At 39.1% G+C, this 72,089-nt stretch overlaps 2 protein-coding genes across 3 annotated transcripts; both read right to left on the bottom strand.

Moving 5' to 3' along the window:
* Nucleotides 1-17,192: 17,192 nt before the first annotated feature.
* On the bottom strand, nt 17,193-26,943 carry BLOC1S5 (biogenesis of lysosomal organelles complex 1 subunit 5). The gene is made up of 5 exons (XM_071452303.1): nt 26,719-26,943; nt 25,423-25,505; nt 23,226-23,355; nt 21,509-21,567; nt 17,193-19,275 (listed from the first exon to the last, which is right to left on the bottom strand). The coding sequence occupies exons 1-5, from the start codon at nt 26,831-26,833 to the stop codon at nt 19,096-19,098; spliced, it is 567 nt and encodes a 188-aa protein (XP_071308404.1). The 5' UTR covers nt 26,834-26,943; the 3' UTR covers nt 17,193-19,095.
* Nucleotides 26,944-35,449: 8,506 nt separating this feature from the next.
* Nucleotides 35,450-52,674, bottom strand: EEF1E1 (eukaryotic translation elongation factor 1 epsilon 1). Of its 2 annotated transcripts, none has more exons than XM_071452287.1 (4): nt 52,483-52,674; nt 50,269-50,469; nt 43,125-43,220; nt 35,450-36,090 (listed from the first exon to the last, which is right to left on the bottom strand). In XM_071452287.1, exons 1-4 carry the CDS (start codon nt 52,657-52,659, stop codon nt 35,950-35,952), a joined length of 615 nt encoding a protein of 204 aa, XP_071308388.1. In that variant the 5' UTR covers nt 52,660-52,674; the 3' UTR covers nt 35,450-35,949. The 2 variants fall into 2 exon arrangements, with proteins under 2 accessions (XP_071308388.1, XP_071308398.1); XM_071452297.1 differs by having other exon boundaries at nt 52,458-52,614.
* Between the last annotated feature and the right edge of the window lie 19,415 nt (nt 52,675-72,089).

Below are 72,089 nucleotides of genomic sequence, written 5' to 3'. Positions count from 1 at the left end.
TCCATGTGTGAATGAGATGGATCTGCATGAGCGCTGCCTGGAAAAAACATTTTGACCATAGCATGAGAAGAGAAAGACATTTTGGCTGTGCCTCAAGGCATGCAGGAGCTATCCCGGGGTTTACAGGCTCTGGATCCTGTTTGATACAGAGCAGATCCTCCTTGAGCAGGCAGCACCTATGACACAGGCGCTCATTTCATCCACTGAGATGTGTCCTGGCTAAGGTTTCTTTCTCTGTTATCTCAGAGCGGAGGCAATCTAGGGTTCTCTAGATAAGGCTGTGTACATAAGGCTTGTTTGGACACAGAAGTTATTTTTTAATGGCAGATCCTGCTTTTAAAGTTGATCTTTTATCGGCAGCATATGACTGACAGGCAGCTGGCTCGAGCTTCCAGCACTCCTGGCAGACAGGCACTGTCTGTGCAAAGCTACCTCAGTGGCCATCGGCCAAAGGATCCAAACCAAAGACTCCAGAGCTACCAGGTCTGGAGTGGCACAATAAGCTCAATATCTTCCTATTGAGCCACTGTATAGCGACAAGTCTGTACTTTTGCTTGGTTGAAAATAAATTTATACTCAATCCACAAGAGTATTGTAAGGACTGATTTATGAATACTTGCAAATTACTTTGGAAAAAAGATATAAATGGCAAATAAGCTTTATTGAGCAGTCCAGCTAGCAAATGCAGGAAAAACTTCTAGCATATGGTTAACTTTTGCTTCATTCTTCCTTTAAGTTTGTTGTTTCCTGTTCTTTATAGTTAATGAAATTAGGGTGAGGTTACACCTCTTAAACAACTCCACTTGGACATTCCTACTGTGTAGTAAAATATGAAAACATGAATTTCACAATGTGATTATGAGAAATCATGCTAAGAAATAAGCTTTGTAATATCTGCTGTCACTCTTAACATCTCTTGCCACAGAGACACCTGGCTTGGGGCCTCTGTTTGCAGATAAAGTTCAGGCAGCAGAAGGAAGTGCAGTTCCTTGACAGAACCCCATAAGTCAAGAACAACATAAGCCGGTGTCACTGGCTTTATTGCAGTGAGTCACCCCTCCAAGCCTCTGTGTGCTCAGCACCTGCCAGTGAAAGGGCACTTCACCATTTCAGGTACCTTAGCACAGCAACTACTGCTCTTGGACTACAATTATGACAATTACTGCTTGTTGGAATCTTAGTCATAAATTTGAGATACATACCCAAGTTCTCACAAGGTTGGAGGGCACATTGACACCCAGGGCTTTGCCTCACTCTCATCTTCAGTGGCTCCTCACTGCCTCCAGATGCTTAAATCTTCAGCAGTTGTAGAAAATGAGACACTGTGGAGAAGGAAGTGGGGGTTTACATGCCACATTTCTCATATGGACATGACTGAAGTCTCACTGAAACAAATTGACCTGGCTGTAGTGTGTAAACTATTAATTTCATGTGGCAATATTGTGCAACATTGCATGTTTATAGCCATTCTTACAAGGCACTTCTGTGACATGCCTGGTACCTTAAGACATTGCATTTTCTAACTTTTTCAAAGAAATAGAGAGGGAAATGGGAAAGGAGTCAGTTCATAAAATATACTAAAATTCTGAAAAAGGCTTTGACAGCAGCTTCCAGATACCACCTTCTGAACTGAAACTTCCAAACCAAGCTGTCACCCCACACATGCCTTTCTTTTGGTGGGGGCTGTCCCAGTGCTGTGCATGCACCATGTCTCAAACTCTGGGAAAGCCCTTGGTGTCCTCTTATTGAAGACAGGAAATTGCTTTTCCATGAGTGTATTTAATTATTAGTAGGAAGGAATTGTCCAGCTCAGAAGTATCTGTTGAAAAGTTAAGCAATCTTTTGGATCTCTAGGTTTCTGATCTGTTTGGATCCTTCCAGGGGACAGATTCTGCAAAACTTATAGATCTGCATTAAATTAGAATAGTTCTCACCTTGACCTGTAGCTGCAGGAAGGGTTATTTGCCTTTGCCACTTTCAAGTGCTATTTTGGAGCAACATCACGTGCTCCTTCTCAGCCAGTACAGTGAGCGCGTTTGGTGCTGTTTGTTCCTCAGTCCCAGAAACCCCTACCAGGTGCATTTGCCAGGTGCTAACAAAATAACGCTCCAGGGAGGGGGGAAAACCACAAACAGATGTGTCTGCCCATGTAGAATGTGAGATAGCAGTTGTAGGTGTTACTCAGCTTCTAGAGTCCTTTACTCTGTCAACAAATAGAAGGCTACTACCTGGTGCAGGTACCAGCTACACATTTTGGGTGTTGTCTTTAAGTTTGTTAACAATTGTGTTAAGAAAGGCCATGAAGAAGGACAAGATGCCTGCTTAGAGTCCTCTGAGCTGATATTACTGCTGTGTGTGAATAAGAAACTCTAAAAGAAAAAGCTGAGGGTCCCAACACAATGCTCCCTTCTGATCTCATGAGAAGGTGTTCAGCTTCCTCTCTTCCTACATTCTCTTGGGAATCAAGTGTAGTTCATGCTCCTCATCCATATTTTGCTACTGATAAGACAAGAAATCTACAACACTTTATAGAATTACATAACATCCATTCAAGATGGAGAACTACATTCCAGCTTCCTCAAATTCTTGTGAAAAGCCTTAGAATTCAAATGAAAAGCAGAAATGAATCTTCAGCAAAGTTAAGATGATGCCACAAAAAGGAAACTTAAGGAGATATTAGATGGGAAGGAAAGGGGAACAGTGAAAACACAACAGGGAAATGGAATCAATAAAACATCATTCAAAAATGTAGGTAAAAAAAAAGTACATCAAATAACAAACAGATTGCAGCATTCCTAATACTTGTATGGCTGATTGCTTAGAAACACTTGAGATAAGATAACGGAGTGAACATCCCAATACCTTCAGGGGAATGAATATAAAAGGGTTTTTAAAGCCATGGTTGACCTGTTGACTCTGGGGTAACGCTGGGAACAAAGAGCCACTCAGCCCCCACTCACCTGGCTGATGTAAGTAGAAAGTTGTGATGGCATCAGCAGCTCCTGGCCCCTCCACTCCTTCTCCCTGCTCATCCCTTCCCTCTTGTGCTGGCACAGCTGTGCACACCTTCACCTGATGGAGCCCATTGGGGCACCAATCCTGCTCCAAGCACCTGGCACAAGGGAAGGGCACCAAGGCCACAAGGTAGGGAGCACTGCTGAGCCCCATCAGGGATTCAGGCAGCTCATGGAGCATCTCTGGCCTTGGCTCTGCAGCCACTGCCTGACAGTGGCTTGCAAGGGGGCTCTCGGTGACCAGCCCATAGTGCTGGTCTGCCTGGTCATTTAGGTGTCCCAAATGTCCTTGCATGGCATGGCAGTGTCTTTAGTCAGGAGCAGGGGTGCTACAATGAAGAGGTGAATTTCATTCATAACACTGGCTGTGTTGATTTGTCCCAAGAGCAATTGCATTTTGAAAGGAAAATATTTATATTTGTCAATTTCTTATTTTGCCTTGTGATCTAATGTACGTGTTTTCTTCTTTCCTTCCTCGGCACCACACTAGTTATTAGTTATTTATAGAGCAAGCAAAAATGGGATAAGCTCTTAAAAAAATATAAGTGGAAAAGGCATGGTCTCTGGTGCTAAAAATCTGACTTTATGGGGTAAAGTGGGAGTGAGAAGGGTGGAGGTTGAGATGGGCTCATAAACAAAGATTACAGCCTAAGTACATTTTGGATGTTCAGTTTTTATAATAATATTGGTGATTCAGAGGAAATCATTATTTTGCCATCCTGAACTCATACCTCAGAAATCAGTAACTTTCTCATCTCTTGGTCTAGTGGTTATGAAAAATTTCATTGCAAACCATCTTCATGATATTTTTTTACCTCTGTTGTTTCTGCTGTGAAACAAAAATAATGTTAATAGTTCAGTAAAGCCTAACTTTAGAATTCAAAATACCAGGAAATTTAAAGTTTAAAAATTGATAGCAATTTCTCTGTCCTGTGTAGAAGGAACTAGAGTCCTAAATTAGATACGATGCTTCATGGAAGCCAAATCTGAGATCCGAAGTGAGAAGTAGCATGATCAAACAAATATAAGTGGAGATGGAATTGAATACTTGTTTTGGGGGGGAAAGCATGTGTCTCTGTGACCCTTGCAAAAAGCATGTTGCAGGCTGAAGACTAACACATGGTACAATAAAAGCTCAAATGAGAAAGCTGGATGAAGTTGCAGAAAAAACCACTCCTCAGAAAAAAAAGTGGAAGGATCTCAATACAATCTAGCTGTATTGACAGGGAAGAGGGAAAAATAACAAAAAATAATCTCTACCAAACCAGATTGGAAAGACAGTTTCTGACATTGAGTCATATCAAGAAGTAAATTTGTCTTAAGGCATATAAGAGATGTAGAAAAAATTGCATGCTCCAGTTTCTCCTTAACTGAAGTGGGTTTAGCAGTATGAAGGCCAGCTGTCAACGTACCACCACAACATACCATCCACAACATACCGTTTCCCACTTCTGCCCACTCTAAACCCCCAGATTTTCTATATTCTTTTGTTAAACTAAACACATTGAGTTGTATTTCATTAATCATTATGAGATTTGTGTAACAGAACTTTTATCTCCATCAGTGCTCTGCTTACATTCAACATGCTGTTTGGTAAGATGAGTCTTCTGTCCAAAAAGACATGCAAATATCAGCTGCAAAGCTTAATTTAGAGTTATCATTTTGGTGAAGCCTGAGTTTCTCTGATTAGCTAGCAGATGGATCTCCTCTCAGAGAGAACTGTAATGCAGTAACAAGCTCAAATTCTGATATAGTTTTTGTAAGAGAATTTGCCTCAGGTGTTGCTATAATTTTACCCTTGAGCAAAAGAGTCAGCCAGATCAAACACAGAAGCATTGATATGAACAGATGATCACTATTTTGTAGAATAACACTGGAAAGAAACAGTTTGAAATGTCAAATGTGAACTGCTGTGAGCTCGTTTCACATCACCCTTACTACAGGACCTGACTGCTGCTCACATGTGAAAAACCCAGCACTTCACCTGAGAAGACCTCAACCATCTCAAGGATGTGTGTGCATTTGTGGACAACACTTACCTCAGGACCTAATTATCTCAGGGTTTTGTCAGTGTGGCTTTGGCACCTGAAGAAAAGCCTGCTGCATTAGGCTGGTACTAAGTGGTAGACCACTTAAAATAACCGGCTGGCTCTCCCAGAGTGTTCCAGCAACTGCTGGGTGCCTCTGCCTCCTCCTCCTCCTCCACCAGGTAAAGCCTGCAAAGCATGTTGGCTCTGGGCTGCAGCCTGCTGTTTATCTGTGGCAGGCAAGCATCAGCCCCTCTGCTTCCAGAGCTTCTGCCTCTCCCTGTGCTGGTGATAAATTACTCCTCAAGTCCTTTCTGTCAATTGTTCTTGGCAAAGGGACCAGGGAAGACTTTTGTTGTTACTGGCTGTTATCTCTGCCTCTGACTCCACTTGGCAGAGGTGCAAATCCATCTCTCTGGTGTGGAAACAAGCTGCTGGACTTTGGATGAGTCAACTCATTAATAAACAAAGAGTTACAAAGGAAGCAGGGATCAGTCTTAACAAAATAAATGCTTTGAAAGTTTGGATGCTAAGGTATTTGTCCTCCCCAGCATGACACTGTTTTATCTTGGGCCCCAGCCTTCCTATCAGAAAATGGGGAAGTTAGTAGTTTATCAAATTTTAATCAGCTTAAAGTTGATGTATTACTTACATAGCATGGAAAGTATTTTCTCTGTTGTTGGTGGTGAAAGTGGGTTATTTTTAATTATTAATTTATATCTGTTTCTATACCTTCCCTGCTTTGTGGAATATGCCAGTGCTAACTGGAAAACCTTCCATCACCTACTGCTTACCCTATCTCTGTGAAGGAACCCAAGCCAGCTGCTCTGTGGGAAGCTCAGAACTGAAGTATTAAGTTCTCATGGAATTCTCCTCTTTGCTGAAGCAGAAGTATGTGATCAGATTCAGGAACATGGGACCTGGAGGATGGGGGATTGCAGCTTTTTGGTGGATGGGGTTGATGGGGTTTACTTCGTGTTAGTTTATTTTTTTCCAAGGAGAGGATATTTGGATTTTCTCCTTGTCTATAGCCCACTGTTGACCAGGAAAAATTTCATTTGGATGAGGCCTTAGTTTTTGTCCAGCAGCATCATTTTAGTGTAAAAGGAAAGCCTGGCTCAGCTTTCTTGATGCTCCTTATGCCACCCTTAAGGATAGCAACCCTACTTTCCTTGTGCCAGCACTGGGAAAACCTCACAGTTTCCTCATCTGCAAGATGCCCTTCTCTCACCTTCAGAAGTCAGTCTTGCTCTCCAGCAGGCACTGGAGTCAGCCTCCACTGAAGTGCACAACTATTCCAGTGGTATTAAAACAGAGAAAGATAGGTATGTTACACTTCAGAAAAGCTGGAAGCAAAAGGAGCTGTAGGCAAACATGCTGCTGGACTATTAATTCCACATAAAGCAAATAGGGACACACAGATAGAAACCTTATTTACAGCAAACTCTTAATAAGCAAGAGCAACAAAGTATTACAACAAAGTATAAAGTTTGGCACGGACTGCATCCACTTTGCCTTTCAACACCTTTGCATGGTTAAAATCATTTGAAAGCCCAGAAATTAATTCTAATGGCATGGATGTATTTGCTTTATAGGGAAAAACATAAATGGGATTCTTTGTATTTTCCTAGCAGAAGCAAGTCCTCTCTCTCCCCCAGCCAATGTGCTATTTAGTTTCCTCCCAGGGGACCTATCAAAGCCATGCAGGATCCAATGTCACCCCAGCTCCAACAAGGTATTTCCAACCAACTGCACTGCTCATTCTTCCTGCCCAAAATTCACTGACAAGTTTAACACTGAAAATAAACCAGATATGACCAGATATGTACATTCTCCTCTTCAAGAATTTTGTGAAATGCACATGAATGTTTATCTACCCAGGAAAACAGCAAGGTGCAATAGGATGTGGGAATCTTAAAGGAAAAAGGATACATCATACTTCCAGTAAAATGTGAATTCATTCCTAGAGTTCCCTAAGAGTTAGATAGCAACTGTTACACAATATACATTGTGAAATAAATTGTTTGAAGAACTAAAATACATAGATAACACATACCTTAAGAGAGGTGTCTGATGCGATGCCTTCATCTGTATTAAAAAGTGTTGTGCAAAGAATAGTGTTCAAGAGCGAGGAAAGGTCACAATGAAATTAGGCCAAGAAAGCCAATGGAAAGTTTCCTAAGCAGAGTCCTTCGATGAAGTGTGGACCATTTTCCCAGAAAGTTCACCAACAAAGCAGTTGGCCAATGACAACCTATAGTGTGGACAACAAGTCAATTGCTGTTATATAAAATCAATTGTGTTATATAAAAAACTCAATTTCTCTAATCAGTTGTAACAGTCAAATAGATTTAATCCATTTTCTCTCTACTCTTGGATAATAAAGGAATTTGAATAGATCTATGATTTACTTTGTGCTGTTTACTGTATTAAAAACTTCAGACTCCACACCATGCCTCTAAAACTTTCTCCCTACATACACACCTCTCAAAACTTCATTAGATTTTTCCTGTCCTTTTCAATCATATTTCTTCTGAGGTGGACCAGACTGTATTTAGTAGTCCAAGTACATACTATATATCAAGGTTTTACATTATTTTAGTACTGTTCTTTATTCTTCTCTTAATAGTACCTCATTTCCCATATATCTCTTTGCTTTTCAGCCAACGTGGCATGATGGAAAGATCCTTTCTCTCAGTTCTTCACAGCCACAGCTGTGTCTTTTTCCCAGATGGTTTCAGTGAATTAAAATCCAGTATCTACAAATAGTCAACATTGTTCTCTAAATCACATTACACTGCAATAGCAGCTTCACCATCATGTCAGATTGCCTGATATTTGTTACATCCTTCCACATTTCCTTCTCCTCCTCTCTAAATGTGACTGAGTAATTTCTTTGGGGCACGTGTTGATTTTACGATCCCACTGCTTGCGCCTTCCTCCAAATCAAACATTAGAGAGCACCAGCACAAACTTTGGGGGAACTCCACTTAACCTTAATTAAACTCTATGAAAACAACTTGCATCCACCTTTTCCGCTGTAGAGCCTCATACTTTCTACCATAAAGTAAACCAAACTGACCTTTTCATGTTAAAGAAAGAGGAAAAAAAAAGGAAGAAAAACCCCAGAACTGTGCAATAGGCTTGTTGAGGAGAAAAGTGGGCAAAAGATGGAAGTTAGAGCTCAGAGGGCATCATTGCTCACTTGGAAGCCAAGCACAAAATAGAAAGGAGAGGAGAGAAATCACAGGAGTGAACCTTTGGGACCCTTGAGGGCGAGTCCCACACCACTCAAGGAGGCCGTACAAACGATGGCCACTCTCTTGGTCAGACCAGCAACACCTGGCATGGTCAAAGAAGGGACTGGTCATTGCTGAAACATGCATGTCCTCGAGGACCTCATCTCCTGAAAGTCGAAAGGCAGCTGTTGTACCCATTGCCAAGGGTTTATGGGATGCAAAACCAAGTCATAAAAAAGGAAAAAAAAAAAAAAGAGAGGGAAGAAACGTGCTAAAACTCTCCAGTCCTCCCAGGTATAATTACAGAAAATAACAACAGAAATAAGGTGGCTTTTGGCACTTTTGGTGTTCTGAGGTGTTTACTGTTTTGAGTCTCGACTGCGGTAACGTGTAGGATGCATAAACTGTGGAGTTGGCCAAGCAGAACGGGCACGCGACCTGCTAATTGGGGAAACTCTGCCCGGGCATCCGGCCACTGGCATCTGGCAACACAGCAGCCCCCAGAAAGTCCATTTTCAATTTTTAATAATTAACTTAAACACTGGCCCAACCACCAGTCTAAAAATTAAATGAATATCCATTTAATACAAAAAATCAATGGGTTTTGTTCTGAATATGCATTAGCTTTGATCCCTTCTCTCTTTGTAGCATTTAATAGTAAGAAATACATAAAAATAACATAACTGCCTATGTCTTATCTATGTAGTATTTCTGTCTCTACAGTCTGGGTTTTCTCCTTTTCCTTAGTTACACAGAAGTTACACAGATCCCAGGAGCAAGATATTAAACTTAGCACAAAACACAGCAATTCCACCAGCACATTCAGGAACCACCCCCCACAACAAAAACCCCCAAAAAAGCCCTACAACTCTCCCTGCTACTATGCTTGGATGCACAGTAAAGTTACCTGTTAGAAAGAAACACAATTTGAGACCTTTTCTTTCTCTTTCAATTTCATAGAAAATAAATTTGGAGCCTTCATGGCTCAATTATGTGCACACTAGGAAAAGGTGACAATCCTGTTTTCTACAGACATTAAAATAAAAATAATAAATTCCACCCCTCTCTAATAAATTCCACATTTTTAAAAAAATATATATAATAGATTGTCTAAGGTTTCTAGACAACATATTCTAAAACATATTTTGTTCCCAAGCAAGCTGACACTTGAGTCTTCTTATCTAATCTTTAGCTGTTTATTGCTCAGTTCAATTTCTTCTGATCAAAGGGCTTCACAAAATATCAGAATAGATATTATAGAATACCAAGACATAATGACTCTTCGCTTGCTTCACTCAATTCTCTGGGACTGTTTTTTCTTGCCTCCTTTTTCTTCCTTATGATCCCATAATGGAGTGAGGATCTGATTCTCAGCAGTTAGGTTTTAGCTAACTGCATGGGGCCACAAACACTTTGAGTATTAGGTACGTCAAGTACATACTTCTAATTGTGAAAGGTGGCAACCAAAATAATGTTTCACATTGTAAATTATCTGACCTTTCAGTTAAACATCTGTTACTGGCTTAATGGCCACTAACCGTGTTGCAGGAGCAGAAATAATTTACTGCCTTTTACTCCTTTTGTGTTACACTGCCAACTCAGCAGTGAGCTGAAGTGAAGCCAAAGGGACAGCACTGGTGGAAAGCAGAGCATCAGGTCCTGTGGCAGTCACAGCTACAAGGCCATGTGAAAAAGGACAGAAGGTGAAGCCTGTAGGGCTCTACCAAAACAATTGTGGAAACTATTAGCTTATCACCTCTTTACTATGAGCAAGAGTAGAGAAGGCAAAATGGAAATATGAGGTTCACCTTCATACGTGCCTGTTTATGCATCCAGGGCTATCAGGTAGGAAAAGAAAGGTCTACTTAACAATAAACTAAATTTAGCCTCTATTCTTTTTTGGTTCATGTAAAAGCCACTGTGACATTTTGGCTAAAAGACAAAGTACTCTTATTACCTACCCTTCACAGCCTACTATTCATAAAACATGGCATGAGCCATGAAACATGCTAAAGTTCTTTGACCTCATTACTCATGAGATGACTTCCAACTTTAAATGCGTGGAAAAGGTAGTTTTGAGTTGTGGTGAACAAATTAAATCTTGATACAGCAAATGGGATCCCATCTTCACTATTTCATAAAACAGAAATAAATAAATAAATTGAAAACCTCCAACAGTAGATTCATTTGACAAAGATCTAAATAGCACAGGCATGAAAGTTCAGTGGCATGAGAATAGTGATTACATTAATCAGATTTCCTCACCAGAGTTCAGGGTCATTATTTGAAAAGGGGACTACTTGCTTCTGTGCCCAAGAACTCATGCCTGATTACAAAACCCCCAGATAAATTCTAGCTGCTGTGACATTCATGTGAATTTTGCTAAAGGTTTCAGCAGGAGCAGGATTTTGTCCTGTTTTCCCTGGCACAAACACAACACAATGTGGAGACATGCAAAGCCCTCTGCTGAGTCCAGGTCTTTCTGGCCAAGTGATCCCTTGTAAATGCCGAATGTGCTTCCAGATGCTGAGTCCAGACAGACTCTGCAGCCTCTGCTGCCGTGCTACAAGTGATCTCACGCAGCCCTGGAGCTGGTAGAACTCTGTCAAATCCTCTCAAAGAAATAAGAAAATGAAAACAACTCTAAGGAAGGTTTTATGATATCTATATATTCTCATTAAATCAGAAATATATCCCTTAATTAAATGGAATTGATACCTTCACCTTTTAAGAATATTTTCTTCATGCTCCATCCAGATGCAAGAATGAGAGTAAATTCAGTTAAGGGCTTCTGGTATAATACTACTTGATTTTTGATGTGCATTGACTTGCAGTTTCCTTGTTATCACTTCACAAATTTAATAGTGCAAGGTTCCCTGTGCTGCCGCCTTGCTAAGATTCTTCAATTTGGATCCAAATATACACTCCTCAGAAGTATTTTCCATTTCCTTGATTATTAAACATGTAAAAGGAGCTCATCAAAGATCAAGGGCATCAACTCTTTTCCCAGGAGCAGCGTTTCATTTTTTTATATGCCAATATAACCTCTATCGTACAGTCCAAATTGCAATCCCCTCTAAGACCTACTCAAACACAAATTAATGAGTAAGCTGAAGATTAACCTGCAAAAGCAATTATTATTATTAAAATCATTAATAAAACAAAACAAAAAGAAGAGGCATAAAATGAACACAGAAAGCGGATGCAGTCACTTCTGAGTGACAGAAACTGGACAAAGATAATGCTGGTAAAAATGACACTGAGTTGAAAGAGCTAAAAATGCTTTGTCACCACTCATTTTTTCCCATATGTTTTCCTGGAAGAGCACATTTCTGAGACCATGTCACTGGCTTTACTTCACAGAGATAAAATGGGAGAAACAATGTCTTTATTGTACTTTCCTATCTCTAAATAAATTTGGTTTGATAAATGTACTTGGCCATCAGGTTCCTGTTCCTTCTATGTGTAATTAATGTGACTGCTAATGAAAGCTCATTAAGAAAGAAGCCTTTGCCTGTCACTGGATAAAGGAGGATGTAAAAGCACTTCATTGTTCCTGCTCTGAAGGAAAACAATTTGCCACAGCCAGACCCCCCTCCCAGCAGTGCCAAGCCCATGGTAATTTATTACCTCTGGATGTCTGATTCCAAGCAAAGGGAACTGAAATGTCATACCTTCATTCACAACACCATCTCATGGAATTATTTTTTCCGGATTCCTGGGAAGTTGAAATATTTGAGAAGAATATCAGGAACTGTTGTTTTAGCCTGTTTGGTGAGTAGATAATTGCCTTCCAACTCTATTCTTTCAGGAAATGATGTGAGTGTTGCATTGTTCCTAGACGGGGGCAGCAATGTTTTTTAACAAGACACACACATACATATTTTTAAAAGAAACAAAACACAATAAAAACTTGCAGTCTAAGCCACTGTACTGAACCAGACTTTTTGAATCTGGCAGAGATAAGGGGTTGGCCCAGACAGCATGTCCACATTTCTCATAACTCAGAGCATTCTTTAGAAGAGATGTAAGCAACACTTTTTGTTGAAGTACAAAAAAAAGAGAAATTTCAAACAAAACCTTTTATGATGTGAGAGTAAAAAGTTCATTATGTTAAGTGATATCAAGCATGACCAGAAAAGACCCTAGGGAGAAATTACACTTTCTTTATTGGGTTCTGTGGGACAAACCAGCCTGGGAACTTGAAAGCAGAAGGAAGGTGCACGTGGAAATCACATCATATATGAAGAATAATTCCTTACCGTGTGAAAATTATTTGAAAATAGTTTTCAGCTAAAGTTTCTCTTTCTGGCAGCATTTTCAAAGGGAGCACAGTGAGGCAATGACCTACAGTAGCACTGATACAATGGCTGCTGGATAACCTCCTCACAGAGGTATGTGGTCTTGGTCCAGTTACGTGTCAACAGGGAAAATATAACGAGGACTGAAACTTTTAAGAACAAGGGCTCAGTTTGAGCCTCTTTCTTTATTTTGACTAAAGATAATGGTGAAAATTTAACAGAGTTAAACTTCAAATGAAAAAAAGAAAAAGTGACACAGTTAAATTTTCATAATTTTTCAATTCAATTTAATTTTTGATTGAAGTAAAAATCGGGCCTAGAAAGGGTGTACTATTCCTTCTAAGGGAGAGGGGTTTAAGAATTAAGGGACAGCATACAGGAACTCTGCTATGGCTTTCCATGCTCCAGGTTGACCACCGTGCATTTCTCGAGGACTTGCATCTTCTAAAAACAAACTGAAGGAAGATTTTTGCATTTAGTGACCATGTGCTGATGGTGACCACCTCAGTGGTAAATACAAACTGTACAACAACCTGATGAAGGGGGCTGCATCGTCCATTTCCTTCCTATCCTCATCATCTGGCTAAGAAAAAAAAGTCAATAATAAGACAGTTTTATTACATAATATTCTATCTGTGGATGTTTTAAAGGAAGTTGCATTTGCTGTACCATCTGTAAGTCACAGCTGCAAGAAAGTTTCAAAATACAATGCATTCTGGTCACCCCAAATATATTATTTTTTAGTACATGTGTATATATTTTGAGATTTGGTGTTTTGGTTTTTGAGTCTTTTTACAACCAGAGATGGTAGCCAGTGAGGCCTACTTGTCCTGGATACATGAGTACACAACAATTTTTAAACAAAATGAGAGAAAAGTGCTGTGCTACACTAGGTATCTGTGCAGTATTTGTATTCTGTACAAGGTGCCCCAGACAACAAATTCATCACATTGGCTGATAAAATGAGCATCCCTAAAGTTGCTCAAGACACAAATATCACAATCCTGTTAGCTTCAAGTACCTAGTGATTCCAGAAAATTTTTCCACTCTGGCAATGTATTGCAGGCTGCTTATTCTAAAAAAAATGGAATCCTTAGGACTTTGAGAGCTTGATAGTTAACTCCTCCTTAGGATTCCAAAAGCTAATTTGTCGTTTGAAACTAAGCTGCCACCTAGGCCTACTGCTGTAATTCTACTTTGCAATGTTGAACATTCAGTGTTTAGTAAATAAACTATGCTCAATTTTCTTTCAAATCAGTGCATTGGAAGGATGCACAGTGTTTCCTATTTATGTAATTCAGCTTAGAAGGTTTCTGGTTGACATAGTAAATATTGGAACATATTTAGAGCCATCTGGAGAGGGGATTTTCAGGAACCGGAATTTATTTAATGAGGGCTAAAAACATCTGGAAAGGACAAACTTGTGTCCACTCATAAAGGACTTCCTATGACCTCAAGCAATCCTGAACTAAATTTCCCAGGGCTAAAGCTACTGAAAAGTGCTGTGCATATTCTAGAGCATGTAGTAGCAAGAGGCATTTTTGCATATCCTGGTTTGGGAAAGCACTGGCTAGCGACCACCCCAAAAGCCTTCCAAATCAAGATGGCAAATTTATTTCACAATTAATTTAAAGACAAGTAAAAATGCTTATCCAGTTCCTGCAACATTTCCTGCAGCAAGAATAAAGGTTTGGGTTTTTTTTCCAGATTAAAGAATATTGGGACCATATGTCATGAAATGCTGGATAAATTTATGGAATATGTCCATGTCAAAATGTTGGTAATGAGTTCCAAGCAAAAGCCATAAATAGTGCTTTGGTTCCCACTAAATTCCATTACATCACATTTAATGCAATGTCTGATAAAAAACAAAAGTAATAATAATAATAATAATAATAATAATAATAATAAATATATATATATATATACTCAATTGCAGGTCTCCTTGTATCCACCCAGTGAGTCATTAGTGGGGAAGACTGAGGAAATACAAGGTTTTAGTTTAAATTACAGTTTTAATATACAGTATTGTTCACCCTTCAGTACAGTTGTCTCAAAAGCTCATCTTGAAAGGGTTGTCTTTTTCTTCACCATCTAAGAAATGATAGTAAATAAAAATCTGAACCTCTATGTTCTGATTTGGCCCAGACTAAGCATAGAAGGTGGCAGACTGAAAGTTAGCTGGATAGCTCGACATGATTTCTAGTTAGGAAGTATAAGCCTGAGCCCAGATTTCCAAAGCTACAGCTTTACACCTTAGCAGGACTTCTGCAAGCTTTTCTTCTTTCTAATGCTCACAATTATCTTGAGTAAATTTGTTCCTACTTTGCTCATTGCTTATATATGAAAGCACCAAGATACTGCACGCAAAACTGCACACTCTGCAGAACTGGAAGGAACATGGATATGGAGTAATGTATTTTTACAGGATTTCTTTTGACCCCTAGAAAACTCCCTTTGTTAATTGCTCCAAAATAGACTCTGATGCTTTTGACTTCTGCCTTCTCTTTTAAGTGTCTACATGATCTGGATTTTTTGAGCAATCTTTAGCTATTAAACTATTTATGAAAGTTGCGGTAATCAGTAATATCCTACTACAGCTGCTGCAATTCCATCTTCCTGCAAATTCTGCTGCACCTTGACACATAGATCAGAAACTTGGCCAAGAGCACTGGGCATACTGCATCTTTAATACTTTGAGAAGTCCATTTCATTATAAGCAATTAAAACAACTGGTCTGTTTTAAAAATGTGTGGAACGGTGATTTGGTTAAAAAATTTTATTTGCAGAAGATCCCATTTCCTTTTTATGGCATAATCTCCTTCAGTAAGCTTAATTTTTGGCATCAAATCTTCAGAAAACCTGATCCACTAAAACCAACAGTAGTGTTGGAATGCAGGTCTTCAAAGTTTTAATTTCCAACATTTGAGTCTGAGATTATAATACATTTTAATTAGAATGCAAAAGAACTGCAGACACCATTGTTCACATCAGCAGCACATGTTACATAAATAACTTTAAGAGTGTCCTGTTCTAATGGGGCAAATGCCACTGGTAAGTAGTGTCACTCTACATTATAAAGTATGCGGCTTCGTCCATCAAATGTCTTTTACTTTCACAGAACACTGTGTAAGTTACTGTGTTACAACCGAACATTGTAAAGCATTTCTGTTTCATACCTCGTATAAACCAGGCTTCCTCGTGCTCCTTCTCCAGACTACACTGACACCTGCTGGGGAACTTCTGTCAACCTCAGAATCCACACCCTTGAGACTATAATCAGCATTTTTCAACTCGGCAGTGAACTGATTCAATTTACTGCCTGATTATGCCATGTATCTGCTGTATAGTTTGGCTTCTGAAAAAAAAAAAACCCACAATTTTTGAGGAAAGATCTAACAAGCCATAAATTATCAGAAAAGATGTGATGTTCCAGTTGTAACTATCTACCTTTTCTTTAAAATGCATTACCTAGTGTCACCATGGAAAGAAGCAGAGGAAGAACATACAAATCAGCACCCTCCCTCATTCCTAGGAATAAAACAATGCGGTAGGCCTTAGACATAAAACACTCCAAGAGCAGTACTTAGGTTCGTTGTTAACATAAGGCAGTTAAAAAAAACTCCAAACCCTTAAATACCTCTTCATTTCCTCAATTTGTTATTGCTCCTAAGCAGGGGTAGATTTCATGCAGCAGTTCCAAAGAAGACACCAGCTTCTTGCTATGTGTTCGTTAGAACAGAAAGACTAAGAAAATATTCCAGTGGTTACATGACACCCAACCCCACTTTCAGTTCCAAAGAACTTTTCAACAAAATAAGCAGCACTAACAGTTAAACAAAAAGTTATACACATAGTCTGGTATGAAAAGGATTGCAAAACTCACCTTTCATACTGGAAGTTAACTTAATATTGAGGACCTTTTTCAACTCCTTCATTGGAATCCAATGCAAACTTCTATCAGGCTTAAGAGGGACTAAATAAATCCTCAAGATTTTTAAAGCTATGGAATTTAGTGATGTAAAATTGCAAGTATAAGGTGAAACACTTCCTTCATGCACCAATGGCATAAAACCAACTACTAAAGCATGGATTTTTCTATCTCCCAAATAGCCGAGACTGTGAATAACAAAGTCTGGAATTTTGCAAAGAAAGTTGCACTGTGGAGAACTATTGTATTCAGACAGACCACAGTCCCACTTTGATAAAAAAATTCTGAAGACAGAAATCTTTATCAGTCGGACATACTGAGATAGTATTGGACACATCAGGTATTGGTTGAGATTTTTTTAAGCATTTGGACAGAAAAAAAGGTTTTCCTATAAATGTTGACAAGCTGCTTCAAAGATGATTAAGCTTTTCCAAGCACCTACAGCGCATCATGCAAAAAAAAAGGTGAAAGTTACTAAATGAAATTATTTCAGGAACAGATATTTTTCATTAAGTCCCCACAATGAATAACATTGGCCAAGAGGTAGACAGATTTTCAAGAAGTGTGTTTTCAAATGATCTCCAGCATAAAAGATTCTTCAGCATAAAACATCCTGAAAGAGCAAGACATTTTCAGTGCTAGTACTTATTAAGCTTTCAAAAAAATCAGGAGCACACATCCCAGGTTTTGGAAATACCATTTTATTTTCCAGTGAATATTCAAATGTAACACTTGCATCATTGTTTATCAACCATCAAATTGATGAAATACTAAAACCTACTGCTCCAGTGCACAGTTAATTAGATATCTAAATCTTAATAAAAATTATCAGTGCAAAAATAAAAATTAATTCAATATGCAGTTAAATGCATTTTGTTAGAAAGATATTTGGGCTTTGAGCACGTATACATCAAATAATCTGGTAAGAGAAACCACTTCCAGTCTGTGCTCCAAACAAAACTATTCCACACCCAGTTCTAAAGACAGGCAAGAACTAATTTTTTCTTTTTAAATGAAAAGTCTGAGCTTAGTTACAACATTCACCACGGGTTCACAAGCTGAGAAATATTACAGAAGTCACTCTCTATTCAGATAGGAGTTGTTCAAAAAAGAGGCTTTCCTATTTTTTATGTGTGGGATCCTTTTGAGACATCGATGTTTTTTCCATTCAGAACAGAGAATTAACAACATTCCAGTGTGCCCCAGTGTTGGCAAATCCTCTTTTCAGTCCAGATACACAATGATGATTGATGAAGCTGTTGGGCCCACGGTAGCAGGCAGAACAGCTTGGCAGGAATTCAGTGTTATTGAAAGAAATCTCAAATACTCCTCTACCAACTTTAATCACACTATCAACATGCTGCCAGGAATGGAGCCTTGAAACCAAGCCATAAACCTACACAAGCAACCCTTGTTGGTGTATTACTGCTGCAATACAGGTAAAGTGTAAATTCTGTTTATTTTTACCTGTTTCCATTCTACATTGGACACCAGCTAAATTATGGAAAGATATTTCCTGCACTAACGGTTAGCTTGCAGCAAATTTCATTAAGGTACTACGTCTCATTTTCCTTGGTTAATGAACTGATTGAGTTAACTTCTTCAGTTACACTGATGGTAACTGCAAGTTTGGGATAAAGGAAAGCAGTGCAGGAGAGTATTTCACATATGCTGTAAAAGTTGGTAAGAAAGAAGATCAGTACTACAGGCATTTAACCACTAATCTGCTCATTTGTTATGCTGATAAAGAAACAAAAATCTTCCCTCAATTGCTTCATAAAGTTCTGACAAGCTTATCCTAAGTAAACCAACAACATGCCAAATATTTAAGGTAAAACTGTACTAGCTACAAAGCTAATACAAAGACTGATATGCTTCTCATGATCACTTTTTTAGCTTGTTTTGGCTTTGCTTAGACCAGTAAAAGAGATGCCTGAGACATTTACAGGGAGAAAAAAGGAATCGTTGACCAAGCTTACCTTACAATTTTTTTGTTAACAGAAACCATTCAAATTGCAACTCTCCTTCATAATACTGAACATTCAACCCAAAAGTTTAAATTACAATTGGATTTAAAACTCTGTTGAGCTCTTTCACTGGTTAATCTTCAAAGTAAAATATTCCATAAGACAAGTTTATTTTCTTGAAATCTACAAGCAGAATATAGAGTTTTCCCAGTGAATTCTCAGCTAACTATGGCTGGAATCTATTAACCTACTTTTTGGGAAAGGGCTGTGGCTGCATACCAGGATAGCTGATATTACATTAGTCTCTGTTTTCCCAAATGATATGATACTCTGCCGATGGGAGAGAACTCCAGTTGGCAACTCCCTGAGCTTGATGTAGTCACACAATTTTCAGCTCCAGCTTCCAACAAACAAAGAAATACTGGCATTCCACCTGCCCTGAACCAAAAAAGCATAGATAGGCACTTAAGTTGAAAGTATACAAAACTTTTCTTCCCGTACCAAGACTGTAGAGGAAATCCTCCTTTTTTCTATCAGCTTCAGCTTTCCAAAAGAACCTCAATTCAAGTCAGAAGCAACTGAGCATGGCACAAATCCAGCATTATTGAAAAAGGTGTTAAAAAGAAGCGTATTTGGCCAGTTCCTTCTCCATCTCAGAATACTGCTCTTTGAGGCGCTCCATGGCCTTTCTGTGCTCTTCGTCCACCTCTGCACGTTTGTTCTGCTGCTCTCTCATGAACTCCTCCCAGTGAGCAATGCACTTCTCCTCACGAGCCATCATCTTGTCTGCCTGAAGCTGACAGGAGGAAAATAGGAAGCTTTTAACCATCATTTCCATAGTAAAACAGGGAGGTTAATGAGAGTTACACAATGTTAAACTATCTGGAAACTAGCACGAAGACGTATAGAAAGGAGAAACTAAAAAGAAAACATTTATTTTTGTATAGCCAATCCAAAACAACTGGTAAAATGTCTGCAATACTATCAACGTGATTGTATTAGCAATGAGCTATTTATATAAAATATTATAACAGAGATAGTAAATGTTTTGAAACTGGCAGCTAGTGTTCCTGCTTTAGCCAGCTAGCTCTCACTGTGATTAATATCTTCCTTTATAAATAAGCTATTTTTCCCCTCATATTTTCCTACTGCTTGGCTTCTGCTAAGTTTAATTCCATTCAGTATCTTATCTTGAAAAAAAAAAAGTCTAGATATCTAGAAAAAGAGATCACAGACACATCCAATGCACATGACAAAACACAGTGTAATTCTGTGGATTGCTTGGGAGCTGTATTGACGGTCTGGCCCCCTTATATTACAAGTGCAGAAGCCAAAATAAACCCAGGCAGTTGTTCTTCCATTTGCTCCATGTCCCAGCAAAACAGAGTATTAATCCTTCTTTTTCTCTCTCCTTTTCAGTGTATCAGCAATAACTGTTTCTTATGTGTGGCACTTTTGTCAACTAAAGGCACTGGGAACCCATTTATGTATTTTTATATCTCTGCTGTTCTTCAAGATCACACAGCAGGGGCTAAATACATGACTTTTTTCAGTGCAGCTTTTGATACACCTTAACAACATTGTGTCAAGATCCATTTTGTTTGCACCCAATACAGTGACATCTCCTGACAAGATACACAAGTGTACACCAACAGTTTGACAGGTACACTACTTTGTATTCAACAGGTTTTGAAACATTGAACTTTTGAAACATTTGAAACTTTTTGACACAATTACACATCACCTACCCAAACCTAGCAATGCTTTCTGTCAAAATCTCATTATTTTTTCAGAACACTTAATTTCAGAAAAGTAAGAAAAAGGTATTTCTCCTCAAGTGGCTGCACTACAATGACAACTTTTACCTATATTTTTAAAAAAGCTACCTACAAGTTACTACTCCCATTTGGAAAGTTTCAAGCCAGCAAGTTGTACTATGCAAACTTTAAGAAATGCTATGAATCCTGGATACTTATAACTACTCTTCCACTACATATTAAAAGAAAAAAAAAGAGTGGAAACATCCAGCTAATATTTTTAAAAAAGAACAGTCACCATTCTTACTAAGACTGTTCATTTTCTAAGTTATAAATTTCTTATTAAAGTTTTACTTCAAACAAACAGTAGCAGAACTGTAAGAATTTCCTCCCTCTCTATGAGTATCTACTCTAGTGTCAGACACAAGCAAACTCTGTCAGTGCTCAGACGTGTGCTGTTTGCCCAGTACCAGTGCTCAATTGCAACTGGACTGCCCATCTTCATCAGTTGCAAAAAAGGAAAGAAAAACATGACTATCAGCTTACATCCATGAATGCACAGCCTGTTTTGCTTGATAGCCATGGAAATGTCTTTGGTTTTTCCTGAACTAAATTATAATCAACAGCATTTTGCAAGTAAAGAGATAACATAGGAATACAATAAAGAAGTAGGACTGGGAATACATGAAACTAATTTAATGTATAATTTTCCAGGTTTTAGATTCAGAGCACATGTATTTCAAATAAGCAAAGTGTGTAGCCAACTGAAAAGGTTCCAATGATTCGCATGTTCCTATAATATACCTCTTCATTAAATAACCCATCCACAAGTGAAAAAAAACACTTCCTTTTCAACAAGCAATATATATAATATGGTCAATGTTCTCAGCTAACTAGGAAAGATTTACATTTCCATTCTGGTAGGTTAGTAGATGTTTTTTGTTCCACAGAAAATAAGCTTTTTTTTATATTTAAGCTTTCCCTGTATGTGACCAATGTTATAGTCTGAGCTAGGAGGAAAAATAAAGCAAAGGAAATAAAAAAATAAAATAGTTTCCATATATCAGGAGATTGTAGAAAGAGTTAGCTAGATCATTAACTTTGCAGTAAGCATTTTATAAGTGCAGAAATCACCCAAAGAGAAGGTTTACTGCCAGTATATAAGGTACAGAAAAATGTTTTTAAGTTTTGCCATACTGAAGGCAGACAAACTTGCTGTGAAGCACAAAACTCTTAGATCACAAAATAAAAATCCATCCATCTATCCTTTACCTTTCTCGCTTCACACTCCCTCTCTTGGAGTCTATGGATCATAGCATTGGCAGCTTGCACTGAAACAAGAAAATGCAGTAGATCAGTCTGCTGTTGGAAATCAAAGAAACTTGCCTGAAAGGGATTTAGAAGACGCAAGGCTGTTGCAAGGTGAAGATTATATTCCACTGTGTCACTTAACTCTGCCAAGAGTCACCTGTACTTGCAGAAAATGCTTCACACTTACAACTTTAACACTTATAAAAGTAAGCAGGCTTATTGCAGAGTTCAACCTTTGTGTGTTCTAGAAGCCAAAAGCAGGAAGGCAGTGAGGTCCTCTTCTGCCCACACTCTTAGTGTTGCTGATGAGCGCGAGTGCACTACTCAGCACTTCAGAAGACATCAAAAACTACTCTCAAGTCAGCAAGTAGAAACAGTTGATCAAACTCTAACTCTTGAGTTAGTTGAGGGGTTTTTTAATTTTTTTTCCCCATCAGCTGTGTATAGACTCCACAGGTACAACATCTTTATGCTCTTTAACATCTTTATGAGTCCATCTCTTTTCTCCCTGAGACTAAGCCTGGGAAAACTTGTCAATGGAAATAGGAACTGCATTCCTATGCACTTCCCCTCCCCCCAACACAAGAATTAAATACACTAATTTCCCAAGCAGCAACTGGATGCAGTCCTGGACAACTGGCTCAAGCTGCTGCTGCTCCAGAGGTCCCTTCCCACTTCAACCATTTTGAGACTCCATTACTGAAGATGTAGGGAGTAGCATTGAAGGTTCACCCCAGTTAGATGGTATTAGGATGCCTTGTCTGCATGACTAAATTTTAAGTTTCAATGTTTTCCTGCAATCCTTTTGGTGTGGAAAGTACCATCTACCATTTGCTATTCTGCATATGCCAGATGCCATATAAATAGGAAATTAAATGCTTATACAGGAAATTATATACTTATAGGAAATTAAATGCTTATACAACATGCCGCACAAATTGTAACAAAATCCACAGTGGCATGTTTCAACTGCATAAATTCGGCAGCTAAAGCTGTGTACCCACACTCTCTTAGAATCTCTAAGAGAAGAATCTCTCTTTTGAAAAAGCCATCCTGCTAAACGAGTAAGGGAAAAAAAAGCACATTTAAAAACTAGTATAAATTTCAAACATTATTCTAAAATCTGAGCAGTAAAGAAATATATTAATAAGGATGGAACTAAAATTAGCATGCAATTACTAATACTCCCCAATTTATGACTGAATAATAGTAATAATAATAATAATAAATTTCATAGCTATACAGCAGAAAGTTTTATTTTAAAGGATTTAAGGGAGACAGTATTATGCACTCCTGTGGGAAAATTAAGAAACTTGAAGTTCACATCACAGCATGGTTGCAACAAACCAGGAAACTGAAACTTTTGTCCATGGCTTTAGTCAATGTAGAACACTGTTTCCAAGTGAACAGGAAAAGAATGAGCTGAAATAGCTTCTACTTAAACCAACAAAAAACTCTAATGTAATCTTAACAAGAGCTGATTAGCTGGACTACCAAGTATCACAAAACGTCCCTGTTGTTTCCTTTTCAAAGTTGCACAGAAGTGAGAACAAAGCACATAAAGAATAGAAAATTACACAAGAGTGGCAATTTTTTAACAGATTATATTTTGAATCCAAATTACTTAAATTACTCCTCAAAATGATGCATCAAGAGCAATAAGAAGCAACCTGCTTACATCTCTTGAAGGTTTCACTCAAATTGTCCTGCATTGCCTGCTCACACTTTGGAAGAACACGTTCATTTGCATCAAAGATCGTATTTTTGAGATTTTCAAGTACTCGCAGCTCTCGGAGGCCACGTTTTTCCTGCCACAAAAATGAAAGAAAGTGAGTGGCTAGCAAGGAATTCCACTTCACAAATTAGAGATGGTTTCCCAGTTGATAAACTAATAGCTTTATCTCAAAGACTAGACCATTGTCTATGGAAGTGTTACTCTACTTATTTAACGACAAAGATAAAATTGCCAAAAAAAGACAGCAATGCTCCATTCTTCACATTAAAATACAAAAAGTCCTCTGAATGACTCCTCTGGCCCTTGTGAGAAAAGACAGTATCAACTATTTATACACTGTGGGGAAAAATGTCCTGTTTTGTATAGATAATTTACAGATCTCTAAAACAACAGAGAGCAACAGAGCTTGAAAGCATTTCATTTTTATAACTCAGTTGGTTACTGAGAAATAACATAATAGTGATTCTGCTTGCTTGATGTCTGACCTTCCATATTTAGTATGGCAGGAGGTGAAAACAACGCAAGTGAAATTGTTTTAACTGAAATAAAGCAATGAAATTGACTAAAAAATAATATAACGCAGCTCTTCTAGATCACTACTCATCATGATTAATTACAAGTACAGCTAGATCTTGTTTTATTGTCTAAATTTACAAAATAATCTATTTTTCTGAAGCCACGGCACTATTCCCACTCTGAATTTCATCAGCATTTTACTTTAGATAAAAACTCTACATAAACAAAAAATACTCTATCACATGAAGTGGGACAGGGATCACCACGTCTGTTTTAAAACTTCGGAAACAGAGCACAAGCAAGCAAAAGTCCTTAATTATACAGGCTCCAGATTTCCTGAATGCAAATCTCCATTCCTTGCACACTAGGTGCCAATCATTGAAAAAATAAACACATATCTCAAAGTTAGAAACAAGTGGAATTTTTGGGTGCCAGTGGTCCTAACCCCACTTAAAAGAAATTCTAGATTGCAAAAATTTAAATAATCCTCTACTTTGCTATTTTCCCCCCATAAAAGTATAAAGCAGTAACTAAATTAAAAAAAAAAAAGATCTAAGAGTTAAGAAGTTTTATTATATTAAGTTTGTCTAAGAAACAGAACAAGACTTCAGGTGAAACGAGACAAATACATGAATTATCAACCTATATATACAAGTTCTAATTTTGTCCATGAGTTTAATATTTTCCTTCCTATGGAATGACATTTAAAACTACTTACTGTATCCTATAGCTTAGTTAGGGAAAGCAGAGAAAAGAAATAACTTCTGACTCTCAAGCCCATATGATAAAGACCTGATGAGAGTTTATTTCATATCCACATTTTGCTAAACCAGCAGAGACAAAATAGACCTGCTTGAAATATAAGCTACAATCTAGGTTGTGGGGGGTGAGGGGGAAGGACACTTTAATGTCATTCAAATCAGGTCTGCATACTGGAATTTTGAGGTGTAGCTGCATTTTCAGTTACATTTTTAAATTCCACATTCTGTAAGAAAGAAAATCTATAGAGAAACAGCCTTTTGCTGGCAGAAGATTCCAATTCTCTAAACTTTTGCTGCCATCTTGTGGAAACCAAATTATACTTTCCAGGCAAAACAGGTAATCAATTTGTAATGATTTTATTGCTTTGCACAAAGTGTTCCTCTTCTCTTCCAGCAGCATAAGTTTCTCTTGTGTAATGAAAAAAAAAAAAAAAAAAGTATATATATATATATATATATAACTGTGCTAATTGAACCCAGCTAAGGCATAAAGTAGCTTCTCAAAGAGATGTAAATCCACACTGGCCAACAATACTTTCCTTGAACCAACCGGATTTCTCTAAGATGTTAGGACTACATTATTCTCTAACATGAATATTATTGACAGTCTTCTGCAGGGGAAAAAAAAAAATACAACCAAAAAAGCATATGTTCTTTTCAAAAGTTTTAAAAGAAAAAGACCTAAATTACTGCCTTGTTTGCTAAAGATGCAGACATATACTACAGGTTTGTTATTTTTGGAAAAAAAATCCATGTCAAGCCTTTTTGAAGAAAGTTATGTATCTACTATGATATCTAAAAAGATGCTAAAGCTGTTCAAAGTTTCAGACCCTGCCAGCATCCAATAAGATACAAATACTTACTTCAAATTCTTTAACAAAGTAACGTATTTCTCCCTGAATTACTGGTCGGTGATCCAGCAGTCTTGAATAGACTTCCCCAACATCTAGAAGATTAATGAAAGAGAGAATTTTAGTTTTTCTCTCACTCTCACACCAGGCAACACAACACATGCAGCACACTGTACCTTAGTGTGAGGAAAGACTATTGTTCACCAAGTACATACAAAACCAATAGAGCACCAGAACAGAATTTTCAGGGTAACCTATGTATCCAGCAAACTGCCAGCTTAGATAAAACACAACAAACCAGATTCCAAAGACACCTTTCACTATTCCCAGATGCCAAAGACACCTTTCTGGAAGGTGAATGCTCTCCTCTGCAGCTCAGCACCCTTTGTCTCAATTCCCTTTCTCCTCAGTACAGCTTCCATATCTGATTTTTACTACTGGTAAAAGACCAGAGCTAAACACTGCAGCTTAACAGAGATCCACAGACTAAGTGTGGGAGTCTTCTGCAGCAAGAGACAGGAGGAATCCTGACTACAAAGGAAAATTGTCAGCATTTTCTTGTATTCTAGGGCCAGACTTGAAATTGAGTCTTAGAAAAGAGTATTTACTATTTAAATATATGTGAAGAAACAGGCTCGCCTGTTACAAAGAAAAAGCCTGCTAAATTGAAAAGCACTCTGAGAGCATAGCAAATACTGTTTCAAGAAATATACAATGTAGTCCCAAAAAAAGACTTTAAGATGGCACTGCCATCTAAAGGATGCGTCCTCCTGCCCTATCTGATGGACCTGCCCTGTGGCTCTACTGTATCCACCCGTGTTTGTTCAACACCCTGAATCCCAGCACGTTCAAAACGGTGCAGAACGATAATTTAGAAATTCGGGAAAATCATGACTGCAGTAAATAACGCATGGGCTGAGTACGAACGGTTCAGAGCGCGGATTAACCACGACAAAACTTGGGTAAACAAGACCAAAAGTAAGAACTTCCCAGGAAACTCCATGCCCGTGGCAAGAGCCTCGGTGGCCGACTCGTCTCCCCGAAAAAAACCCACAGAGACACCCAGGTTTCCAGTTCGGAGAGACGAGAGCCAGCTAAGCCTGCCAGGTGTCGAGCTTTAAACCCCAGCACACGCCCCGCACCTCGGAGGGCTAGCGGGCGCTGGAATCCCGGAGAGAGCGGGACCGGTCCTGGGGGGTCCCGGCACACTGCGGCCGCTCCCGGGGCCCTGGGCTGTCTCTCCGCCGCTGCCGCGGGGTTACACAGCGGGCTCGGCGCCTCCGCGGGCCCGCACCGCTCCCTCCTTACCCTTGATGATGGGCTGGATCGGGGACCCGGCGGCCGGAGAGTCCCGTCTCCTATCGGCGGGCGGCGGGGCCGCCGCGCTGCCGCGGCCGGGGGACGCGGGGCCGGCCCCGCTCATGGCTCTCGGCGGCCCCGGGCAGCGCAGCCCGGGCCGCCCCGGCCCTGGCCCGGCCTCCGTCCCTTGCCGCAGCGCTTCCGCCGAGCCCGCTGCCGCGCCGTGAGCTCATCGCGGCGCGCCGGCCGCGGCGGCGGAACCGCCCCCAAGGAGCTCCGAGCGCTCCCGAACCTGCGGGCCCGGGGGCGGCTCCTGTGGGGGAAGAGACGCGCACGGGTCCGGAGAGGGGCTGGAGGGCATGGCCTGAGGAGGGCTTGAGAGAGCTGGGGGTGTTAGCGTGAGGCAGAGGAGGCTCAGGAGAGACCTTACCGCTCTCCACAAACGCCAGAAAGGAGGGTGTAACCAAGTGGAGTCAGTCGCTTCTCCCGGGTAATCAGTGACAGGACAGGAGGACATGGCCTCAGGGTGTGTCTGGGGATGTTCAGGTTGGACATCAGGAGGAATTTCCCCACAGAAAAGGTGATTAGACACTGCAATGGGCTGCCCCGAGAGGTGGTAGAGTCACCATTCCTGGAGGTGTTTGAGGAAAGATTGGACGCCAGTGGCGCTTGGTCTAGTTGGCATGGTGGTGTTTAGTCATAGGTAGAATTCGATGATCTCAGAGGTTTTTTCCAATCTAATTGATTCTCTGATTCAGTAATTATAGTACGAGACATACATTAGCCCTGTTTGCTCCTAGGTGCAGCAAACGTGAATAACAACTGCTGGACACATGGGCTACAAATAAACAAAAAACAAATGAACAAATAGAAAAGAGCAGCAGACTCTTTTTACAACTATTAAAAAAAGCAAAAAATGATGTAAAATCCCTGTACATTTCTTTTAAAATATTTTCAGAGTACAAGAGACACTCTCAGTATGAGAAAGACTTGTAGCTCTTCAGTGGAGAGCCACAAAACTGATAGGGGACTGGAGCATTTTTTACAATGAAAGGCTGAGGGAACTGGACTTGTTCAGCCCTGAGAAGAAACACCTGAGAGGGAACCTTAGCAATGTCTATCAGTATCTGAAGGGAGGGTAACAAGAGGATGGAGCCAGGCTCTTCTTGGTGCCTATTGCCAAGCAATAGGACAAGAGGCAATGGGCAGAAACTGATGCACAGGAAATTCCACCTGAATATGAGGAAGAAGTTTTTTACTGTGCAGGTGACTGAGCACTAGAACAGATTGTCCAGAGAGGTTTTGGAGTCTCCCTCCCTGGAGATACTTTAATACCTTCTGGATGCAATGGTGTACCAAGTGCTCTGGGATGACCCTGAGTGGGGAGGTTGGACCAGATGAGCCACCGTGGTCCCTTCCAACCCGACCCATCCTGTGATTCTGTGAGACCATTAGGATATTTTCAATATACTTCCCCTCCTTCTTGGTCACTTATAAATTACGGTATATTAACTTCTGTTTGTGACATTTTTCTTCCTGCTACTCAATAAACTCAATAATTTCTAGAACAGGTTGATTCTATTTAGGCCACTGCATCTAAGTTTGTTTCTTCTTTTACACATTTTTTTTTTAATCTGCAATACATACCACACTTCTCAGTATCATTGTATGGTCAATAAAGAATAAATTAGACCACAAATTCTGCTACAGCTACTGCAGCCTTCACTGTCCCGAAGGCTTCCTTCCTACCTGGAATACCAGAAAGGTGCCAGTTTAGCTGGAACAATTACTAGTTTATTAGCAGAAAACAGGACTAGTATGTATTCTTTGTTAGAAATTAGTTCTGCCCATGTTCTACTCTGCATAGCTTTTATAAATGGGAGCAATTGTGTGGCTCAGGAAAAGGGAGACTTTTTAAAAGCTATCAGAATTGACACAAAATGATTCTATTATTAAATCCTGTGCCACATCATAAAAGCTTGGAAACTGCTCATGGAAATTACTATATGGGGTTTTTTGACAATGTCTATAATCTTCTAAACTCAGGCTTAAAAATGAGTTAATTGGTTTTGTTGTAACAATCTCCCCCAAAATCAGGCCAAATATAGCTGGAACCTGTCTAAATAATAAAATGACTTCTTACATTGGGAAGTAAGTTCAATACTTCAACTAACATTATTATTAAATTTAGGATAAGTATATAATGTAAATAGTTTTTCACTCCTTCACTGTTACATAGTCTGTAAGTATTACATTAATTAGGCAATTAGTAAATATAAGAATTACTTCAAAAATAGTTCATTTGTACATTATTTATTTCCTAAAAGTGACCAGCTATTGCAACCTGTAAATTAGTATTTTTCACTTGAATCCAAAACATGTAAGCATTTGACAATCACCAGTAAATGCTAGTCATGCTCATATATTAATAATATCTGCAGGATATTCCAGCTGGCTTAATCATCACTACTAGTTTAGGCTAGAATTGGTCGGATCTTAATTTTACCCATTCCAGCTTAGCTGCCATTCTTTCATAGCCTCTCAGACAAGTTATTTGCCCCTCTAAACCCTATGCTCCAGCTTTTTATTTGTTAAGGAAATCCTGTAGTTAAGCAGCATTGTAACTACTGCATTTCTAGGAAAGAGTTTTTACATCATGACTAATGTCAGGTTCAGAATTATGGGACTGCAACAAGGGCAAATCCTGTGATAGATAGTTCCATTGGTTTCTAGGACAACTGTTCTGAAACCATTCCTCCTTTGTTTGAATAATATTATTTTTTGCTTTTTTTTTTTCTTTTTGCCTTTTTTTTTTAAAGAATATGCTATTTGTTGTATTTATGCCTGGTTTTGTTTTTTGTTCCCCTGCTTACTCTCATAGCCCAGTCGAGTTTATTTTCAAAACATATTTTAAAGAAATTAAGGAGGACTTAAAGAGGTGATGGCTATAAAAAGACAATACTTGTGGAGCCCCTAACCTGTCAGTTTGTAGAAAGTAGCCATCAAGTCACAAAAATATGGAAATAGCTATGGCTTGCAGCATGAAAATCAACATATGTAGTCATCATGTATTTTTTTGGAAGATAGGCTAAACAACCTCTGTCATTTTTGCCGTGCAATGGAACCCGCTTTCTCTTTTAGGGATCACCCTGCCACTTCCCATTAGCATTAGCAGCACTCTGAATTGCAGAATCTTCAGCTGAATGTGCCGAGTCCTGTCATTTCCCCCACAGGCTGTCTGGCGATGATAATCCACGAAAGGATTATTTCATCCAAGTGGCGGTGTCCTAGTCAAATGCCGGCAACAGGCAGGAAAACCCAAACCTGTTGAGGCAGACATCTGCCCAGATGGGAGGAATCGGAGCGACGGCCCTTAAGAGGGCGAGGCGGGGGACATACTTTGTGCCAGCAGAATAAGTCCATGGGCTGCACCCGTGATGGGAGAGCAAGACCATGATGGTGATGGCTGGAAGTTTGCGGGCTGCGATGCCGATGCTGGCCAAAGCAGGCCCCGGGCTGCGCTCTTTGGAGCAGTGCCTTGTCACATTAGCCGGGCGGCCCCTGCGTTTGATGCTCAACCTAGACAGACAGGCCTGCCAGGCAGAAACTGCTCAGGCAGATGATGCTGGGGAGGACAAAAATTATCCAGCGCAAGACTGAGAAGACAGATGACACCCAGCAGGAACAGCAAGCCAAATCTGCAGAATCCACAATGCAGCTGGCTAGCCTGGGGCCACCTGCCTCTTTGAAGAGGAATAGACATCACCTACGAGCTGTCAAATTAGATCACCAGCCTGAAAATGCTGAAAGAGATTTAGTTCTTCCAACAGAGAAGGGAAAGTTTAATGGATGAAAATCTTCCTAAAGGGGCCAAGGTAGTGTGGGAGGGGAAAGGGGAATCCTTCAGATGCAGCAACAATGAAAAATTAATCACCTCCTGCCTGCCTGCAGAGTGAGATGGGATGTGTGGTGTTCTGTGGCAGCCACGCTGGCTGTAGTCACTACCAGCGTGGAAAATAAAGGCTACGCCTGCAGGAACGTGCACAGAGCAGCAACAAGTAATGCTTGCTACAAAATCGATCCCCCTTTCCAAATCTGTGATATGTTTATGTTGCCTGGAGCTGGGCTCTGAGGTATGATACATCTCACATTCAAGACATGAAGCAGTGGGATACAAAGGCCCAGTCTGAATCTGAAAACTCTGCAAAGCAAGAGGTGCATGGTGGCATTTCCCCTTTAATTTCCTTTGCAATACAATTCCAGCACAAAGAAAATGTGTGTAATCAAAGTCAATTTTGATAAATAAATAGAAAAAAAAAATTAAGATTAGCAAGTGAGTAAGCATGTGCTCAGGTGTATGGTGAATATGAAACCTGGCATCTGCATCAGGGACAGCAGTAGCATGATCCAATTATAGATGCAAAGAAGAAATACTGCTCTTAGGGGGAAAATATTAAATGTAGCAATCCATTAAGCAGCTGCATCACTGCAATTACACTTTGAAGTTAAAGACTGTGAAACGCACCAAAGATTAAAAGAGGTGATAATATTAAAAACCAAAAGGGGAAAAAATCAAATAGGCCTACTGATCTCTCTTTCTAGCCAAAAAAAAAAAAAAAAAAAAAATCAAAGAGATAGAAAAAAATTACTTACTAGGTTCTGTATATACATACAATTGTAAAATCAATTTGTGGCCATACCAAGCAAATCTACTTGAAAAATCTACTCCCAATTTCAACATTCATGTAGCAGACAAACCATAAATCACCTGCAGAGATGCAAACAAGATGCTAGCAGATCAGAAAGAATGTGAACCCTGACTTCTGAATAGAAGAGCTTACACTGGATTTCTTAATAATGATTTTATAGTTCTATCTATTCTTTTATTTTCATCTCTCTCAGCTAATCACTTTTTAAGTACTTTGTCCTCTTCCAAATCAACATCTGTGTTTTGATCATCTATTGTTTTTTTAACCAAGCAGAAAATAAAAGATAGCTAAGTTCTACTACTCTTTCATCTGTAATGTTATTAGGGTGTATTTCACAAAGCCACTTCTAAGACACATTTTCACATAAAATAATGAATATAAAATAATGTCTTATTTGCATTGCAAAGTACATCTACATTAAACCTTACTTAAAGTGTCTCAGCTCCCTGCAAGTAACCCAGGATCCACACCCACATTGAAGGGTCCAGATTAATCTTCCATCAGCTATAATTGAAATTAATGTGTGTGTATGCGTGTGAGAGTGAAACAAAGTGAAGTTATAGAATTATCTTATCCAGATATTCCAAAGCTGTAGCACCTATTGGGAAGTCTAAGGTGCACCTCACCTTAAAAATCAGTTCCCCATTTCGAGGCCCATGTGCTTCCAAAGATTCAGCCAGTAGCACGAAATTCTTGAGAGAAGGTCTACTTTAATTTACAAATGTTTTGAAGAGGGCTGGATAGACCATAGAGAAGGAATACAAGATGGAAAAGATTAAAAATATGTGAAAATATCAGTTCTTGCAGGCAAACAGCTAAGGTGTTTGCTAGGAGATTTCATTGGTAAAAGTTACACTTTCTACACAAAGAATCTTGGGAAATTCAATAGGTGCAAACCTATTCACAGAAAGTACTTACTGTGAGTGGGCGGAATAAAGGTAACAAAAGTGGCTGGATTGGACTCTTTCCAGTGTGAACCAGAAGTGATATCTTCTAACTCATTTTCTGTGTGAAACACTGGGATACCAGCCTGAAAGGTAAAGCACTCATGACCAGGAACAGGACAGAAAGCATGTTACACATTTAAGCTATCATAAATAATTTCTTTAGTTTTGCTGCTCAAAAGCCTTCACTTTGGTTCCATTTGAATGGTCAGATCTTCTTAGTCCCCAGGTCTAAACTGGAACTATTTTTTGTTTGTTCAGTGTAATCTTTCCAAAATTCTCATTTCTGCTCAGTCTTTCCTAATCCTGTATTAAACCTGGACTTTTCTATAAATTACTCTTGCCCAGTTACAAGTCTTAGAGCAAGAAACACCCCTAGAGACTTCAGAAGTCAAACTGAACCCTAACTTAAAAGTGAAGCTACACACACAAAGACAACTAAAAATTATCAGCACATTTCTAACATATCTCATGCTATACTTGAACAGCTGTTTCAACCTGGTTGGTCTACAAGCAGTCATCTTGGCATCAAGGGGAAAAAGACAAAGTGCTAAGTGCAGGATTTCACTGAACACTTACAATTATCATATTTATTTCACTGTTGAATTCTTCTGTTGCTGAAAGGTTGTCATGCAGCACTATCTCACCATATGGCAACACACTCAAGTCCCAGGGGCACATACTTATAAGACCATAACATGTCAGGCCCCTTGAATAAATTAGAACAATTATGCAAAATAATAATACTGCAATGATGAGATACATTAACAAATGAAAGTAGTGCTGTTCATGAAATGCTGTGAAAATAAATTCCACACATCACTGTGGTCATCATCATCATCAAAATGCAAAGCAACAGAAGTAAAACATCACAGTGCCCTTCAGCAACTGGAGTTATAAGAATGGAGAAAGGGGTTGCAAGGGAGCAAAGTCTCTTTTACTAATGTTCAGTGAAAGTATAATAAAATATTACAGAAAGAGGAAGTAGCTTTAAAAGCAGCTGAACATTTACCCATGCAAACCCTTTACATAGACCATCAATGTTAATTTGAGAGCTCCCACTACACATCTCTTTTAAAATTATGAAGCATAGTTGTAGTATATGTACCTCATACAGTCTCAGACCGACTCAAATAGAATTGTGTGCTTTTCAGAAGTTTTCTTACAGATTTATTTGTCCTTGATCAAAAGGCATTAGATAGAAAGGGGGAGAGGCGACAAAAATCAATACCATCTGGTTTTTCCCAGTCATCTCTCTAAAGGCAAAGTCTCAATTCATCCTTCTTTGCTTTTAACCCTCTATCCCCTAAAGTTTCTCCAAGCAGGGGAAAGAAAATTGAATTATGCTCAAGTTACTATATGATAATTAACAAATGCCTTTTAGATAGTAGGGAGTTAAATGCTACTATTCCACTTCTAAACATTTCATCTTTCTACTAGGTGAACTTTTTTTTTCCAACATTTCAGCAGCAAGTAACACTTTTGTTCTACACCAGAGAAAATAAAACTGGCACAAGAGGCTAGGGGATACTGCAGCAGTAGCATGTAGCCAGCCTGAGAAATCCCAATACTTGCAAAACAGCAGCTGTTTGGGATTTAAAAAAATATGACATTTTGTAGCATCATCTGTACAACAACCTAACTGAAAAGATGACAGTATTGTTCCCAGCAACATTTAGCTCTGGGTCAATTTCAGCATTCTCAGCTGTAATGTAAGCTATTTTCATGGTTGAAGGCTTGCACATTCACTTTAAAGAACTTAAATCATTCTCACTTGCAAAAGCATTGATAAAAACAATAAATCTGTAAGATGAATGCAAAACTTCCCTAAACCCTGACTAAATGCACTGATGATTCACATCCATACACCCCCTCTGAAAAAGAAAATGGTTCATTATAGCAGAATTTAGTAGAAATGCAGGTATTTTTATAAGTATTACCATCACTTGCTGCCACACACGAGGGAAACAGCAAACTCACTTGAATAAATGCTATTAGGTAACAAATTTTTGAATAAATTGGATATTAAGGGTACAAGTAATAACAGTAAACACCTGAAGCGCTCAGGCAGTTGAATATGAAAAGCTTTGAGAAAGAAGTTTCTCACATACATTTGTACTAAAGCCCACTCCACAACTCTTGAACAGATGAGAAGATTTCAGAGAGGTTTTCGTAAGTACATAAGGTGAGCTTCTAAATAGCAAGGAACAAGAGTAGCGAGAAGCAGAGAATTAAGTCCCCAGGAAATGGTGAGAAATTGCTGAAAGTTTTGCTCTTAAAGTAACTTGGTGTGCCTGTAAACCTTCAGTAAAAGAATAAAGAATAAAATTATGTATATCTACAGAAAACACCTATTAGAGCCTGGAATTGTCCAGGCTATGCTTATCCTTCCAAGTTTCTTCTGTCCATTTATGTGTCAGGATATATTTTAATTACCTCATCTCATTATATTTTTTTTAAGGCCTTTTAACATTTAAAATGCTCAAACATCTATCCAAGATAGCTTTTCTTATATTTACTGGGTGAGAGGCTTCTAAGTAGCACATAAAACAAAAGAATGTACAAGTGAAGCCATCTGCTAAGCACTGCTGAAGAAACCAACGTAGAAGTTCATTTGTCAATTAAAATATCAAAGTATTTTTGTATTTCTTTTGTGTCTTAAAAGAAATGTTATCTGAATCATGCAGAAGGTAATTAACCAATTTAAGTTAGCACTTTTATACTTTTTACAAATAAAAATCAAGGACCACATTCTACAGTAAAATGACCTATCCAAATGTGTGACTCAACAACAGTGTAGTTGGTTTTAAAGCCCATTTTAAACATTGGTAATAAACTTGATAGAGCAGCAAATTATCTTGAGGGTTTTGGTTGGTTTTGTTTCAGGGTGAGAAAAGTGCACTTGTGTAAAAAAATGAAGCGAGGCACATGCAAAATCTTTACGGACACTAACCTTGCTACCCAGTTTGAAAGAAAATGCTTCCACAGTCAAAACAGTACACCACAAAATGAAGCAGGAAGTGAACTAACCTTTTGAAATCTTCTTCACTGAAGAAAAACTAAAAAGTTCCACAGCCAAATTAAGACTACAGTTTTAAAATAATTTATTCGGTCACATAAATACTTTGTAACATTTGCATGTTCCCTTTTTCACATCCTTGGCACACAATATAGCTCTTAACTTGTACAAAACTAGTGTAAACATCCATGGAAATGAAAGGAAAGCTGGTTGACATACATAAACATTCAATAAATAGCAAAAGGAGTGAATAATTGATGGTAAAGATCATGTAATTTCACTTGAATGTTTAATTAAAAGAACCTTAAATTTTTTTAAAAATAGTGAATTAAAACTCCATTTTTCCACCTTTTTACCATTTTTGCATTTAATCAGATACACAATAACAATTCTTTAGTTCAAATTCTTGAATGAACAACAGCAATTCAATGCAGTTGTATTACTTGAGGCATTGACAGTTTCGGTTCACATACAGAAGGTTACAAAACAGTATTTGCAGGTTAGTGGCTTTGGACAGCACGACTTCTGAACTCTCACACCTCATTCCAACATGACATTAAGATTTGCCTTAATGAGCATTAGTGTATAATCTGTTCTTGATAAAGACGACATCAGACAGATGCTGTCGGACACCTGGGTAATGCTGGATGTGGTTGAACCAACGAGACACGTTAAGGTATTTCTCCTTTTCTTGCACTGTGAGGTCCGCCTGCATGGGGAATAAATACAAAGCACCAGTAACACCAGGCACTGCATCATTAGAGTCATAACATGTGGTAAGGCAGAATAAAAGTGGATCATTTTACAAATGATTTAAACTCAAGTAACTTGTTACAAGTCCAGCAGTGTTCTATCCTAATTTCACACAGTAAAACTCAAACCCATAATACGTATGGAAATTTAATCTACTCAAAGGAACAGACTTGGAGGTGGAATACAGTTGCGTGACAGAGAGGGGGGAAAAGCTTGCATGAATTTAAAGCATCTCTCTATTCATGGGGTCAGGATACAGTACAGGGCAGTGCAGGGAAGAGTTCCACAACATGCACAATCCTTTCATGTTCATTTAGCAGACAGTCTCACAGGCAAAGTGACTACTTCATGTTTCAGGGTGTATTTTAACTACAGGAGTAAGCTTTTTCCAGGCAATTTCAGACTGGATAGGATAACTGGAAGTTGTTTTGTATGACTATTGCTCAAAATGGAATAGTCACTAAGAATCAGCATAACTTAATTGCTCAGATCTGCTAGCTTTCATTATTAAGTTAGCAATGGCATTATTCAAATTACAACAGTAAAACAAACTGGAAACCTGCCCATACTTCATAAAAATATTTAAAGTACTATCACACAGAATAGCTTCAAGATCAATCAGGAAGAAGTCTCTATCACACTATTGCAACAGCTCCTTGTCACAGGTTATATGGTTAAGGTTAATGCAGAGCTTCAAGCCTATCCTTAATCAGAAGACTGGCTTAGGTAAAGTTATCTACAGTTTCAGATCCAAATTCTACCTTTAAAAGTCTTTCAAATTTAGGTCAGCGGAACCCTCAAAGCTTTACTACAAAATCTGTTATTACTTTGGAGTCTTTCAAGCCAGCTGTAGAACTATTCCCACCTTGTATCACCTGTATTACTATTCTTGATTAGCAATTTTATGTCTTCTTATTTCTCTGTAATCAAGGTAGCTTATCAGTTTAGACCATAATCTCTTTTCTCACATTAACATACTACAACTGAATTACAAATGGGGCAGTCCTCAAAACAGACTATAAAAGCTGCCTCAGGAACAAAATGTGATGCTCACATCAGCTCCCCTATCCAATACTGAAGCTCCCCTATCCATACAGCTCCCCTATCTCACCAATACTGAAACCAATCAGTGCAGGATTCACCTCACTTCATTTTCAGTTAGCCAATTAACCATCAAGCTTAATTTAAATCTTGACAATGCTGGCAGTCAACAAAAAAGGGCACATCTGCACAGGACAGTTTTACCAGAAAAATAATGATCTAGACATGCCTAATATTTTTCATGTTTAGATTTCTAAAACTAATCAAGGTTAATCTCCTCAAAAGCTAAACAGATGGTGTATTCCTTACGCTTTGTTCTACAAACACTAGATTTTATGGATGCTGCAGGTTCACTGAAAATTTGGTTTTGGGCATAAGACAGCTGGAAACAAATCTGTTTTAACAAACTTTGGCTCACAAAGAGCTAAACATACTCATTTACAGATATTCAGGTATATGAGTAAAAAAACTGATCTTTAAACCCTCATCTTGTCTTATATTTCACCTTGTGATATGCTGCACTTTTGATTTCAGGAGTTTCCTATCAGATTTGCTGCTTGTCCTTGCTGTTCTCTCACTCAGCCCAGCACTTGGTTTAGAACTGGGAAGCTTTAAACATGTAGCAGCAAAAATAATGTAAGGATATATACTAGAAGATGAACCAATGGGAAAATACTGAGGGAGAAGAATTTCAAGTATTTGCAGAAGGAAATTCTAAACCACTGGAACAATAGCATTAAAGCTCAATTAATGGGGAATTAGGAGCATAGTAACTGTGGCAGTAGCCAAAAGGCAGGGATCTTGCAGCTGCTCCTAAACCCAAGTAGCTTTTCTTCCTAAGGAATGTACCTGCCAGAATACAAGCACAGCACTACAGATGTATTTCCTTCTGCAATTTTGTACTGTTATGAACCCCAGCTCAGGCATATGAGAAAATCTGCTCTTCCTGCTGCTGGCATGGAAATGCAAACATTGTTCCCACAGTTGTATAGTCTGATAGAAATGCACAGAAAAACCATAAAAATCAGCCACATATTTTTGCAGATCTAGAAATATAAGAGAGTTATTGGCAATTAACCAAGTAAACAGCACTAACCAGAACAGCACTAACAAAGGGGGGAAAAAAAGTATAGAATTTTTAAAGACATTACAAATCAAAAGTGGAAGCTATGGTAATATAACACTGTTTCACAAACTGCCTGAGTTTCTCCAAGTGCAGTATATTCAGGGCCAAAAAAAAGCAGTACCGTTTGGGGAAAGATGCTTTTGATCACCTGCAGTGTATTATAATTAATGGTAGCTGGATGCTGATGCTCAATATGAAGCTGGGGGACCATTTACAAAGTAACAGTGTGTGAAAAGAACAATGTGTGTGCTCTAAGGCAATCTAAAACTACTGGAAGAAAGGTATTTAAGTATGGGCAAATACTAAAATACTAAAACTTTAAGTTCCTTGAGTTCAAGTAACCTTTTTTGAAGCCTTTACTGGATGAGCACCTGGTTATGGAAAGGCTGAGCTAAATTTTATATTTTGCAGGAGATACAGTATTTCCTTCCCATCATCTTTTATTGGTAATTCTTGATCTTCACATTTCTCCAATGTAAAGCAAAAATAGAAGTCTGAAAAACTAGTCCTCTTCCATTCTGTTAGTGTAGTGAAAAAACATCTGAAGGGCAAAACAGACAGCTATGCTAATAATAAGACCCCTTTTTGTACTCTAGGCACAACAAGTGAGATATTTTTACTTATTTACATAATGTACTCTATCAGTGAAATATATTAAAAAGCACTTTGTGGCATGCTCTACTTTTTACTCTGAACATAACTCTTAGGTTAATTGTTTAGAGATCACTTCCATGGCATTTTTTACAACATTTTGTTAGATGGGTATTTTCTGTTCTTCCTCATTAAATTAGATAATTCCCCCAAGTTAAGAAAGGCTGCTGTTCTGCTGTTAAAATAATTATTTGCTGTTAAAGCAATTATTTTAATAGCAAAGAACAGACACTTAATTTGACAGACCTTTTTTTCTTTCGTGTCATGAAAAAAAAGCCTTTTTGTTCCACCACAAAGCTCACTGAGGGGCACCAAGGTGGTTATCATACAATGCAACTTTAAGAGTTTCTGAAAGGGCTAAAAAAACACAAGCTTTAATTATATTTTCTTTCTGTAGCATTGGGGATGCAGGCATAAAGCCTCATTCCCACAACCTGCAGGTCACGGAAAAATCTAAAAATACGTGCCTACATATGAACCTCTTCAGCATCAAGAAAAGGATAGATACTATCTGACTTTTTAAACTTAGCCTTTAGACAGGGGAGAAAGACAAAATAACCCAACATCTGGATGGTATATTTCATGACATACATGTACTTTCGCATAGTTCTGCCTAAATTTCTGCTGTTAAAGGAATAAGCTCAAAATCACATTTTTTTTAAAGTTAAAACTACTTCTTTTGCAATTCAGTTGAAGAACCATTTTTAGCATCATTGCTTAGAAGAAAAGCCTGTTACCTCAGTACTAAAATAAGTAGCATATCAGTGAATCTTAACAAAAAGTCATGGCAGTTTGTTTATTACAGGAAATGTTCCTTATGGAAAAAATAACTCCAAAATAAACTACTATTGTAGTTTACTATAGTTATTTATAACTCCTTGAAATTCTTCTCCCTCAGTCTCATTACAGTTCAATATTATTGGTTCTGACTCACGGACAACTACTTAGTTTGTTCTGTACTTGATCATATTTGGTTTGACACCAACATTTTGACCGAGGCATCTTCCATTTGCAGATATAAACTTCACCCATAAGTAATCTTCCAGACCTTTTTAAAGAAATTTTCAAGTCAGACATATAGATTCGAGACCACTTCCTTGGTTCTGACAACATTTTTGAAGTATAAAAGCAGATCAGTCATCATATTGATTATTTCTCTTAAAATAAAACTGGACTTGTGCTGGTCAAAAACATTTAAGAATGCAGACATCTGGAAACTTTAAAAAAAATAATTTGAAAAATCTGCCAGATTAGAAAACAAGTTCATTACCACAGGAGGAATTTAATGCTTACTGATTGCCTAAGCTAACCTCAAGCAATGCTTCTAAATTCAAGTTTTCGCTGCAATCTATGCTTTAACCTAGCAGAATTTTATTGTCCACATATATCCACATATGTATTTCTGGAACTGAAGTGTCTATAAGACAACAATATTAATCTTACATACACAGAGACATCAATTATATATGACAATGTAGATTATATTGATTGAAAAGGCAGTATCAAGCATTACATTTTTTTGTTTGTGACCTATATTATGATGCAGAACAGCGTGTACGATTTAATTCCTGCCTTATTACTATGAGTGTGTATTTTTAATTAAAAGACCCAAAACAGATTCTGTGTGCAAGAACCCTGAAACACTACCTGTGAATCTGATTCTCACTGATTGAAATAACAATTTTTTTCCCACAATATGGATTTTTAAACACATTGCACTATTATGTTTATTAGCATAACTAGAAGGGACAGGGAGAATGAAAGGCACACAACAGCAGAATTAAGGGCTGCTGCTGTTCAGTAAATAAACTGTCAGGTCAAATGCATGAGCCTGGACAGTGAAGAACCAGACTCCTGAACCTCTCCTGGATAATGGGAAGAGGAAAATTAAAATGGGAGAGGGGAATGAATTCTATGATACATGATCTATACTCAGGGAAACCAAGACACCACAGGTGAAGAACTGAGCTATAGGAGTGGCTGGTCTTAAAAACTTTTCCAACAAAACGTGCATCAGAGGGTTTATAGTTTTACTACTGGCTTATTCAGGATGACCATGGTATGTCAGTAGTATTTACAGTATCCTATCACTAATGTCTGTGTTAGCATGTAGTTTTTAGCCTATCAAAAGCAGAGATTAACCTTTAAGGCACTACCAGGTACTACTGTTTTCAAATTTCTAGGTAAGTTGATGGACAGCAAGATCTGTGGGTTTGCCCTATGACCCATGTCTCCCATTTCTACCTCCTTTCTTAAAGCATCATAGGAAATACATATTGATATTTTGCACAAGGCTTAGCTGAAAGAGTGGTGGATTTGACAAACTCTTTCTCTGAACCACTTCAAATGAGGAGATACAGCAGCTTTCCCTGCCTCCCCCATAAAGCTTAGGGCAGAGCAGCTCTGGACATATTCCCTTCTGATTACAAGAATAATAAAAATAATTAAAAGACATTAAAAAAAACAACACAAGATTCCACAGGTCAAGATCCTGCCTCTATATGTTTATCAACTCTGAAACCTTCAAATGACATGTAATTGCTAGTTAGTAGCTTCTAGATTTTCATATTCATTTAGAACAGTCACCCCATTGCTTGCCCTTTATACCTTTCTGATTCAGAAAATTACCTTCGATGAAATCAAACATTTCAGAAACAGATGCTGTACTATAAACTTGGGACAAGTAGTGTCTGGATGGTTGCAGGCACACAGGAGCACCAAGTCATTTGTTTTTACCATCTGTTCTATTTCCCAAAGCAATAACTTGTATCTTTTCATCTTGATTAGGTGGTCTACTCTAGAGCAAACTCTAAATTTAAAATACGCTTGGATTTTCCCCTGCCAAGTTTTTTTTTTAAAGTCTCATTTGAACTTGTACTCTCTAACAGAATATACAATCATCTTTTTAGAAAATACTTACAGTCTTTTTTATGTCTGCATATCATATGTGAAAGGTAACCCATTCTGACACTATAATCAACACATCTATCCTACTGCTTAAGATATTTTACAAGGTAAATATGATTTAACAGAATTCATTCTATGTGACTTACTCTAGCAGGTTTTCAAAAACCTTTTGAAACGAAACTTTCGTCTCCTCTGCTTGACACTTATTCGAACTTTTACTCCTGGACAGTCAAGATACAGATACATATTCTTTCATTTCTGGTAGAATTTCACTACTTGATTGCCCCTCCCCTCTGCTTCCATTTTGAAATGTATTCTTCTACACTTCTCCCAGAGCTCTGGTTTTAATTGTATAAAAGTAACCATTCACCCAGTTGATTGAATTCAATTCTCAGACACACATGCATTTGTCAGAGGCATCTTCTTCTAATTATCCTCACTCCCCCCTTCAATTTTCTAATGTAAAACTGACTGATTTCATCTTTTCCCAAGAATTAAGAAGACCTTTTTATGTGAGTCCTTGGGTTTCTTCCCACTCCAGAGAATGACAATGGCTCATTTACAAACACATTCTAGCTACCAAAATGCAAATAGCTTCTACTGCTTTATCTTTAAATTAGCACTTGGGGGTCAGAACTGAAGGTGCACCAGTTTTTAAGCACTTCATAGTAGCCTAAGTGGACTACAAATAATCTCAACATCTTCCCCACTTAGAACAAATTTATTGTTGGCATGGGTATTTTTTTTCCTTTTCCTCCTAAGCACCAGCTCCCCATGTTATTTTCATATTATGTACCTTATCAAGTCTTATCATTTAAGTCTGGAAACACAAATGACAATTTGTTATGGCTCAAACTTTTTAATATGCATTAAGGAGCTTAATTTACAAGCATTTGTATTTCTCTAATGCTAACGAAATTAATACTTTTAGTTCTGGCACATCCTTTCAGCTTCATTTATCTATTTGCCCATGTACTTCTGTGACTGTAGTTCAGTGATGTTTCAGACTTGAAAAGGCAAGAGTCCTCAATGATAGAAACACAGGGATAGGTATCATCCTTGCTATATTTTGCAGAGGAACTAAAGCATTCTGACACTACAGGTCTTTTGACAGATACACAGCTAAAGATTAAAGAATAAAACAACTTTTATCTCCCTCTGTTCTGTTCCATTCAGTAAATTAAATTCTATAACAATAAAATGCCCTTTAGATAAATAACAATTATGATAGTTGGACATATAAAAATGATGCAAGTAATGCTTACCATGATATGATGCAATCCATAGTACATCAAAATGTCTGCTAAGGTAAAAATGTTTCCTGCAAGGTAAACTTTATCTTCAAGGTGCATGTTAAGATCCTAAAAAGGAAAAAGTCATTACACTGCTGTAGTATTTACTTTGTGAAATGATATATTAAGGCAGCTGTTAAAAAGAATAGAAATTTCATCTGGAGACCATGCATATAAAATAAACGTCAGTTTTAAGTTATCCTAACTCAGCAAACAAAACAAATAATAAAAGAAAAAAATTCTAGAAAGTAAGTGATAAGATAATAAAATAAAATATCAATCTTTGACAGTGAGAATTAGGTAAAATTTAAATGCTGGTCTCTAAACAAAGTAGTTTATACATAGCAAAATTTTTTAAAATACAAATGCAATTTATTTTAAGCTGACTCCACTGAAATACTTTCAAGTCTGACTTTTCTTGGCTTTAAATTACTGCAATTCAAAAATCAGGAGAATTGTGTATTTATTATGAGTGCAAATTCAAATGTTTAACATTTGATTAATAGAAAATGCAGTCCTATGACAAAAGGACAGCATACTATTCTCCCAGCAGCAGCAATGCCTGTCCTCCAGGACTCCATGCAGCTGGTCAGCAAGGTTCTGGAACACCAAATGTCTAAGAACCAGGGAAGCACACAGGAATAGTGGGGTGGGAGACAAGTTGTTTCAAGCTTGATGCTGGTAACTTCATACGTATCAACTGCTATCACTTGACACCAGCTTTTATTAATGTTGAAATTACTGCTAGCAATTCTTTGTGACTGATATTGTCAATTCAGCTGCTGTCTAAGTCTCTAAGAAGAGAGAATTTCAGCATTTTAAGACCATCTCTCAGGTATTCCAGATCAGAGTCTATCAGGGTGAGTAGTAGGTTTCTGTTCAGGTTCAGTAAATAATTATTTAAAATGCCTATTAACAGAAAGACTCATTTTCATGGCTTTTTGAATGCAGCCATTCTCTACCAAAAACCAAGAGGCTGACAGGCTCACTGTTGCTCAAGTTTATCATTCTGAGGACACAGGCAGCACACAGCAGCTCTACCTCTTTTACCTGTCCTTCCTCTTCTCCAAATCTTACCTACTTGTCATCCGATTTATACACCTTTTGCCCCCCCACCCTTTTCTCTAAAGAACTGTAACAATAAAATGATCTACTTTAACCTGGATCCCTGCATAAGCCAGCTTTAGTTTTACAATATTATTTTCAGACATCTACAAAAACAGTTTCCCAGCTTTCCCTTGGATTTGGAAACTCCCCTCATGTGAAGAAAAAAAAAAGAAGCACACAACATCTGCTTAAGCCACTCCCTCTCCCTGCCCTAGAAACAGAGGTAAGCAGCTTAAACACAACTAACATTTTCAAAAATTTTAATTTTTCAGTCGCAATTACAGCAAATTCCATTTTCAGACATTTTATTGAAAAAACAAATCTTCGGCAAGGAGAAAGGGGTTAATATTTAGTGAACAATTAAAAAAATATATTTGGCCTTTAGCATGTTTTTGCGGTTACATAATTTTACTGATAGAGGGATTTCCTACAATGCATTTATAGAAAATAAACCAAGAGCAAAACACAAAACTAGAATGTTGAGACTTTAAGACATCTAACCTTGCATTTGCTTTTGACAAGTTCGACTCCATTTAAGCCACCTTACTATTCTTTGATAACCTCTTCACGACAGGACTCCTGTACTTCTGTAATATTTGAACATCCCCATGTCTGCTTTGATTTCTTTTATTAGAGCAAATCAGGGAAACATATTAACCCCTGCATAGTTAAAATTCTGTAAGGTCGACTGCCCCTGGCTATGTAGCTTCTTTTCTTTAGACTGGTTTACTGCTTTGTTCATGTTAGTGGGTGCTCAAATTACCTCAAACATGTAACTACAGTCCTGTGGCATTTCCTACAATGCAATACAAAGGAAAATCCAGTGTTAAGAAGAAAAAACTTGCAGGAAGGAAAAAAATCCCCAAACTAAAGATCTGCTTTACTAGGAAAAAAACCCAAAAAACACAAACTTGTCTGTTTTGAAACAAATTCTCTGACCAGCATTTTTCATTTCAATTAACCAGAAATTCCACATGCATTATAATGAAAACTAACACAGATGAAATTATATCTTCTCCTCCTCCTCCCTCCATTCTTATTAGCTTAGGCTATGGAATCAGGATTTCGTAAAGGAAATAGCTCATTATCTTTGAAGGTATCATAACCACAGTTATATACCTGCTGAAAATTTTGGATTTCTGCATCAAAGAAATTACAGCATGCTAATTCTGAGTTTTATATTGCATATGTACACTCAAAATAGTCATCAATAAAAAAATCCTAAAACTTTAAAGGCAAGATAAGCCATTATAGCGTGAACAATTATTTATTCTGGTTAATCAAATTTTATGAAGTCAGTTAACTGAGCAAATTAAATTTGACAAAAATGGTTTAGTCTTGTATAAATTAGCATTAGTTTACAATTCTGTTTTTGAACATGTACTTGTCTCCCCTAAAATATAGACAGATATTTTCATTTCATTCTGCAAGTCACACTAATTCAGAAACACCGTATTTTTTTCATGAGCATTAGGCACATTTAGTTAATCTTGCTGCATGGGTTGTGCTTCCCATGGATGATTATATTACTGGCTAATAGCCAGATGTGTTAAAATTCCTGAAAGTCAACTTTGCTTAAGTGACCACTGTATTAAAGTGAAATAAGTGTTCCAGTCCTGGAGAGATTAATGAAAATATGAACACAAAAATCTATACAACTTCTATCACATGCAGGAAATTCAGGTCTGCTGGCTGCCATCTGAATAATTTGTCTTTCATGTACTGAACGCCACTACTTAAGTGAATTGCATATATACAAACCCAGGATTAGAAGACTAAAATAGTCCTGGAAGTTGCTTGTAACTATATAAACTTACTGTTGCATTCCCTCAGGAAACTCTCAAATTTCAGACAGATAGTTAAGGCATAGCTGCATTACAATGCATTAACATACACTGAACAACTGCAGCAATTCAAACACCATTTTGAGGGGGAGAAAAGCAACAGAAAGAGTTGTTGCATTATTTATGGACTAACTGATGTATTTCCATTTGCTTGTTCTATGGGAAAAAAAATCCAATTTGCAGCCTGTATCTAGCAACAGCTCAATGCATCCCATCCAGAGCACACTTCTGAGCACCCCCAGCATTGCTTACTGCCTGTTAAATATGCAATCCAATGGCCCCTAATCCATTTAATCTGCTCAAGCTGCTGAAACCCCGCTAGTCACTGCCAGTTGTGACAGCAGCTTGGATAAGGAACAGTTGCCTCTTAGGACAACTCAGGAGCTTCCAATGGACCTAACCACACTCTGATTTTGTTCTGGATATTTTGCCCACAACACCCTGCTGGTGTACGTGCTTCTTGTACACACAGGCATCCTGTCCTTTCAGTCAGCAAGATTCCCGAGGTCATTTATGCCCTAAATGCTTTTATGTCTCTCACACCATGCAAAGACAAAAAGCTGAGCACTCCCAAATGTTTCAGGAAAGCCCCTGACAATGCAGAACCCAAGAAAGGGTTTCTGCAGCCACATCCAAGAAAAGCAGAACTACACTTTTGATACATAGACATATTTTTAATTCTCATGCAAGACTCTTCTCTCTAACTGGCAAACTATGAGCTAAACCTGATCTGGAAAAATATTATATTACTGAGTTTCCTGTGAAAGAAGAAAAATAATCAACAAATGTTGCTGCAATAATAAAAATCCAATCTTTAAACCTGTAAGTGTGCAAAAAAACAGTGTACAGAGCTGTGGATTAATGGCATGAATAGAGCATGGATTAACCTGCTTTTGCACTGGTGGAAACAGTAATTTTTCAAGCAAGTACATTAAACAGAAATTACAGCTCTCTTATTCAGATTTCTATTTGGATTTCATTATTACAGCCAGGCAGCACAGGAGACTGGGGTAAAGCTAATTGAAATCACGGAACATTGTTCTGTATGAGACACTGGAAGTAGTACACAAAGACTCTTAGTTATTATCCTTCACAGAGCAGAGGTTTCTACATTTATGTGAATGCTTTTATATGAATTTAACAAGCTACCAGTTATTTGTCAGAGGTTTCTGAAGATGGAGTATGAGGGGGGAAGAATCCTCAGGTATAAAATACCTAAAATTGATAAAGCAGAGACATTAAAATCTTCTGAACAGAATTCACTAACACCTAAGTAGACATCTGATGGCACAGAGAAACAGATAAAACACTAGTTATCCTGCATGACAACTCAGAAATGTTCAGATTATTTTTTCCTATGCAGCTTAATTTACCACTTACTAAACATCAAAGAAACAAAAGATTATACTCTTCACCCTGTGGAAAAGAAAGTTAATATAATGCACTGTGTATTATGCTATCACTGCTATTGACATTCATCATTCCTACTGATCTGCTGAGGAACAGATTTGGAGCAAAAGTACTGCTCCCAGTTATTTCCCAACAGAAATAACAGAAGCACAAATCAAAATTAGACAAAACTCAACAAGCCCTTTATTGGTCCATTCTGAACACTGTGGCATTTGCTCTGGATGAATATAAAAACCCTGGTTGAGATGGTCTGTTTCACCATAATTTTCCTGCCAAGTAACAGCTTTAGGCAACACATTAGTAAGAACAATTTAACAACCTATTTTCGCAAAGCAAACAGAAAATCCTTCCCGTTCAAATTGACAAACATGAAACCAGTTATTTACTGACATTTTGTAGAACCACATCAGTTAAGGGTTAAATAGAGGCAGCCTAAAGTTTATAGCAGAAGTTACTGAACTGTTTTTGGCGCAGCTTATTATAAATTGTGGCTCTAGGCTGCAACCGTCCCAAGACTGCCATTGTGTATTCCAGACACGTTGTAAAACTACAGCCTCAGACTTCCCTCCCTATTTTAGGTCTTCTTTTTTTTCCACCCGTACTCCCTTTTGGCACAGTATACTTTAATGGTAGGCTGCCACTTTTCTGATTAATCATGGTGGCAAGAGAACAAATTACCAAAAAAAAAGCTCTTAATTGCTATACTGTGAAATTATTAGTGCTGAAACAATTCCACAGCAGACTTGTGTTAAAATAAATTCTGATTACTCAACACTTGCTTAAAAAAATCCACAGAAAAACTTGTAAAGCACTTAAAGGGAGAGATTCTCTCTAAAGTAACACTGATTGTTTCTCAGTAAGGAAATTTTGCTTTGCTTGGAAACACTTGATATATCTACATATTTGTATTCAGCATATTGTCTTTTTTACACAATCAGTGTCACTAAGGCCAAAGATGGAAAGAGATCCCAGCTCCAGCAGGAAACTGCCATATCTCTGCATCTGGTTTTAATGCTTCAATGCAGTTCTGCAAATACTCTTGCATGTGTTGACACTGCAAATATCGTCCCTAAAACGATCCTGAGCAGATAAATTTTGTTATAACAAGACAGAAAATTTGCTTTTGGTTTTTATAAAAGGCAAGAGAGACAAACGGAAATTAGTTATTTATTCTCATATGGTTTTCTCACAGTTTGGGAGAACATATAGCATCACAAGTTTCAAGTTTGTTCAAAGAATGACTGAAACTCTGTGACACTTGTCATAAAAGTTTAGACAACAGGGACCTCCATGAGCCACCTCGTCATACCACAGCTAAACCTGAAGTTAAACCCTGATTAGTCAGTGCCTCCTTCAATGAAGTTCTAAAAATCCTACAGGGTAGACAGTTTTCATGCTGTATCTGTAAAGTAACCATGAATGTGAAGGTTTTGATAGCATTTGCACATAGAAAGTAAGAGCAGGTATGTTACAAAAAGAGAAGCAATGTAAACAAACTCACGATTAACCAATGGAAGATATTCCCCAGATACAATGAAACCAAGATAACTCAGATTATATGGGGCTCAAGTGAGAGAAATGGTTTGTCAGGGTTTTCACCAAGTTGGTAGGTAATGCAGGCAGACCAGCCTCAAGATCAAGAGGGCTATCAGCTCAAAGAGTAACAAAGAGTTATTTTGTATCACTTTAAGATGCATTTTCCTTTATTTTAAGTTAAAATGTTAATACTTCTTCAGTTTATCTTCGGTTTCTGCACACCTTGCCAGAGCCAGAAGTTATTAGGACTCTGCCAGCTTCAAGTAGAGTCAACCTTGCAGCTCACAAATTTCTAAACTCTGACTCACTGGCAGCACTGACCAATGTAACTCTCAATCTAAAGCAAACTTTTAAAACTAGAAAAAAATCAATCAAATTTTACCGCCCTTTTATACAAATTTTGAAAACAGTGCTTAACACCGTAAAGCAAAATTTGTCTTCAAGTTGTTCCCACAAGATTGCAAAAATACTTATTACCAGTTGCAAGGAGTAAGGAAAATAGAGTAAGTTTTGCTATCTGCTCCTTGTCACCTGGCTGCTCAAACAACAAGGGGGACTCTCAAGATTTTCTTTTCTGCTTCCACGTGTTTAAGAGGAAGTAAGCTTCAGCCTACAATAACAGTTTAATAACAGCAGACAAAGGACTCCACACAAAGTAGCTCAGTGTTAAGGACAGTTTTGTAGTGGTTCCTTTCTGATTTCAGTTTTCACACACAATTCTGTCTAGTACCTCCTTTTAGCATCAATACCAATTACCACAGCATCAAGTACGGCTTGTATCCCATAATTGCCACATCATTAAGAATAGCTCTTAAAGCAATCAGAGAAGTGTTATCCTGGAATACAACACCAACTTGCTTATAACCAAGGGTTTATGAAGATAGTAAGAAACTGGTGCCTCACACAGGCAGCTGAACAGTCTCTAAACTGTGTGGAACACCGTTCACCATTTAGAGCCATTGAACACTGCAAGAACTGTGCTTCATATATGTTACAGTTTTAGCTGTTTTCCTGTTTCGGGTTGCTGGGTTATTTTTGTCAATAAAAGTGAAAAGCAGCAAGAGGAATAAAAGCCAGTACTTACTGATACTGTCAAGCCCTTAGCTTAAATTTTAGCTGTAAAATTTTATTAATTGGGTGCTCATACACACATTAGCACTGTAATCTTTAAGGTCTAGTTGCTCCAAAATTCAGTGGCAAGGTAATTAGGCACTCCTCACCTTCAGAATTGTTCTGGTATCCTCCTTGCTGGAGCCTCCATTGACCCGGGTCACTCTGTATTCCAGCCACTGCTGCACCACAGCCTTCTCCTCGGCAGTGCTTCCCAGCAGTTGGTCCTTCCTGGCCTGCCTGACCAGGTGGGCAGCGATGGTCATCAATCCCCTCAGCCCAGGGCCATTGTTGGTTTGCAGAACAGGAACCTGGAAGTGGAAACACAAGTGGAGGACTAAACAAATAATTGAAGAAAGGAATCTTTATATGAATTGCTATTGGTTTGTTTTTTTTTTAATGCTTCCTCAGAACTTAGAAACATTCCTGGTAAAGGCAATGCCATCAAAACCAAGTCTGTGCTGTCCACTTTTTCCTCTTTGGGGTGTTTTATTTTCAATTCTTACAGAAGAACATGAACAAACCAGGACACCCTTGGCTCCAATTAAGCAAATTCTGCCAATATTAGGCAGAAATCGCATTGTGTGCTCTAACACTGTCAGAAATCTTATTAACTGACTTCTAACTAATTTCCAAATTCAGGACTCTGACTTCAGACTGTGAAGTCAGTAGCATCCAACTTCTCTCTGAGCAGGCAGGCTGCAGTAACCACACGTCCTGAAAAGCTTATTCCTACACACTGCACCATTCCAAAAGGCCCTGAACAGCAGCCAGGAGCTCACTGGTACCAGCAGGAGAGCACAGCACACCTCCAGCTCTAGCCATGATGTCTCTGTGAGTGACAGCAGCATGTGTTCAACTGTGGGATAGGAAACTGGACCGCCACCTCACTTCAGAAATGAAGTGAGGGAACTGGAACCCACTGCAATGGGCTGAAGCCCATTCAGGCATTTATGACATAAAATGAAAGAAACTGATTAAAATGCAACACTCTTTCTTTTAAAGTATTTGACCACACAGAGGAGTCTGTTTATGTCCAGATTTATTTAATCTAAGCTGAAAGCATAACATTATTTTTGTACTTGTATCAAGAGTCTTCCACTACTATTAAGTTTTTTTTTCCACTGAGCATCCAGCCAGAAAAACTACACACAGACCTAGTTACTTGAATTTTTCAGCATTATGCTTTATGGTAATAGCACTAAAATACCAGCTGGGCTGGAAAATAATTAAGGCAGTTTTTGCAACTGAAGAACACACAGAGATGTTCAAGACCCCAATCATAAACAGTCAATTAAAAAAATACAAAACAAGACAACTGCAGAGTTTCATTTGATCCTCCAGGAGGGAGGATCAAACAAAGGGCTCATAAATTTGTGACACTCCCAGCTCTAAATTGCATTTTTCATGCCTCGGCTGCCTCTTAAACAATGGAAGCTAATGTTTCCATACAAACTTTGAAACATGAGGACATCTAGAACTATAGAATCATGAAAGTTGGAAAGTACCTTTAAGATCATACAGAAAAGCATCCACCCAGCACTGCAACCCTAAATCACTGAATCACCACTCAGTGCCACATCCACACAGCTCTTAAACATGTCCAGAAATGGATACTCCACCACCTCCCTGGGCAACGTATTCCAATGCCTGATCACCACAAGAGGGAAAAACATTTTCTAATATCTAATCTGAATCTCCCCTGTCTCAGTTTAGGCCATTTCCTCTGGCCCTCTCAATGCAGGCACAAGAGACAAATCAACTCCCACCCCACTACAACCTCGTGTCAGGTAGGAGTACTCTAAAGAATAAGATATTTAAGAGCAACACGTCCTCAGTACAGATATCTTCCTATTATTAAAATACCACCTTTTTCTTCCCACGTCATTCAATCAAGATAGCACAGGCATAGGGAAAGGAAAGTGCTGAAAGAAAAAGTATAAATCAAGCCGAAATCTCTTCCATGACACATGATGATCCTTCCAACAAACAGAGGGAAGGAGTTTCCAGAACCTACAGGCTCGCAGGCAGCGAGGCCCTACAACATCCACAACACAACATATGGTGAGGGAAGGACTGGAGGGAGCACAGGTGAGACCCCACTCAAAGAGACGTCGGCTGGACTGGTATCTGGGGGGCCGCAGCCACGTTCACATCGGTGTCTGAGGGGAATTGCCAGGGGGGCAGGAAGGGAAGCTCGGAGGGAAGCAGCCATTGGGGAAAGGAGACCAGATGACGCCCACCCTCCCACGCGCGTCGCCACCGCCACCCGCTCCAGGCCCCTCCTCGCTCCCTTCACCTTCCGCTCCCCCTGGACGCCGTACTTGTTCCCGCCCGGCAGCCCCAGCAGCCGCTCCAGCAGCTCCAGCTCCTCCGCGCCCCGCACCGCTGCCGCCATCTTGCGCGGCGGGACACGCGGGACAGGGAAGGAGGGCGGCAACAACCGCTCGCCCCATTGGCGGACAGCGCCACGGCGCCGCCGGAGGAAGCGCCACTGCCATTGGCCCGAAAGGGCCGGCCAGCCAATGAGAAGCCAAGAGAAGCTTCGCGTTCAGCCTTTCTGAGGGGGAGGGAGGGACAGCAGGGTCACGGATAGCGCATGCGCAGTCGTGCCTGCACGTCCCCGGCCGCACGGTGGGCCGGGCGCGCGCGCTCCAAACCGCGCCTCCGGGGCGGGGCCTTGCGGGGGGTGGGGCAGCCGTGAGGGGCGGAGTGGGGGGAGCCGCCCCTTTGCCCATGCCCGGCGGGGCGGAGGCGGCGCGGGAAGTGTCCGGGGAGGTGTCCCGGCGCTGGGGTTTCACTGGATCAGTTTGGTCGGAAAAGACCTCCGCGATCATGGAGTCCCATCTATGACCCAGCACCACTGTGTCAGTTGGACCATGGCACTGACTGCCACGTCCAGTCTGTCCTTCAACACCTCCAGAGATGGTGACTCCACCACCCCCCCCGGGCAGCCCATTCCAATGCCAGTTCCACCTTTTCTGTGGAAAAATCCCTCCTGATGTCCATCCTGAACATCCCCTGGCGCAGCTTTAGGCCATTTCCTCTTACTCTGTTGCTGGTTGCCTGGGAGAAGAGTACAGCTACAGCCTCCTTTCAGGCAGCTGTAGAGAGTGATAAGGTCCCCCGTGAGCCTCCCTCTTGTCCAGGCTCAACATCCCCAGCTCCCTCAGCTGCTCCCTGTAGGACCTGTGCTCCAGACCTTCCCCAGCTTTGCTGCCCTTCTCTGGACAGTTCCAGCTCTGTCTCCGTGTCCCCACACCCCCGGTGTCCCGGCCTGCTGGCCCCTTGCTGTTCAGTTCCATGGATGGCTCAGTGCTACACAAGGGGCTGCCCTGATGTGTCCCTGGGGGATGCCCTCCACACAGACCATCCCTCCCTTCTCCTCGGCTTCTCAAGAACCATTCTCAGGCACCACTTCTATCCATCCATTGGCCTGTCCTGTCTTCCGCCATTTGGCAAATATTGAACTCATTGTCCAAGTGCAGCCAAATTTAGTAGGGGAGCTGACGTTTTGTGCATAGCTACATCAATAGGGATCTTGTGAAAAGATCAGCCAGAACCAAGGTGCTACCCAAGGGCATCAAAGGAGGAGGAGGAGAGATAAAAATAGGGTTAAGAAAATCATCCTAATCCCCACTGTTAATAGAAGTAGTGGAGTTAAGAGATAAACCTCACAAAATCTCAGCTGGCCATGAAATAACCTTATTTAACTGCATTTTAGTGTATTTGAGATTTGATGAAGACATGATTTAGTCACCTTTCTAATGCAAGATACTCTGCTGCAGATGTCATACTTTTACATCTGATCATAAATGTTACAAATTAAAAGAGTTTTAGACTTCCAGGTTTATTTGTGCAGAGTATCAAAGTGCAATTCTTGATAGAAGACCATTAAACACCAAATTAACATTTTCTTTTTACTAGAAAGAATGAGCTAGTCTTGTCCTACTACTGACATGTTCATAATACAGACTCAGGGCTATCACTGTGTTAGTCATCTCAGATAAGATGATACTGACAAATGTCCTGTTTCTCCAGTGAAACACTTTATCTTGATACAAGGTGACATTTAGATTTGTACCTTCTGTTATAGAAAAAGTCTGAAAGTGGACACTGAGCCTCTTGCTGGGAAGCAAATCTGAAATTATGAGTGGATTTTTAAGGTCTATAGGATCTTTTATATTAACATCTGCACAGCACTTAATTAAAAAAAAAAAACCAAAACTTGAAAATGGCCTTGCTCTTTGCAGAGCTTTTTAAAATTAATCACCTCCTTTCTTTAAGCAATATTTTGAAATTATATTGTTCCTGTAGTGTTCTAGTAGTGTTCCAGCTCTGTGATATCAATGAATGGTCTAAAATTGTACAGAAGGCTTCCTTTTCAGTAGAAAAATTGAAAGAAATGCTTTCCTACCTTTTTGAAAGCTAGTTGATAGTTTCATTATTAAGCAATTTTACTTTTGTTAATGAACCATCTATCAGTAAATATATGCCTACACTTACAGGTTATTTTATATATTTATAATTTTTAGATGTTTTGGAACCTAGAAGATGTGATTCACCAGTGTAAAATTTAGTATTGATGTGTTGAAGTATCTATCAGCTAAAATAAAAAGGTCACAATTTCAGTCAGATGAAACCTGGGGGTTGTTGGGTGGTTGCTTGCTTTGTTTTTTGGTTTTTTTTTTTTTTTTTTTGTTATGACTTTCTACCCTCAAACCTCAAAGTTTTAAAGACCTTGGAAAAAGAGACTTTATAAATTAGATGGAGGAGATAGGAGATTAACTGCTCACGGTTGTGTAGTAGTTTTCCCTTGATAGCAGTGTTTAGCCAAGTCTCTCTTTTCCTGGGCACAGTTCTCCCTTCATTCCATTAGGTGGAGCTTTGTGATTAAGGCTTCAGAAGAAGCTTGCATCTGAGTGCAAAATAATTCACCACGAAATGGCTGGGGGAGGAGGTGAACGAAGCCTTCTTTGCTTAGAGGTATCGTTGTCCTGTACGCAAGCTCGAGACACAAAAATCTGAATCAAGACCCTCACATACAGGGAAAATAAATTGAAAAATCGATTCTTTCAAACAGGGCCCTGCTCTAATCTGCTGTTGTCATAGTCAAGTTCCGAGTCTAAAATACCTTAGGTTATAAATTAAATGTCAAATATAATTAATTTGCCACTTGAAACATGAAGTGGATGACTGTCCTTTGGAGAAAGCCTGACAGCTTTATGTATGTCACATTGGTATCTGTTAAAACAAGCTTCACATGCCAGACGATCCTTGTGTGAATCATATTGCTGTTAGCTGTACCAGAATTTTGTCGATGGAATAAGTCTCAGAACAGTTTTCTCCTTAATTGTCTGAAGCTTTTGCAAGACAATATAAATCAAGTGTCATCTGCATCATCTGTGCAGAATAGTGGTTTTATCATACATCAAATAAGCAATTTATTTCTTATTCATTACTACAGAAGCTATTGTTGAATATTTACATACAAATCTATATTTTATACAAATGGAGAATCTTTTCTGCCCTGTGCCTTGAACCCACTGCAGTTACAATTTGAATCCAGTTTTCCTTCCATCTTCTTAACTTCAGCAACAGCGGTTGTAGCCCTGCCATCCTCTTCCACAGGGAGGCCAAGGTTATAATTGAGTACCACTCCTTCCTCAGCCACTTCCCCAGGGCATGGAGATCCCATTTGCATGGCCTCCTACCCTTGCCCCAAACCAGAAGCAAAGAGGTCTTTTTCACATTTTGTGTTTTGTGTCCTTACTTTGCACAATGAACTACGCTCACCTTAAGGCTTGTTTATTCACAGGTACACCCCAGGAAGTGGAGGAGGCAGGTTTGCCCAATGGACACTTTTACACAGTTTTTGAGATAAAAATGTCAGTATATCGTGTTATTTCCCACTAACAGGACCAGTAGGACCTTCCTAATCCAAACCTCATAAAAATTTCCCAAACAGGGTACTGCAGCAAGGTTTCACCATTAATTTTAAAATGTGGGTAACAAACTGGCTAAATGTTTGTGGGTGATACCCTTTACACTGCCTGTGTGATCAGGATATTAATTTAGCTTAAGAGGAAAAAAAAACAGACTGAGACCATGCTGCTCAGTGAAATGAGGGGAACTTGTGCAGACAAACGGAAAGATCCAGACTTGTTCCTGGTTCCTGCGGTGGCTGGATAAAGCAAAGATGAAATTGACTTTTTTTTTTCCAAGTGCTCTTGGAAAATCGAACACATGAAAAGAATAGTGCTTGTAGCAGCCGACTCTCCTCTGCTTCACCTTCTTTCTTCCTGCTCAACCCCATGGTCTATAAGAGAAACATGAGCCCTAGGTCTGTGTTAAAATTTAGCCATTCTTGTATGTGTCAGGCAGAAAACAACTCCAAAACAATATTTTAAACCTAAGAGGCACAAAAATTTTTTCTTTTTGTCTCATTTCCACTAGGTTACACTGACAAAAGGACTGCTACTTAGAAGCTTTTCTGCAGGCAGGCACTCAGAGAGGTTACTGTCCCAGCAGCTGGTTTTAGCCTAAGTGCATATTGAAGGAAACAGGGAAGGGACCATTGCTGTGTGATTACTGCTGTGGTAGTGCACCACCAAAAGCAGGGAAAGGGACACTTGTCATACTTCTGAGAATACTGACCTCATGCACATGTATACCTAATTTAGCGAGATGCCTATGTTTATATTCATTTCAGTCAGAGCAATGACAGGATTCATCACTGACCTTTATTAAACTGACTGATTTCTTTTTCACTTCTGTTCCATGGAAGACAATTGCAAGTCATGGTGCTGCCCAGGCACTGCAGTGAGTTAAGATCATCATCTTAGCTGCAAGACAGGGCCAGATTCACAGGCAGAATAGCTGCATTACTGCATGCTGCATGAAAGCTAATCAACCCGGGTAAGAGAAAATCAGCTCCACACCACCATGCCTAAAATGTTCCCAGACCTGACTCACTTGTACATAGCTCGGAGATCCCTGAACTTTGTCTCTTATAGGCATATCTGCATTTGGGTCTCAAAAAGCTTGTAACTCAATTTTGAAGTTAAACAACTTTTGAACATAGGTGACAGTTTGGGTTTGATAATTCCAAAATAACTTTGACTGTTTTCCATGGATTTGGAGACCAATCAACAGAGTGTGTATGTATTCATAAACACATATATTCATCTATAAAAATTGTCTCATTGATATTCCTTTTGAGTATTTTTTAAACAGAAAGTCCAGGAAACTTTATTCTTCAAGAAGGAAAGAGTCAACTCTTAAGGAGTGATTGTTACGAAGTTTATTTCTCTGAGACAGGGAAATATGGACCTACACAGAAAATTTACTGAGAGTTCTGTAGATACATATTTTGCTCTCAGCTTCATCCTTTTAAGTCAAATTTACTATCCTTTATTTCTCAGTTGCCTTCCAAATTCGAAGATATCGTTAAAGAAAAGCAACCATTATTTCTGGATGTATGGAAATTCAGGCTTACAAAAACTGGCACAGAGGAGAACAAACTGGTGTCTGACAAACCAGCCTGAATGCTAAGGTTTGGTTCAGCAGGGGACCACTGTTTCTTTCAGCAGTTGTGTGTATCTGGCAGAAACAGTTCTGCCCCTGACAGCTAAATAGATGAAGCAGATAACAGATTTTAAAAGTGCTTTACCTAGAAAGCTACACCTGGTTTATCATGTGTAAATGTGGTACATTTGGTTGATGAAATATAATCTGCGGCTTCTTTTACAGGTAAGTAAGTGCTGGGTTTAGTCTATTGTGTTTTTGAGAACATGATCATTGTAAGAAGAAGCTGTTTTAGGGGAGTTTGCCCTAATTACATAATGCAGAGTCCTGAGATGAAAAGGTTAAGCTATTTCAGTGTATCCTATCAGTAACGTGCCATGTTTGTCCAGACTAATTCTGTTCTTTGTTCTCCAGCTATGGCTGTGCTGAGCTGGAAATATGTCCTGAACATACACTAGATGGCAGGCGGGTCAGGAGGCTGGAAGCGAGCCTTGCCCATTCATCACACAGTCTCTCTCCTGTCTCCAAAAGATCAATTGGCCTTCCCCAGGCCTCTGCAAAGCACATTTGGCTGGCTGTACTAGATATGAGTATGCAGTCAGCGGACTAGAAGCTGATGTAGCCCTCTGCCCACAGGACGCTAGGCCATGTTGTTTCTGACAGATTTGCTTTTGCCTTTTAGCCGACAAAGAGAAGATGCCTGATCAGTAACAGCTCGATCAGTAGCAGCTGTTGTTGAGAATAAGGCTTGTGTTAGAGAAGTGGATGTGTTAAAGAAGTGCTGTCAGCACCTGAGGCAGGCTCTGATGGCTTGTCTTCAACAGTAGACTCCTGTATTTGCCCTGCAGGAAGTGATGGCAGCTTGTCGCAAATTTTTTGTAGCAGAACATCTTTCCAATGCTCTGTGATGCCCCAGGATGAAAGATGCCCTCAACGTTGCCCTTAAAGTGGTGATCTCATTGCAATGCCAGTATGTACAGCCTTGAATACATTATTGCTTACTTGAGGATCCTTCGGGAGCTGTCGAGACACAAGGTCAAATTCAGCCCTCATGTAAACTTGTGGTGCTCGCTTGACCCACAGCTCTGTCAGTGTAACAGAAATGCTGTCAGCTTTCACCTCTCCTGATGTCCTTGAGGAAAGGGTGGATTTGAAAGGAGATGTCACATCACTATGAGATTATGCTAATGTCATAGGTGAGTCTCACAGGGCTCTAAGAATGAACCACATTTTAAAATAGTCTTTCCTGTAGTTCTGTGTTTTTTCATTAGTGGTAGTTGCAGGAGAGCCATGAGTGGCCATCAATTGCTTTTCCGGTCCCAGACAAAAAGTTTCCTCAATGTTGAGTTGCAGTCAGATGCATTTAGGATTCCTGCTCTGGTGTGAGAATTTCTGAACTGGTGCACCTCTTCTAATTTTAATGATCAAGTATTCTTCTGATTTTAAGGACAAAGCTACTCTACAGACAGACTAATGATAATGTAGTTATTGGTACAGATAAAACAAGTCTCTACTGAGAATCTTAGGTAGTTTCTTGTATCTGTTTCAGGGCTCAAGTACTTCCATAGAAGCGAGGCAGTTTTTATGGCCAGTTCATCTAAACATAATCAGCACATCTCTGGATAACAAATGGTGGAAAACATGGGTTTTTTTCTACACTCCTCTAAACTACTGCTACTTGTGGCTCTTATCAGTTGAGAATTCTGAAAAAAGCAAATGCTTATGTAGTTTCAATTGCCTTACTGAGTAGTGAAATAGTTGGGGCTCTTGAGAGTAGCAATGGGAAAATCTCACTGAAAAGAGCAATAGAGACTTGGCAGAGTGAATAGGCAGGTGTGTTTATCCAGACATGAACACCGAGAGGCTCCTTCCCTGAGCAGCAGCCAGCTCCAAAGGAAAGCTAAGAAACCCTTCCTCCTACAAGTGTGGTTTGAGACAAGTTGCATGAAGACAGCCGGAGAAAACATCGGGCCACAACCGGACAAATGAAAATACAGAGCTGATGACTGACCATAGTTTGAGATCTCTTTCATATACATGCAGTTGCTGGGTTCATTTGCAGTAAAGCCCCCTGAAGCTGATATTGCTAGTGAAAGTAAATGTGAAGTAAAAATGAAGGTTCCTGCATTTGTTCTTTGCTTCTCTTTGCTTGGTCTCTTTTAACTTTTAATTGCTGGAGACACAGATCTACAAAGTAAGATAACAAATTAAAAATATAGAATTTGAATTAGGCAGTACATTATAGAACTTTTTAATGCTTATTTTTCCAGGAAAGCAACTTTTTAAAGGTAAAATGTGTTTGGAATATAATTTAGAGACCCAGGCCAGCACCAACTCTGTCTGTGGGTGGCTGCCTTTGTGAGAGGAAATTTACATTTAGCTTTTAGCAAGTTTGTTTGACATTAGCACATACATCTCCTAAAGGGAAATCTGTATGGGTATGGAGATGTCAGATGAAGCTCTGCTACTGTGATTCATGGCACTTTACCCAGGATTGCAGGAAGGAATTACACACCAACCTCATGAGTTTAAGAATTTCAGGTGATGTTGACCATAACCCATGAGTTTGATAATGGGCCTACCAGAAGAAAGCAGGGTCACGAATAGAAGATTATCTTGTTTTTCAGTGCCTCTGCAAAATCACACAATTCTTCCTTTTACTAGGTGTTAGGGTGGTTTTAGTTTTGTTTTGGTCTTCTTTTCTAAATTTCAATTTTTGTACTGATCTCCCCTCCTTTTCCCTGTTCCTTCCTGCAGTGATCTTCAGTCTTGTTTCTACTCTCCATTCCAAAACTTGTCAAAACCATATATGGTGAAACAGACATTTTTTTAAATCAAGTGTTTATTTACTGCTGTTTTGGAAAGCATTTTATGGAGGTGAGGAGCAAGGATTTTGTGATGATGAGTATTTGAACTGATTACAGCAAGGAACTTTAATGCAAAGGAAGCAGGTTATGGTTATAAGCTGCTGGGTTTTGTTCAGCAGATCAATGATGTTTTGAAATATCTGGTTTAGAATTATTTGAGCCTATAGTCTGGGTGCCTGTAATTTTACTTCTTGGGAGCTCACAGAGGTTCAGACAGTGGCTTACAAAATATACATAGAGATCAAGTGGTTTGAAATTCAGATTGATTTTCTATCTTCTTTTTTTTTTTTTTTTTGGTGTGGCAAAAAGGAATAAACCCTCAAAACACTTTCATCCAAGGCCAGTTCCTGCCAGCAAGGGAAATTTAATCCACGCAAGCCACCAAATCATTGAGTACATTTATTCATTAAAGTAATCAATCAGTGGAAATAGGTTTTTCTTTTTATATATTAAATGGCAAAAATGATGAGTTCATAAAAATGTCAAGAAATTTTCATCTCTGCTATCTCTTTTCTAAGGTCAGCTGTCTTCAAACATATTATCCCATTTGTGGGAATCTTACTTATTCTGTCTTTCTTGTAGAAAGCTGAGCATTGAGTATTACACAGAGATTAAAATTGAGTAGAAACTATAGAAAATGTCAAACATAGCAGAAATCATGACACTTGCTCTTTTGACTAGGCACAAAAGCATCAACAGCTGTTAATTTTTGAAGCTAGTACTCTGGCAGTGTTACATTAATACATCAGTCACAGCAACTTCTTGTTTCCATTTTTGCTAGCATCTACAAGTTTGTCAAGATCCATCGTCTCTTTGCTTTATGCAGTTGCCTTCTCTTATTTTGACAAATGGATCCTTGCCAAGAAGTTATGCATGTGCCTTGCACATCATCATTTAGGAGCAGGAGACAGCGTTGGGATTATCATTTTTCTCTACCATTTATAATGCAGTCTGCTTCTTTGAGATCTTTCTGTGGAAAAGACTGGATGAATAAAATAATCAACTGTCCATTTGCCATGGGAAATAAAATTAGATGCATTGTTTGCCTGACTCACTCTAAATCTAGAAATTAAGCTCCTTTTATTTTGGAAAAGATGAAGTTTCTCCCAGGTTTGTCTTTGAGCTCTTGTTCATTTAGGAAAGGAGGAATATAAAGCAACCAACTGAATCATGAAATCAGTGTCTTACATCTGTAGACAGTCCTTTAAAACAGACTAACCCAAATTTATGAAACACTCTTTAAGACCTCTGAGTCAGAGACCTTACAATTGTTATAATGATTCTAAACCTAAAAAATGTTGCTACAGGTAAGGAAGAGATGAAATAAAAGCCATTGCCAATATTTTGGGTGAAGTAGCAATTTCTTATGTGGCATTTCCAGATCTTCCCAGGAAGATACAGGACTGTGAGCCATGCCCTAATCTCCAGAGGAGGAAGCATATTCCCAGGTGATTTCCTGAAGTAAAATTCTGTCCAGAAATGTGTTGTTACCAAACCATTAGCTTGTTACTATTAAATCTGGTGATGGGTTTAACGGTGTGCGTGTGAAAAAGACATGCTGATCTTCCTCAGTAGTGCCAGGAATATCCACTACCTCCCCCAGCAACGCAGCTCCATCTGTGGCCAATTGACAGAGGAAATTGATTGACAGCAGCCCTGAAGTATGGACTAATTAAATATATCATAAGTAGGTTGCAGTGAACACAAATCAGCTTGACCCAAAAAATTTTGGTTCCCAGATGTCAGCAAGATTTTCTGTTTAGCTTTGTAATATGGTCAGGGTCCAGAAGCAGTCTTTAAATGACAGGGGCATCTTTGATGCCAATTTTTACTCCTTACAGTTTTAAAGTTGACTAACAAATATCCGTGGAGCAAGCAGACTCTAAAGGGCAGCCAAAGGCCTGTTTGTGTGGAGAAATCAGCATGGGGTAAGGTAAGATGAAAACTGAGGGTACAGAAGCTGTCTGCACTCATTCTTCACAGGGAGAGTCGGGAGCCCTCAGGGTGTGCTCAGATGGCCCCTGCCAGTGCTTGCTGAGGTAGTTTAAGGGGTCACTGTCCCTGGGTGTCTGCTTTGTCCTTTTGCTGGAGGTTATGGCCCTTATTCCAGTGGAGGTGGAAAGAAGATCATGGCCACCCTTCCACTGTCCTCTTTCAAAGCCTGCTGTGTTAATTGAAATTAGCCATGGAGACTGATTGGTGTTTATAAGCTGAGCTGCTATTGATGGAGGCTGAAGAACTAAACCATGCTTGGGTTTGCTGCCCCAGGTAATGGAAGAGAACTGCTCTCAGAAGCATGGGGCATGTGCCATAATAACATAAAAGTTTTAAGAGCAACCCTTTGTGAATGTAGATATAATGCATTTAATGATTAAAAGGCAGAATAGCTGGTGGCTTGTATATTTTCAGATTATGGTCTTGTACTACTTGGGCATATCAAAACATAACTGCAAATTTCAGTTATTCAAAGACACAATAAACCTCTTTCTTTTGGGGCAGAGCAAGACCATATTATTTAGTTATTTCACCAGAATTTTTCAGTCCTCCTATGCTGGATGACATTAAACAGAGAAGAACTTTGCCTGAGTAAGGAAGTGCAGCTACAATGCAACAGCTATCATTATCCCTGTGAAAGAAAAAACCTGTTCAGATCCTGCTGAGCATTTCCTTATATGTCTACTGCATGCACTGCAAATCAATTTTTCTTGAGATTTCTTGTCTAGTATGACTCTTAATTCATATCCTAGGCCTTGGGACTGGGCTGTATCAGCTCTCTACAGAGATGCAGTGTTAAAGTAAAGAGAGCAAAGAGGCTGAGATGCAATCTTAGAGAGAGTGTATGCAACCTGGACATCAGTTGTCAGTGTGTAATAGTTCCTTGAACACTCAGCAGAGAGCTAACAGAATATCTTTAATAGCTTTGCATTTTTGAAGGAATTCAGGTATGCAGAAAACACAGTTACGTGTTAAGCTACTGCAGTTTGGGCTCACAGCCTTAGCATCTTAGCCTATGAGCTAGAAATAACCAATCTTTACTACTCATCAGAAATATCTATGGATGAATGATCATTAAAAATATTGTGAATACCACTTCATGCTTGCAAACTAAGCTTATCTTCTGCTCCTTGGCAAAATGACCAATTTGGGATAAATGGGCTATACACTGAAAAGATTGATATTTATGCCACATGATTTAGCTCAGTTGGAACATGGTGCTGATAATGCTAATGTTCTATCTTTGTATAGCCCAATCAGTTAAGAGCTGGATTTGATGATTCTTCCGTGTTTTTTCCAGCTCAGAATATTCTGTGGTATTCTGGCTGTAACACATCTTTCTCTTCTGTATCCAATCTTTTGCTATGTGTAAATGAACATACCCAGTAGCAGGAACAATTCACAAAGTACAATCTAACAATACACCATGCAACAAATACTAAGGTGGTCTGCTGTAGCAAGCCCACCAGCACTGAAACTTTCCTGACAAAATTTCATCTGCACTTGGCTGGGTCTAGTCAAGGGAGAAGAGTTCAGGAAGTTCACGCAGATCTTTTGTAACAGATTTCCTTATGATAAAAAAATACCATGTCCTCGTACAAATGGTTTTATGGACACCATGAAAGGCAGCTGGGTCAATATTGATGTCTAGGAGGAGGAGGAGCAACTTGGAGATCTGCAGCTCTTCCATGCACCATTGCTCCCACCGAAGAGCAGGTGTTTGCTATTTGGCACGTACAGTTACTTTGCTGTAACGGAGGTACCCTGCTCTGCTCTATTTCACTCTATTCTATTTCACAGCTTGTCTTCCTTCTGCTGCACTTATATCATCTGGATTCTGTATGGGCAATGGAGCATGTGTTGGTTCTGTCCTATGCTCTCTGCTGCTGGTCAAAAGGCTCTTATTTTGTGATTCTACCAAAGCTGGAATGCAAGTGGAAAACAGGTGGAAGAAAATTATCAGTGCTACTCGAAAAGGTTCCTGTCCTATTCCAATACTTGGACTTGAGTTTTCTTCTTGAAACTGCCATATCAACTGAAAATGCTTAGTGATTCATTCAGAATCCTAAGGAGAGGGAAATCCAATAAAACACACCATTCCAGGCCCAAATAGACTTCTACTCTTTACAAGGGGAGTTCTGCCACCAGTTCAAATGAGACTGCTTGGGGTAAGCCTTCTGCAGCCACTGATCCTTCCTTTGTTCATTCATATGATAATGAAACCACACTAAAACAGAAAGGAAGAGGTACTTAGAGCTCTGAGGAAGCACAGGGCCAATCCTTGAGTAATTAAATTAGCCCAGTTCCACTGTAGCCAGTGATATATACTGTATTCACTGAAGTTACCCCAGTTATTCCTGTCCAAGGCTCAGGCTGACAGTGTTTGAGCATATCATTGTTCCATAGGCTTCTGCTCTCTCCGTACATCTGGGTGGGGTAGAAATAAGAGGGCAAATGCAGTCTTTGGGCAACACTTTGGAAGTGTTACATTTTGTATTAAAAAATGTTAAGTTATTTTCAGACTGACTTTAGTTAATTTCTCACAGGCTAGTTTTACAGACATGTGTAACTGCAGCTGGACACTGCTTGTAGGAGTTAAATTTTATGGTTGTTGTGAGGGTCCAGTCACTTGGAGGGGTTGCAAGTGCAGCTGCTTGGTCCTTGCAACCACACCTGAGTCATGCTGGCTTTCACTCACCTGCTTAACCTCACAGAGGACAGGCAGAAACTTTTCACCTGGCCTGATCTCTCACATAGGTACAAATATGCTTATGTAATTATGGCTGCAAATAATTAGAATATTTTAAAAACAAACACAATAGAAGCAAACATGAAATGGAGACATAGGATGTGAAGCACATAAGCATGCTGGGGGTAAGGCCCAGTTTCCAGAGGCTGCTGACAATTGCCTTGTGCCACAGGGAGAGCTGCTGCTTTCCATAATGCATGGAGCCAATTATACCAGTGTCTTGGCAGAGGGGAAGGGGGAGAAATATTTCCACTAACCCTGACAGACAACAAACTTCTACCCTGAAGCCTGATGTCTGGTGAGTTTTTCAGTTTTTTTCTGAAAGGCTGTTAAGTAATAAAATAGTTTTTTCCTAAGACCAATACTATTCCATTTACCAATATACAATTTGATGTATTCCTCTTAGTTTTTTTCTGACATCAACTTAAATACCTGTTCTTCCTCTCCTGAAGATGTGGAATTGATAACTGACAAGTCCAGTTAGTGGGATCTGAGTCAGTAATACCTCCAGAGATTAGGGGGGCAGAATATTTATAAGCCATTTAGTGTTTTAGAGTACTTTTAATATAGAAAAAACCTAACAATTAGGTACTAATATAAAATGAACCAAATAGTACACTACTAAAAGGTCAGGTTTATGTATGTTTTGTACTTTAACCACACAAAGAAGAAAAGTTAAGTATTTGATTTCATTCTGAACTTTGATAAATTTAAGATTATTATTGTTTTTAAGCCATTTTATGTCCTCAGTGGGAGTTAAGGCACTCAGCACTTGCAGAATTGAAGTAAGGATGTGAGCAGTAATTTGACCACTCTTGAATTGTATTGTCTAACATCTGAGAAGGATCAGGAAGACAATCCTTAGCCCTGAGCATTATATACAAATGAAATAGGGGTTATCTGGGGGCAGCATAATTCATTAAATGTTCCTTCTAAATGTAAAACACCAAATTCCCTCGACACAGTCAGCCTTTCTATCTGCAGTCTAGTTGTGACATAAAAAAGACATTACAGTAAGAGTAAACTGAAATTCAGAAAGGCCCAGAAGTTCACTGTTAAAGCTCGTTCTATTTTCTCATTACATCTTTTAACAAACAGACAGAAAAACATTACAGGAATCACAGTCCTCTGCAAAAAAAGTCTGATTTTAGAAGATGGGACTGGATTCTTAAGTGGTATCAATCAAGAGATTTACATTAATTGTAATCCAATTACCCTGTAGCTCTATCAGCTGAGAATCTGATCCAGGAACTGTAACAGAAAAGCATCCATATGTAGCTTCATCTTTCCCTCATAGATCTCTCTCTTTTACTTCAGGACAGTCTGGGAAAAATTTCAAACAAATACTCTGATCAGATTTTTATGAAGACTGTATAGACTTACACTGGGGCAAAAAACCCAGTTTAATTCAAGGGAAGATGTAAGGTGACCAGACCAAAGTTCAAAAAAAATCTCATAACTGTAATTGCACTATAAGACATTACATCACCCCGTTACACAGACTGTGTGCTCTTAGCTTTGATATAGTTATTCTTATAGCAAAACCTCTTGTGGAATGAGGAAGGGTGAGTTGTCCAGTTTGGCCAAACAGGACACAACAGGGTAAGTAAGTGGTTTGCTCAAGGCTACCCAGGAAGACCTATCAGAAGAGCATGAGTCTTTCTCATGCTGGGCTAATGCCACGGCCCCCAGACCACTTCTGCCTGCTGAGGTCTCGGTGTGTTATTTAATTAATACAGAGGCTATTGATAATCTTTGGAAAGTCAGTTATTTATGCTCCAGCTTAACCAACACAGAAAAGTGGAAACGTCTGTCTTGTGAGCTGACAAATGGAGAGTGCTATATAAAGGCAATTGATTTTAAATTTGCTGTTGCCACATTGTAAACAGGAGAGCAGCCCAAGGACTGGGATGATTCAAAGGCACTCCCCTTGGCTCCACCAGCACTTCCCAGTGTCCAGTTCGTACTCATGGATGTCAGGGGAGAGAGAGGCAGACAAGTAACCTGGCTGGTCTCCCTGCATTGTACAGCTCCATCTGTGCTCACAAAGCTGGCACGAAGTCTCAGGGTCTGAACGAAGGTACTGCTGACCCCAGTGGACATTCAGTTATGCCAAGTGACACACACTTTCAGTTTAAATTGCCAGCAAATAGGAAGGAAAGATCAAGAAGTCTTGGACAACAGTTTTGTAGGGTTTATCCTAAATTAGACTATAAAAATATACAAAATTTGTGGAGAGAAAGGAATGGAAAAACTTTAAAAAGAAGAATTCATGTTTCCTTTTCCAGAATTATGTTTTAAAATTTCCTCATGGAAATGCTGCTGATTTATGTATTTTAAAAATACTCTCTTCCTAGTCAGCCTTTCCCGCAGTAAGCCAGTCCTGATTCACTGTCCACTGAAGTAGATATTTGTGTTTCCTCATGTTTGCATTAATCTTAATACATCTAGGGTCCCTCTAAAACTTTAGAATAGTTTTTAACTACAGATATTTTTAAGTCCTTTAAGAGAGTATATACTAAAAATGATGTTACAAGTGGGTAGTAGAAAGATTTTGTTCCTTATTATCTGTGACCATGCAGAATTGCAAAGGAGACAGTGAAAGAAATAAGTGAATCTGGCAGCTTGCTGGTTTTTTATTACCTTAATACAGTGAGATAGGGAACAGGCAAAAGCATGCTTTTCTCTGAGTGATTCCTGTTTTATTCAAAATCCATGAGGGCTTACCTTAAAAATATATGATGCTATCGAGTTCAGCAAGCTGCATGATTTATTCAACTGGGCTCACCATTTCTTCCTGTCAGTTATATGTGATCAGTTATTGAAAGTGTCTATCACTCATTATATATTTATTTTTTTGAGTTTAGAGACAGTCTTTTAAAAGATTTCACACAGAGGTATTAGGGCCCAATACTCAAGAGCTGACTATTAGCTAGTCAGTGAAATAAGTGTTTTGGGACACATTATCAATTGATACAAGTCCTTGTAAACTTCATGCTTCCAATTAACCTCAGCCCTGAAAATCTGTCCTGTTATCACTGACCTTGTACCTGGCCATTTTTGGTGTAGTTTTGCTTTGGCACAGTGCAGCATGGCTGAGACATTTTCCCAGAAAAATTGCAAAATGTTATACACTGTCGGGTCCGGCTGTCTGTCTCTGCCCCGACACGGGTAGGGTGGTTCTTGGGTGGCACGCGTTTCAAAGGACGAGTCTGGACTCTTCAGCTTTCGGTCTTCAGGTTGTTTATTATTTCTTATCTACAAAATTTTCTGTCTGCCCAACAGAGGTCTGATCTGCAAGCAGTCACAGGCACTCTCTGACCACCCATGGGGCGGTCATGTCTTTTTATACTAAAATCTACGTACACAATATTTACCTTTATTTCCCAATGCTTTTCACCCATGTTAGCAAGTGCACCTTCACCATAAACCAATCCCCAAGTGCCAACATCATCACAGGAGATGGAGGACAAGAAGAAGAAAGAAGAAGGACGAGACACGCCCTGATCCCTCCATCTTGTCTCCATAACCCCCCTGTACCAAAAACCTTAAAGTTTATATTTCACCCTCTAAATGTGTCCCTTTTACACCTTTTACTCTAAAGTGATTCTCTTGTCCTCAGACTCTTGTTACTTCTGTGGATGGATCAAAATCAAGCCACCAAACACTCTTGGCAACATTCCAGGATTTTTGAGACCCCCCAAGGGTTCTCCTGGCATCTCTGGACATCGGGAACGATGTGCTGAGATCCCACAATACACCATCTCATGTCAGGTATTCCGTACCTCAAATTGGTGGAACAAAGCATGTTATTTCCACTTAGTGGGAAGAAACCAACATTGTTATTTCTACTGCTCTAGTGTCAGGGCTTTTTATTTCCAGCACAGTGATTGTACAGGCTCTCATAACAATAAGCCAACATCCACCCTGCCAAAAAAAAAACAACAAAAAAACCTTTGGTTGGTCAGAAGCACATTAGAGCACACAAAAGAAAACTGACTTAGGCTGCAGCTAGAAAGGAAATGTCTATTCTCCTGATAGTAGGGTGGAATTTGACTAAAAAATTACATTTTTCTGACAGATGGACAACCACTGAATCATTTCCAGTTCTCCTGATGATGCAAGTAGAAAAACCAAAACAACAAGCGAAGGGCATGTATAGATTCCTACATTCAAAAAGGGGAAAGGAAGCATGCACTACTTGCTTGTGATTGTGTAAAATAAATGCAGTTCAGGTTTAAAGCTTCTGGACACAAGTGATGAGATCTAAAGGGCCCAGATACACTATATCAGACAAAAAAAAGCCATATCAATATAGAGCAGTGTAAGATCTTAGAGAATTTCCTCTGAATAGGGGACACACAATCACTTCTCAAAATTTTCTGCAATGAGAAACAGCTTCAGGGTGAAACTGTGGCTCCCTGGAAACTTTGTCACAGAGTTGCTAGTTCACTGTGAACACTGGCTTTCCCCCATTCCCAGATTGCTCTTCCCACTTTTCAACCTCAACTGCCCTCAGTTTTCAGCCCTCTGAATGACCTTTTCTTATAGCACAGCATGGTGCTCTGACCTACTCCAGCTCCCAACAACAGGCTTTCTGTTGAACAGCATGTGAACCTGGGCCAGGAAAAGATGGCTCAGATTTTATGAGGATTGTGGACTACAGAGACATTGCCCCTGAACACACAGGAAGCTTGATTCTTGGATTGGTAGAAATCTACAATAGCTCACGAATGTAAATAGAACAAGATGCATTTGTCTTTAGCTGAGTGTACAATCTGTACATTCTGGGTCTACTAGCAGTTTGTTCGTTGTGTTGAGAAATAAAATATCTTGGTTTTATTCCTTATCAGTAGAAAAAATATGTTTCTATTATTCACAAAACTAAGACTGACTCACATTTATATGGCTTCAGTAATATGATGTATTTTTAAATGACGGAAACTTCACGAGTGAAACTAAAAGATGCTTTTAAGTGTAAACAATGATTCTGTTATTTGCAAACATAATGATCTCAGTTAAAAATTAGCACAAAATGTGTGCAGAAATATGAAAATGAGTGCTTGGACAGAAATAATCACCGTTCACCTTGGAATGTATATGTTAGTGCTCTTAACAGCATTGTTTTTTTCATGAAGATGTACTGAATAATTATGGACTATGACTTGAGAATTCACAATATAAGAATATCAGATATAATAATTTTGTAAAGTGTAGAAATTTTTACGAAATTTATTTACTTCATAGAGAATTTTACTGAGAATTATTTTTTTCATGTCACCACAGCCCTTGAATTTGAGGCTAATATCAGCATATGTGCTGTTTATTACTATATGTTTCAAAATAGTAATAGTAATAGTTTATTACTATATGTTTCAAAAAGTTGCTACAAGTGCCTGCAAAAAATTAGTAAATAATAATATTAATTTTAGCCCATAATAAACTATTCTCACAGGTACCAGCCAACATCTGCAGAGTTACTGCTATACATCCTTAGCTAGCGACATTGGAGGTGCGGCCATCCTGAACCCTGTTTCTCAGAGGCTCTGAGGATGGGGAGTTGGAGAAGATTTCAGCCCAGTCCGAGATCTCAGATCCCGCACCTGGATCTTTATCCGGGAGCAAGAGCAGTAGCAGGGGGCGGGAGAATGCTGGGCACGCTCCCGCTGGAAGCGCGGCACGGCAGAGCTGTGGATGCGGTCCCGCCGGGGCGCCGGTGCCGCACGGTCCCTGCAGCGCCGGCTGAGGTCACTGTGGCTCCGCACCTCCCGCTGCTTTTGGAGCAGCTTTTTGCTGCTGGAAGAAAGGATACGGCAACAGATTTTTCTTTTTTTTCTTTTTTTTTTTCTCCCAGCACATATAGTTTCTAAAAATGGGGACTTACTGATGGTTGTAATTTTGATGGAGATTTACCTGTAGGCAAGATGGCAATCAAACCCACACTATTAACAGAAGGCTGATTGAGTTAATGAATATGATTGTCAACTCTGCAAACGGATTCAGTCTGTCTAACAATCTATCAGTTTGTCTTTCCTCTTGGAGTTGTCCCCATTTATATCTTGCTCTATGGTGGCTGTAGGTGAATACCTAAAATCCCCATAAATATAATACTGTTTGAGGGAGAACTGATGGATGCTTGGGAAAGAAAAGGGGATCTGCTATACTGGGTAGCTGAATTTATCACTGTTCAATTAAACACAATAAATTTGGACTAGGCAGCAGAAATAGTAGATAATATTAACTTTTTATTTTTCATACAGCTGGTCTGCATGAAATTCAGGTCCTTTACTCATTAGACTAAGTCTGCAAAGGACATCCTTAACTTAAATTACTTATGGTCTGATGAATGAAACCGTGTACAGGAAACATTGCATATAGATATCAGAGACTGATGCTCTGAAGTAAGAACGAAATGTTCTGTGGAGCAAGGAAGAAATAAGGAGATGTGAGAAAACATAAAAAATGCCTCCTGTGAGTCTGAATTTCAGGCTTGGCAAGCCTGCAGCCCACCAGGCTAAAATGAACCACAAAGCCCACTACTGGATCTGCAGGAGTTTTCCTTCCATACCGGGAACCCCATGGGCCTGTAAAGTAAGGCTTTCCATCCCTCCCATGAGTTCAGAGAGAAAAGAGTGATATATTAGAAGATGAAGACTAAACTACTGAATAGTCAGAAAAGCTTAATTCACAGCTCAAGCCAGGGACAAATCCAGTTCAGGAGAGCCCTGTACAGATCACACAGCCTTTCTAGAAGCTGTTCCTATAAATGACCTTTTTCAGATGTATCAGAAGA

Source organism: Agelaius tricolor, unplaced genomic scaffold (genome assembly GCF_023055355.1).
Source record: "Agelaius tricolor isolate 1412-34295 unplaced genomic scaffold, bAgeTri1.0.p SCAF_2, whole genome shotgun sequence".
Taxonomy (NCBI): domain Eukaryota; kingdom Metazoa; phylum Chordata; class Aves; order Passeriformes; family Icteridae; genus Agelaius; species Agelaius tricolor.
Note: the sequence above shows the minus strand (reverse complement) of the source record. Positions and strands in the feature narration are given on the sequence as shown.

What these genes read in the sequence shown, in the direction of transcription:
- BLOC1S5 (XM_071452303.1), bottom strand. Translation starts at nt 26,833, where the DNA reads ATGAGCGGGGCCGGCCCCGCGTCCCCCGGCCGCGGCAGCGCGGCGGCC. An exon ending in GATCCAGCCCATCATCAAGG is followed by an intron (nt 25,506 to 26,718) that starts GTAAGGAGGGAG and finishes TTAATCTTCTAG; the next exon opens with ATGTTGGGGAAGTCTATTCA. An exon ending in GGGAGTGTGAAGCGAGAAAG is followed by an intron (nt 19,276 to 21,508) that starts GTAAAGGATAGA and finishes TCCTCCTGTCAG; the next exon opens with CTTCAGGCAGACAAGATGAT.
- EEF1E1 (XM_071452287.1), bottom strand. Translation starts at nt 52,659, where the DNA reads ATGGCAGTGGCGCTTCCTCCGGCGGCGCCGTGGCGCTGTCCGCCAATG. An exon ending in GGGCTGCCGGGCGGGAACAA is followed by an intron (nt 50,470 to 52,482) that starts GTACGGCGTCCA and finishes TTCCACTTCCAG; the next exon opens with GTTCCTGTTCTGCAAACCAA. An exon ending in ATACCAGAACAATTCTGAAG is followed by an intron (nt 43,221 to 50,268) that starts GTGAGGAGTGCC and finishes TTTCCTTTTTAG; the next exon opens with GATCTTAACATGCACCTTGA.